The sequence below is a fragment of the Taudactylus pleione genome, unplaced genomic scaffold (assembly GCF_031769625.1).
Source record: "Taudactylus pleione unplaced genomic scaffold, aTauple2 ptg000318l, whole genome shotgun sequence".
Classification (NCBI taxonomy): Eukaryota; Metazoa; Chordata; class Amphibia; order Anura; family Myobatrachidae; genus Taudactylus; species Taudactylus pleione.
The window spans coordinates 3,541,947-3,614,035 of record NW_028284719.1 but is presented as its reverse complement, the minus strand read 5'-3'; the positions used below and the strand labels follow the sequence as shown (position 1 = coordinate 3,614,035).

General features: G+C 44.0%; 2 protein-coding genes across 2 annotated transcripts in view; both read right to left on the bottom strand.

Moving 5' to 3' along the window:
- Positions 1-17,258: 17,258 nt before the first annotated feature.
- LOC148509667 (nicotinamide N-methyltransferase-like) lies at positions 17,259-29,208 on the bottom strand. The gene is made up of 3 exons (XM_088442939.1): positions 29,061-29,208; positions 20,968-21,175; positions 17,259-17,685 (listed from the first exon to the last, which is right to left on the bottom strand). The coding sequence occupies exons 1-3, from the start codon at positions 29,206-29,208 to the stop codon at positions 17,259-17,261; spliced, it is 783 nt and encodes a 260-aa protein (XP_088299065.1).
- A 38,082-nt stretch (positions 29,209-67,290) lies between these two features.
- LOC148509666 (nicotinamide N-methyltransferase-like) overlaps positions 67,291-72,089 on the bottom strand; it is a 5,202-nt gene continuing 403 nt past the window's right edge. The window contains exons 2-3 of the mRNA XM_088442938.1: positions 69,099-69,318; positions 67,291-67,708 (exon numbers count right to left, since the gene is read on the bottom strand). Coding sequence (XP_088299064.1) covers positions 67,291-67,708; positions 69,099-69,318 — 638 coding nt within the window. The remainder of the gene's footprint in view (positions 67,709-69,098; positions 69,319-72,089) is intronic.

Below are 72,089 nucleotides of genomic sequence, written 5' to 3'. Positions count from 1 at the left end.
GGGCACCCCAGGCCCAGGCTGATAGCCCGGGGCTATCCCCGCCACCCCTGGTGGCGGTGGGTGGCGGGTTGATTGTGTGGTGTGGTGTAAATAAAGAATATCAAACATTGTCTTTACAAGTAGAACTGCAAGTCCCAGCAAGCCTGCCCCGCATGCTGGTACTTGGAGAACCACAAGTACCAGCATGCAGGGCATTAAGGGCCCACTAGTACCTGTAGTTCACCTGTAAAAAAATGTTTAAAAAAAACACAGGACACACACACCGTGACAGTATAAGTTTATTAAACATACATACACACACACACACACACACACACATGTACACATACTCACCTATGTAACCCTGTAGCATCGGTCCACTTGTCCGGTAAAGTATCCATAGGGGACCTGTGAAAAAAAACATACTCACCATCTCCTATGCGAGGTTCTGTCCTCTTCGTTCCAAAGTAGGCATCCCCGGACTTGGCAAAAAAAAAAAAACGAAAACGCGATCCACGAACTTAGTACCGTTCTATAGAACGGTACTTCCCGAATGAGAGCTTAGCGGCGGGGTATCACCATGGAAACCCCGCTGCTAAGCGTTCATTGGCTGAGAGAGGCCATCTCCCGTCTCTCAGCCAATGAACGGCTCCCTCCATTGTAGTCAATGCTGGGAGCCGCAAGGTTATTAAAGTTTACCCTGCGGTTCCCACCATTGACTACAATGGAGGGAGCCGTTCATTGGCTGAGAGACGGGAGATGACCTCTCTCAGCCAATGAACGCTTAGCAGCGGGGTTTCCATGGTGATACCCCGCCGCTAAGCTCTCATTCGGGAAGTACCGTTCTATAGAACGGTACTAAGTTCGTGGATCGCGTTTTCGTTTTTTTTTTTTGCCAAGTCCGGGGATGCCTACTTTGGAACGAAGAGGACAGAACCTCGCATAGGAGATGGTGAGTATGTTTTTTTTCACAGGTCCCCTAGGGATACTTTACCGGACAAGTGGACCGATGCTACAGGTTACATAGGTGAGTATGTGTACATGTGTGTGTGTGTATGTATGTTTAATAAACTTATACTGTCACGGTGTGTGTGTCCTGTGTTTTTTTAAACATTTTTTTTACAGGTGAACTACAGGTACTAGTGGGCCCTTAATGCCCTGCATGCTGGTACTTGTGGTTCTCCAAGTACCAGCATGCGGGGCAGGCTAGCTGGGACTTGCAGTTCTACTTGTAAAGACAATGTTTGATATTCTTTATTTACACCACACCACACAATCAACCCGCCACCCACCGCCACCAGGGGTGGCGGGGATAGCCCCGGGCTATCAGCCTGGGCCTGGGGTGCCCTGGAGAGGGTGACCCCTTTATTGGGGGGGTCCCCAGCTCTCCAGGGATCCCCGGCCTGGGCTGACTAGCGGTCAGGGTTGATGCTGCGGCTGGGGGGCCCGGTGAAAGGGCTCCCCTGGCTGTGGCATCAGCCCCCCGCTAGAAAAAGTCCAGTGCTGGTTCTGGAACATACAGGGGAACCCTACTCATTTTTTGTCCCCTATATTTCCAGAACCAGGACCGGATCAGAGCCCAGAGCTGGTTGCGCAGAATACAGGGGACCCCTACGTCGTTTGTCCCCCGTATTTTGACAACCAGCGCTGGTTCTGACTAGCCCGGTGCTGGTTGTGCTTAAGTACAGGGGACCCCTACGTCGTTTGTCCCCTGTATTTAAGCACACCCAGCACTGGGTTACTAATGCCCGGGGCTGGTTGCTCTTTTTTGGGGGGGTGCACGCCATTTTTTTCTTTTTTTACACAGGTTTTTTTTTTTTTTTTTACCACAGCAGCACAGACGGGTCTCACGGACCTGTCATTGCTCTGTGCCAATCACACAGATGCATGTAGCACGGATCTCCCGGGTTCGTGCTACATGCAAATGGGCACCATAACGCTGATTGGCTTCCTGTCTGCCACTGCAGTGCCACTCCTAGATGGGCCACGTGTTTGTGCCGCCCCCTTGTGTCGCTTAGCATAGTCATCCAGCTTCCTCGGTACAACCTTTTGGCCTAAAAACAATATTGTGAGGTGTGAGGTGTTCAGAATAGAGTGGAAATGAGTGGAAATTAATGTTATTGGGGTTATTAATAGCGTAGGAACAAAAAAAGGCCCATTTATGTGATTTTAGCGTTTTTTTTTTATTTTTTAAGAAAAAATCCAGATCCAAAACACAAAACCCAGAACCCAAAACATGGAAGGGTGGTTTTGGCAAAACCAATCCAGATCCAAAACACGAAGAAAGATCCAGATCCAAAACCAAAACACAAAACACGAAAAGTGTCCGGTGCACACCCCTAATATATATACAGTCGGGTCACATTATTATGTCCACCTACTACATTTGATGTTGGCAGCGCATAGTCCATGAAGTACGTCACGTGCCGTGTGTTGGCTTGGTGGATATATAAGGTGTGTGATAGGCCGTCTTCACATATATCACTCATTGCTGTCATGGGTAAAAGAGCAATTTATCCAAGTTGCAAAAAGGGATGATTCTTTGCTTTCAGGCCAAGGGTGGCAGTATTTCTGAAACTGCACAGTTTGTGAACTGTTTGTGCACTGCTGTGGTGAAGGTCTATTGTGACTGGACAAATGGCACCATTGTGAATAAACAATGTGGAAACTGTGGTACACCACATGCCATTGATGTGAGAGATAAATGTTCGCTACAAAGGTGCGTGAGAGCTGACTGACATGCTACAATGGAGCAGCTCACCAACAAAATGAGCTTGGGGGCCACAAGACGTGTGTCTAAAATGACAGATCAGCGAACCATGCTGTGTATGGGGCTTCGAAGCAAATCAATGGTCACTGCACCTATTCTAACAAAGGTGCATTGGTGGAAAAGCCTTCACTTTTCACACCTCTATCAGAATTGTATCTCCGCTGATTGGGGAAGTGTTGCCTTCTCCAAAGAGTCATGTTTTCTGCTACATCAAACTGATGGATGTTGGCGTGTAATACAAGAAACATTGGTGAAAAATCACAAGATCAATAGGCACCAGTTCAAATTCCCTGGACTGGAACCCAATTGAGTATTTGTGGAACCACCTCGATCATTGTGTTCACTCTATGGATACTCCACCATGCACCCTCCAGCAACTGTGGGATTCACTGCAGTCAGCATGGCTCCAGATACCTTTGCCAAACTACCAGCACCTTATTGAGTTACTCCCAGCCCATCTAGCTGCTGTCCGTGCTGCACACAGTGGTTACTCTGGCTATTTTATGGAATGGTTGGGATCCCAGTCAGACATCATTGGCGGAGAGCACCGGGCAGAACTTTGACCCAGAGAGCCTGTTCTTTGCCTTCCGCTGGATGGATTTGGATGACATCACATAATTTGGATGAAAACTTTGGTAAAATTGGATCCCAGAAGACAAACTAGGGGGTTGAGGTCCCAGTCAAACCTCCTATTGGTGTACGCTGGGCAGAATTTTGACCCAGGGATGGTGGACAGAACTTTGACCTGGGGAGCCTTTTCTGGGCCTTCCACTAAATGGATTTGGATAAAAATATAACAGAGGTGTGGCAATTGATCGGAGATGTCTATTGGAGTGGTAAGGGTACTGGTTGGACCTCATGGTGGAATGCATTGGGAAGAACATTGACCCAGGGAGTCTGTTCTGGGCCTTGCACTGGGTGGATTTGGATGACATCACATAATAATATGTAATAACTTAAAGATTTAAACCCAGGCAATGCCGGGTACTTCAGGTAGTGTATAGACAGTATATATTAATATATATATTTTTTATGTGTTTGTGTTTTTATGTATATATGCATACATACATTACTTTAAGTTTTTGTTAATTTTGAGGGGCTTGTTCTTTTCTTCTCTCTTCTCCTTATTCTTCATTTCTTTATTATCCTTATATTTTCCTATGGTTTCTCTCCTGTCCATCTTTCTCATTTTATTCTTTATTTTCATTTCACACTCTTTCTGTCTCTGTTTATCTCTAATAGATCTGAAAATCTACTAGTTAGTATAATAAGCTAAGTCAGACAATAAAAGTATTCTCTGACTGGCTTGGGTTTTGCACATTTAGAAGTAAATATCTCACATTGTGTCAGGAATCACATATGAATATAGAATAAAACCATTTTACGGTGGTGCATTCCCTTTAACGACATCAGATATGTGCAACTTTATCCATCTCAAACGCGAAAGCAGCAGGAGGTTTCTGTTGGAAATAGACATCTACTTACTGCATCTGTGATCCCAGTGCTGCAAATAAGGTTGCTGCCTGGAATCACAATCCCAACCATCGTGACTATTGGTTGTGATGGTTGCCCTTTTGGCTACGCTGCTGTAGCTGAAGCTTATCACAGCCTGACCAGGTCCTGGCAGCTGTGAGGCCAAGAAATCTGCATCCACCTATGCAGACCCTAGCCTCATCCCTCCCGGAAAATTCGGGTGATGTGTCCCGGTTTCTGGGAACATTGCCCAGGAATGCTCCCGCTCTGCCCCGCAAATACCACAGCATGACATTCATGCTGCAGCTTGAGATGGTCTGTGGGTGATACCACAGGACCCCTTCTGCACAAGCGCAGACCGCTCCCCATTGGAGATGTACAATAAACATCGGGTTAGCGTCTGTCTCTAAATGAGGCCCTAAGTACTTGCACTTTTTACAGAAACAGGAAATTCTTCTGCCATAATCCTGGAATTAACTAACAGTTCTGCCTTGAACTTCTATCACCTGACTAGTCCATTCCAACTACAGTATACATCAGAGAGACACTATCCTGGCCACAGGACCTTCAGAAGTGTAGGTGAGTGTTGGCACCTTTTTATCATTGTAGCAGCACCTATTTTTTTTATAGAAAAAGTGCCTATCCTCATTATATGCCCCAACTCTTTGCTATAAATAGAAAAGACAAATCATTATAGCAATTTTTATTATGATTTTGGATTATTAGAAACATAAGTCACATTTACTGAAAATTATTTTTGTCTATGTGACATGATAAGAGCTGTACAGTATGTAAGATTTAGTAAATGACTGAGGGCTATTGAATGTCGAAGCTGGATATTTGGCTGAGACAAGATCAGCTTAAAATTAGACTGTAACTACTCCATCTTGCGACTGGCCGCAAGACGCCATTTTAGAAATGAGATCTGCAAGATGCCATTTTGCAAATGGCCGCCCAAGCGCCATTTTAGATAAACTCACACTTAAGTACATATGGTGATGTTACTATTAGCATCATGCGACCGCATATTTTACCATTTCTCATTCACACATAAATACGCACAATTGCGCTGTTAACAAATGCCGCATATTAGCGAATGCATAAGATCCTGTATGAAAACGCTGTTTATTAGCTTCATGCGCACGCATCTGCCCCAAGTTAACTAGCGTCTTTATATCAAACCCCAAATACTTACACATTACATATTCAAATAAAAGGATGCATAATCTTTAAAGTATAAGATTCAAGTTTGTTCAGTTATTATAATTGCTGAGAAATAAAGGTTATTTGGTAGCTAAAGTTTTATACGTGTTAAGTAAGCCTTGTTTGGTATAATACTGATCTACACTCTTTCAACAGCATTCCGGTATCATCGGTGTGAAGATCGCAACATGCGTTCTCAACTTATGGACCGCAGAGACTTAAAGCAGGGAAATGTACATTATATGACCAACTGTGAGGATTTGCATGAGGCGGGAAAATGGAGGCAACAAGCTGTTAGTGGCTGTTCTGTGTCCATTTGAATCAACCTGTTAAATGCTCTGTAACAGATGTACCCATATTGGGAACCAATGGCTTTAGCAACACTCCTCTCTATTGTGTTGTCTATTGCTGTGAGGGTATAAATGTGTGTTGTGACCCCAGTCAGGAGTCTTCTTGCTGAATGCTGATTGATGGAGGTTTCTTGCTGATGCCGGTATCTGGTCCAGAGCGCTTGTGTATGTATAACTGTACTTGGGTCTGTATAATTTCTTTGCGCTAAATTGTACTTAGATCATAGCGTGTAACTGACTGTACTTTTACTTGAATAATACTTTGTGCTTTGGAAACACATGTTCAAGGTCTAAGGTTTTTATTTACTGTATGACTGCATACACAAATAAGTGTCAATCTTAGAGGTTTATAGGCAGGCTTTAGAAGGTATAGGTAGGAGCGTATAGAGGTTCAAATTCAGTATCGTTAGTTGGGCGCTCGTAGAGTGAGGTCACTTACCTACTCACACGATATACATATGGTTATCGATATCTCACCAAAGGGTGGAGTGGCCACACGCAGGGTTTACCTGCAACCACTCGGTGCTGAGAGATCGCAACCTGTTGTCGTGTGAGCAAGGGACGCTGACTAGAATCCAGGGACAAGAGAGGAAAAAGTTTGTTTTCCTATGTTGACAGAACCTTATGTTTAAAGGGGCACTGCAGTGTTGCGCACGTGGTTGAGTCGCATTTTTGCTCGCATTATAAAGACGCACTTTTGCGTACCCAGCTAAAGGTTAAGTCATATGGTTGTGTGGTAGTCACATTATTTTCTATACGTACTTCCGGTTGTGCTGCCACTTGTTTAAACAAAGCCGTTGAGGTTTACATTCTTTTCAATCATTTCCAATAACTGGGTTAACGTGTATTTTTCTGTGCAGGAAAAAAGTGTGTAACTTTGAGTACTTGTTTAGGGCGTAACACGGGACCTAAATGTTAAGGGTATCATTGGATCCTTAAGTGCTGGGCGCAGGAAGTTGGCCTAGTGACTCGGTAGCAGCTTACCATTTACTTTACACAGAGCAGGTGTATGGTTTGTTATTTTTGTTAGGGTTCGGCTCCCAGTGTGATTATAGTGTTCAGTAATCAATGTGTGTGATTTGTTAGGCTTATTTGAACATTATACTTGAATTGCATAGTCTTGGTTAGATTGTGATTGTGAGCTGGTGAGAGGGTGGATGAAATCAACTGGAATGAAAAGGGTACTTTGCTGCCCCCTAGCGGTTGAAACATAATTAAAAAGGGATTTTCTGTGTGGGAGCAGCTTTTCTCTCATTGGTGAGTGAAGGCATCTAGAAGTCCTTCATAGGGTTCGTGGATACACCCTTTTCAAAGGCATCCGCAGGTAAGTGAAAGTATCTTAATTGTCTTTCACCAGTTTAAATCTTTATTGAAAAACGTAGAAGTTGTCTCAAGATGGGAGCCACGCAAACAATAGAGATGTTAGACAATGATGTGCTGCTAATAGAAGCGCCGCTTGGATTGGCCCATCGTATTATGCATACTAAGTACAGTACTTATGCAATAAGGTATTGTGATGTATGGTTTAAAATTACGATGAAGAACGTTAGACCGTTTCCCAGAATTGGTAGTTTTGATAAAGATGTTTTGGATAATGTCTGGGATCACATCAGTCTGATGCGCTCCCAAGAGAAAAAGGTAAAATATTATGAATGTTTAAAATTGTGGCAGCATGAAGGGGATGCATGGCTTAAAAATTTGCAAGCGACGCAAACTAGCATTGCGAGCACATTGCCAGAAAATACACCCGCGGCGCTAAATTGCAATGCATGTGAGCCGCGAAATGGTGTGCACGTGCAGCAAGGTAGCATTGCGGAAGGTATTGCCAGCAGTTCACGCACACCACCTCCACCTTATGTGAATGGGGGTGCAAGTACAGTTATCGAAAAAAAACATAAAAAGGTAACAAGCAATTTGTACCCTCTCTTAAGCAACCATAAAGAATATGTTCATGATGTGGATGATGAGCCTATTGTAATGTCTGCCATTTCCCATGCAGTACAGATGATAGATGCTGCACCACGACAATTACGATTGGTGCCGCCATCTCCATCGGTAACAGCAAGGGAAGTGCTAACACCCTCTGCACCTGTAGAGGAAGTTGTTAATACCATACGTAGCAGCAACAGATTAAACTCCCAGCCAGGTAACAAGGTCAAATGTAGCAGTGCTACCGGTCTGCATCCCATTCGGACAATAACTGTTCCGAATGGAAATGCAGATGCGAACGTTGTAGTGCCCACGAGGGAAGTGGTAATGCATTGTCCTTGGACAAGAGCAGTACTAAATTCCATCATAAATGATTTCCCCGATCCCAAAAAGGAACTAGCCAAATGTCAAAGATTTTTGAGGAATTTGGGTAGTTCTCATGAGCCAACTAATAAAGATTGGAGTGTAGTGTTAAGGGCCTGTCTACCATGCAATACTGATGTGACAAAATTTATCATGGATTGTGTATTGGATGGTGACGTTCCCTTAACAGACCAAGTAAACCAAGGTAACATTTCCCGCATTGTAACTCAATTGGGTACATATTTTCCAGTAGTAGTTAACTGGAACAAAATTTTCACCATAACGCAAAAGGAGAGTGAATCTGCAGAAGATTATTGTGACCGGGCTCTGCAGGCTATCACCCAGTACACTGGGTTAGAAGATATTAAAGATAGCACTCACCACAGGGGCATGTTTGTCACTGTACTTATGGATGGTCTTAAAGAGAACTTAAAGACCCGGGTTCAGACCTCACAGCCTGTCTGGTGGGGAGTCACAATACATACCCTCATAGAATCTGCCATAGAACATGCTAGAAACATCTCAAAGAAGAGAGAGACCCAGAGTGAAAAACTAATGGCTGTCAGTATCCAAGCTCTGGAAGGAATGACGGTAACATCACTGCCAGCAGACACACTTGCACCCACACACACACTTACACCTGAACCATTATACGCCCTCACTAATCCCACGCAACAGCAAACACAGTTCTATCCCACTTACCCTACACAAACACAGGTCCCATACTACCCACAAACTTCATACACCCCACAATACCCTTATCCTCCATATCCCTATACATATCCACCACCGTTCCCCCCTGCTCAAATCTCACAACAACCCATGTCATCATCCGATCCACGAGCATGTTTTAATTGTAAACAAACAGGACATTTAAGTAGAAACTGTATGGAAAAAAGGGTAGGACCCCTAAATCAGGGAAAACCTGCATATACCCATAAGGGATATGCACAGAGACCAGCAAATCTCCAACAGGCACCAGCTCCAATTGTAGCCATTAATGCTTTATTGGAGAATGGAAGCCAACACTAGGGGTCAGGTCATACCTGTAGTCTACTGATAGTCAGGTTAACAGGAAGTACTAGGGAAGAACCGGTCATGATGGTTGATGTAGCTGGTACTAAATATCCTTTTCTTGTAGACACAGGGGTGACCAGGTCAGTGATAAAATCTCCCGTTAATTTACAGGTGACCAATGAGATGGTACCAACAATGGGTGTAACAGGTAAAGTGGAACATTATCCTTTAACAAAATCCACAGAGGTTACTATCGGTCCGCTGCATACCAGGCATTCTTTCCTTCTGGCTGCTGCGGCTCCTACTAACCTGCTGGGTAGAGATTTGTTATGTAAGATGGGATGTGTCATATATTGCACCCCTGATGGTGTATTTCTAGATATCCCAGAGAGAGTTGCGCATGAGGTGAGGGATATGTTGGACACTCCCCAAAGGATAATGTATCACTCTACCAGTTTAAATGAAAATCCATCTCAGGTAGATCAAATGTTGTCACAAATTCCAGATTCCCTTAGGATTAAGGATGGACAGGACACTGGATTAATGGCAAATGTAAGCCCCGTAATGGTAAAAAAAGGCAGTAGGCAAGCTCCAAAAATTCTCCAGTACCCACTAAAACAGGAGGTAGAATTAGGGGTTTTCCAATAATTGAGCGATTATTGCAACAGGGAATTTTAGTTGGTACAGCTAGTGTAGCCAACAGTCCCATCTTTCCGGTGAAGAAGAGTGTTGGGAGGGGTTATAGGCTGGTACAAGACCTTAGAGGTGTTAATAAGGTGGTAGAGAGCCAATTCCCCATAGTGCCAAATCAAGCTGTCATTCTTATGCAGATCCCTCCAAACGCATCCCATTTCACTGTCATTGACCTCTGTTCTGCTTTCTTCTCTGTGCCTCTCCACCCTGACTGTCAGTATTTATTTTCATTCACATACAGAGGTGTACAATACACATGGACATGGTTGCCCCAAGGTTTCATAGACAGCCCCAGTATATTCTCCCAGGCTTTGCATGACTGTTTACAATCTTTCCAACCTGCCAATGGGTCTGTTCTAATTCAATATGTGGGTGATTTATTGCTATGTTCTGATTTGTTTATGTCATGTTTGAATGATACCAAACTTTTGTTGCTTCACCTCTCGCACACAGGACACAAAGTTGTTAAGACAAACTAAGGCCATGCCAATCCAGAGTAAAATATTTGGGACACTGCCTAACTCAGGGGTTACGACATCTCACAAATGACAGAATACAGGTCATACAGAACATGACACTGCCGCAGAACCAGCAGCACATTCGTACCTTCTTGGGAATGTGTGGATACTGTAGAATGTAGATCCCAGGTTTTTCTATTTTGGCCTTGCCTTTACAGGACTTAGGGCCTGATTCAGAGCCGGACGCTCTGACCAGAGCGCTCGCTCTGAATCAGGGCCCTCCTACCTAAACTTGGAGCGGCCTCCTGGCCGCTTGCATAGCTGTGGGTGACCACCCACAGCATAAGCAAGTGGCCAAAAAGATGGTCGCGATGGTCAAGAACATCGCGACCATCAGACTTGCGACGAGACCCTGCGGTAGGGTCTCGGTGACCGCAAGCCCTGGAGTGATTTTGGCTCTATCAGAGCCAAAATCACTCCCACTGGCATCACTAGTGATGTCAGTGGGGCTGGAGCCAGACAGTAGGCGTTCCAATGGAAACACCTCCATCTGGCAGCCACGCCCACGGCACGCCCACCAAAGGGGGCATGCTGTCAATCAACATCGACAGCACGCCCCCTTTGGTGAGAGACCCATAACGACGGCTACCCCATCATTATTTGGGTCTCGCGCATGTGCATGACGGAGCTCCCTCCATCGTGCGCATGCGCACTAGGGCACCATCAACCCGCTTGCGAGCGTTCAGCGCTCGTGAGCGGGTCTGAATCAGGCCCTTAGTCTCTTCCTCAAAGCCCGATCGTGTCATAGACACAGAGGGAACAGAGCAGGCTTTCCTTTATCTTAAGGATAGTCTGACAAAAGCACCTGCATGGGGAATACCTGATTATGAAAAACCTTTTGATTTGTATTGTACGAAAGCCGATGGTTGTGCTGCATGTGTCCTCACACAAAAACGTGGTGATACCAGTAGGTCCGTAGCATACTACAGTGCCCAATTGGACACTGTGGCAAGATCCCTCTCCACCTGTTTAAGAAGTGTAGCAGCAACAGCTCTATTGGTGAGTAAAAGTGAGGACGTAGTATTGGGTCATGATATGATTGTCTACACTCCCCACGCTGTATCTGCTCGTCTGAACTCTGCCCAAACCAGACATGTTTCTTCAGCTAGGTTTACCAAATGGGAACTAGCTCTAATTGCACCTGCAAACATCACTGTTAAACGTTGCAGCTCGCTGAATCCAGCAACGTATTTATCATATGTACAACATGATGTACAAAGGGTGAAAGGAGATGAGTTGCTGGAGGGAGGTGAGTTCAGCGGACATAATGATGCACACGATTGTATGGAATATCTGAATCAGACCTTTACTGCTAGAGCTGACATACGTGACACACCTTTAGAGTTTGTGGATGTGACATTTTATACGGATGGGAGTTGTCATAGATAAAAAAAACAGACACATGAATTATGTACAGGTTATGCTGTTGTAAATGACACAGACATCATAGAAGCTGAACCTCTTGGTCCTACTCACTCAGCCCAGGTGGCAGAGTTAGTAGCATTAACAAGAGCGTGTGAACTGGTAGCAGGCAAGTCTGCTAACATTTACACTGACTCTAGGTATGTTTTCGGGGTGTTGCACGATTTCGGGGCTCTATGGCGTCTGAGAAATTTTATGACAGCAGCAGGCACACCAGTTGCACATTCCCGACACATAAAACAGTTATTAAAAGCAATTCAACTGCCCAAAACGGTGGCAGTAATTAAATGTAAAGCCCATACATGTGAGGACAATCTGGTGTCACTGGGCAACAACAGAGCCGATGAAGCTGCAAAATGGGCAGCAGGTTCAAAAATGTTTTCTCCAACTGAACAAATTATGTATTTTCAAACAATTGATATGCTGAAATTAATTGAGATGCAAAATTTGTGTTCAATCCATGAAAAGTCCATCTGGAAGTCCAAGGAATGTGGGCAAGAGTCCTCCGGGCTCTGGAGGGATGGAAAAGGTAAGCCAGTAGCCCCCAAGGCATATTACCCCAGCCTGTCTGAGGCAGCACACGGTCTGACTCATCTGGGAAAGCAAAGTATGTGCAAATTGGTGAGAGCAAACTGGTGTGCACCAGGTTTTTCTTCACAAGCAGAAAAGAGAGCAATGTCCTGTCTGACCTGCTTGAGGAAGAACATAGGGAAAGTGATCCCTACCGAACTGTGCCACATTCCACTGACTGATGGTCCTTACCAGGTGATACAAATTCATTTCATCCAATTACCACCCTGCAGGAATCTTAAGTATGTATTAGTGTGCACTGACGTCTTTTCTAATTGGGTTGAGGAGTGCCCAGTGGAAACTAATACTGCTGCGTTTACTGCCAAGAAAATAGTAGATGTTTTCCAAAATATGTGTAAGCTGATGGGTATTAATAGCCGACTTCACACCCCCTACCGACCGCAAGCCAGTGCCAAGGTAGAGAGGATGAACTGGACAATTAAAAATAAGCTAAGTAAAATCATGGCAGAGACTGGTCTAGGATGGCTAGGAGCATTACCGTTGGTCCTGCATAGTATAAGGATCACTCCTAGACCCCCTCTAAATCTGTCTCCCTTTGAAATACTGGGCCTGATTCAGAGCCACTCGTAAGCGGCCGCTCGTTCGCTCCGAGCGATGTTCGCACATCTGCGCATGCATATGGGTTGTAATGCGCATGCGCCAACCAGTCAGTGCGGTCAGAAATTGTGTGCTCGCAAAATAGCGAATGCCTGCTAATTTGAGTGACAGAATGAGGTGTTTGTGGGTGGTAACAGGGGAAGGTGCTTGAAAACGGGGAGTGGAGATCCGAACACAGGCGTGCCAAACGATCAAAACAGGCGTTTAATGGGAGTGCATAATTAACAAAGCAGCGTCATCGACCACGTCACTTGGTTGTCTTTTAGCCAGAACTGCTCGCATGATTGTGGTAGGAAAATGCTACCACAAGAATAGCGAGCAGTTCATACGCCTTTCGATGTACTCGATTAATCTAATAAATAGCGGGGATGAAGTATGATGCGAGCGGCCAGGGGGCGTCTTTACAAAATAGCGAGCGCATGTTTCATTCGCTTGTTCAGACATAGAGGCATCAACAGACCGCAAAGAGCGAGCGCTTCATTTAAATATCCGGCCCCTTTTTCAGAATGACCGTCAGCAAATAGCGTCTGGCTCTGAATCAGGCTCACTGTTCGGTAGACAACCTCATTTGATTATAAGTCCACAGGAAGACTTGAAAGGTAACAACAAGGTAACTGTAAGGTATCTTATATCAATGAGTAAGCAGTTAAAACAGCAAAAGCAGAAACTGAAATTGTTGTTCTATGATATGCCTGAAACTAACTGTCATGATGTTGAACCATGAGAATAAGTTATGATCAGAAATTTCTTGCGTTCAGGTTGTTTGACTGATCGGCGGGAAGGTCCATACCAGGTGCTGCTGACAAGTACTGCATCCTGAAGGTGGCTGAGAGAGATACCTGGGTCCATTCCACTCACTGCAAAAAGGTCAATCAACCGGTGGAGAAACAAGTCAGAGACAAGGCTGATAGCATGGACCTGTCGATTGCGAGCTTGTTCCAGGAGGATTGAGAAGGTCGTAGTGAGATACATGAACTGAAAGAAATTTGCAGGTCTAGTTGTGGCAATGGACGGGCCTGCTGTGTTCATTTTCATATTCTCTTTTAGAGTGTTCACCATCCTGGTTGGTTTGGGAATGTCCGGTTTCTGTGACAGAAGACCAATAGAGGAGATAGGAGTTGATGGCAGCGCTGATGGAGTGGAGTCAGGAGGAGTGCTATGCCAATCAGGGGAGTGTCTGACCAATCTTCATACTGTTATTGTTAAGAGAGCTTTTATTCCGGATACTCGGGGACAGTGTGGAAGTTTATCATCTGAAGATTCCTGTATTTGGGAGCTTTGTGGGTCCCTAGTTGATGAGAACTGTATTCAACGGTGCCAGCCTAAACATAACCCGTACTGGGGTGGGTATCCTTTAGAGGATTATCATAGCATGGTATGCAAAGTATTAAATCAAACTGATTGCTGGGTGTGTTCACATGTGCCACAGGGACAGCATAACATAGGGTTGGTGCCATTTCCGCTGAATATCACGAAAATTTTAGAATTGCAAAAAGGGAAAACATTGGATGGAAAATTCCTCTCATCCAAACCTCATTTTAAACTCTATCAATTCCAAGTAGATAGATCACTTTTATGTTTGAACATAACCAACCCCAATAAACCCGAGAGTTGGGAAGTGACGGGGTAAAATCAGACGATGACCTTTTCACAGAGAGCTGATAATGAGTCCGTAAATCATGATCTGTTACGCTCAATTAAATCTAGTGGGAGACATTTCAGGTACTGGTATACATTGAGTACCACCAAAGAAATTATTGGTAAGGTACCAGATGGTTATTGTGCTAAAATAATACAACCAGAAACTTGCATATACCAGATGGAAGAGCCTGAGATAGGATTTTTTGCATGGGAAATGTGTTTAATGATAATGATGCATACCATTCCTTATGTTCTCCCCGATAATGTGTCTTTTATATGTGGAAGAAAGGTGTATAAGTGGCTCTCCCCGAGTTCTGAAGGTTTGTGTTACCTGGGAAGAGTAGTCGCAGAAGTTATGACCCTCGCACATGTTGAAATGCTTGGTATCCATAAAAACACACCATCACCATACCTTCACACGCAATATGAACACAGAGGCAAACAAAATGATACCTGGTGACGTGCATAAAGCCACTCAGTTAATTAGTGAGACAACCGGCTTCCAAGTTTTAGTCACACAGGATCCCACCAGGATCGCTCAGGGTACATTAAATTTTAGATATATTCAGGAACTTGCTAAATTGATAGATAATATCACCGAGATGTATGATGACACATTCAGGTATACAGGGAGAGAATTGCAAGCGTACAAGAAAGAACTGGTGCAACACAGGCTAGTGTTAAATTATTTAACTGCTGTTACTGGAGGGTATTGCGTAACTTTGGCCACCCAATTTGGAGTAAAATATTGCACCTATGTCACCAATGATACCAGCAACCCCAAGGAGGTGATAGACCGGAAGATGGATGAAATTCTGCAGCTAAAATGAGAGTTTCTTAAGAACCATAATGCTTCAGTGGCTGAAGTAGGGGAGAAGATAGAAGGATGGGTCTCATGGCCGAACCCACTGAAATGGTTCTCAGGTCTAGGGGAATGGGTCCAGGAAGTGATCACCAGCATAGGCAAATTCTTGATCCTTATACTGATTGTCATCATAATAATTGGCATATGTGTCCGGTATGTTCCTATTGTGTTGAAGTGTGGAATATGTAAAAATAGAGTAAAACGAAAGAACAAAATTATGATGGTGGTCAGTAATGACAATATGAATACTGAAGTAAATATAGAACTGCATTACAACCCTGAACTAGGAAATACCATCATTTAATGTATTATATTTAGACGTGCATAGAATGTATTATTGAAATGTTACTTTTAAAACACCTCAGATAATGTAAAGTCTCAATTCCCCTTCAAGACTGCCTTTATAGGTTTGATGCATCCCCACATCACCCCCATGATCTTCCAAGATCCGCAGTGTGCGTATAATAGTAGTTTTATGTCCCCACTCAGAGACACATTATTGATGGATTAAGAACCACCTTGTGTCATCCCATAATAACACTAAACAATATATAAATGTAAGCCTAAATTAAATTTTAAAATCAGATTGTGAAACATTTTGTTCGCTATCAAAGGGTGGACTATCAAAGCTGGATAATTGGCTGAGACAAGATCATCTTAAAATTAGATCGTAACAACGCCATCTTGCGACTGGCCGCAAGACGCCATTTTAGAAATGAGATCTCCAAGAAGCCATTTTGAAAATGGCCGCCCAAGCGCCATTTTAGATAAACTCACACTTAAGTACATATGGTGATGTTACTATTAGCATCATGCGACTGCATATTTTACCATTTCTCATTCACACATAAATACGCACAATTGTGCTGTTAACATGTCGCATATTAGCGAATGCATAAGATCCTGTATGAAAACGCTGTTTATTAGCTTCATGCGCACACATCTGCCCCAAGTTAACTAGCGTCTTTATATCAAACCCCAAATACTTACACATTACATATTCACAGAAAAGGTTCCTTAATCTTTAAAGTATAAGATTCAAGTTTGTTCAGTTATGATAATTGCTGTGAAATAAAGGTTATTTGGTAGCTAAGGTTTTATATGTGACAAGTAACCCATGTTTGGTATTATACTGATCTGCACTCTTTCAAAAGCATTCCGGTATCATCGGTGTGAAGATCGCAACATGCGTTCTCAACTTATGGACCGCAGAGACTTAAAGCAGGGAAATGTACATTATATGACCAACTGTTAGGATTTGCATGAGGTGGGAAAACGGAGGCAACAAGCTGTTAGAGGCTGTTCTGTGTCCATTTGAATCAACCTGTTAAATGCTCTGTAACAGATGTACCCATATTGGGAACCAATGGCATTAGCAACACTCCTCTCTATTGTGTTGTCTATTTCTGTGAGGGTATAAATGTGTGTTGTGACCCCAGTTGGGAGTTTTCTTGCTGAATGCTGATTGATGGAGGTTTCTTGCTGATGCCAGTATCTGGTCCAGAGCACTTGCGTATGTATAACTGTACTTGGGTCTGTATAATTTCTTTGCGCTAAATTGTACTTAGATCATAGCGTGTAACTGACTGTACTTTTACTTGAATAATACTTTGTGCTTTGAAAACTCATGTTCAAGGTCTAAGGTTTTTATTTACTGTATGACTGCGTACACAAATAAGCGTAAATCTTAGAGGTTTATAGGCAGGCTTTAGAATGTATAGGTAGGAGCATATAGAAGTTCAAATTCAGTATCATTAAGAAGGTAATAATAACTAAGGTAGATCAGTAGTTAATAATTAGCTTTTGAAGCAATCATCCATCCAGCCAATGGCCACTACTCAGACTTCCTAAGTATTCCCTTTGACAGCAGTAATGACCATCAATTGCTTATAATCTGTAAGCTCACTCGCTACTTTTCTATCAAGTAACTCAAAGGAAAAAATTACATATCCTTCATCGGTGAGGGTCTTTCTTACAAAGCTTTCATCATAGTCAAAATAATGCACCATTTCATTACCAGCTGTGTAATATGTGGTATTTAAACACCCAATTACAATAAGGTAACCCCCAGGTTTAAGCATCTTTGACATCTTCCTCAGGTTTCTGATGTATTCTTCTTGGTCCTGACTAACCACATCCAGCAGCCCCCCTGTGAGTAGACAGTCGGCTTGTGGTAAGACCACCGGATCCGTGAGGTTTTCTTTGCTGAAGTCAAATTTTACAATGCGTTTAATGGTTTCCTTCAACTTTTCTTCCTTGTTTTGTTCTTCCATACTAAAATAAAAACCCATTACATTATATAATACAGCAGGTTCAAGCAGGGGTGTAACTTAGTATTTGAAGGCCCCTTAGCAAAAGTTTGTAAGGGCTCCTTTGAACCACACAATGGTGAAAAATGTATAAAACAAATTATTATTATCAGTTATTTATATAGTGCACACATATTCCACAGCGCTTTACAGAGAATAGTTGGCCATTCACATCCGTCCCTGCCCCAGTGTTCCCTATCACATGCTCATATACACACACACGAGAGTTAATTTTTGTTGGGAGCCAATTAACGTATCAGTATATTTTTGGAGTGTGGGAGGAAACCGGAGCACCCAGAGGAAACCCACGCAAACACAGGGAGAATATACAAACTCCACACAGTTAGGGCCATGGTGGGAATCAAACCCACAACCTCAGTACTGTGAGTCAGTAATGCTAACCATTACACTGTCTGTGCTGCTCCTTTTGACAAGCAAGATGGGCCTCCCTCAGCTCTGGGCCCCGTAGCAGCTGCACCCCTTAAAAGTATGGTAGTTACGCCCATGTGTTCAATGAACAGTGCAGAACTGTTTGCTTTACTTCAGTTCTTTTATACTGAACCTTAGGCACAAAAAAAGTAAAAACAAAAAATCATCTCAAAAAACATTAACACTATGGGCCAAAAGTCCCCAAATAATAGACCTGCTTCAGGCTAGCGAGTACATCCTGAGCAGGTCAGATTAACACAGAAACATGCACATATCCATGAGATATGTACATGTTTCTGTGTGTACTTATGTAAAATGTTTTTAAATAAAAAAAATTGATGTGCACCCCCTCCCCAAAAGCATAACCAACCCCGGGCTTTATAAAGCCTGTTCTGGTTCAAAAAATACAGGGGCCAAAATGCATAGGGGGCCCCTGTATATTAAGAACCAGCACTGGGCTTTGTTGAGCTGGTCCAGGTTCTGGAAAATCAGGGGACAAAATGAGTAGGGGTCCCCTGAAAATTCCACAACCAGCACCGAACTCTGTCTAGCGGGGGGATAATGCCACTGCCAGGGAAAACTTTCACCGGTTTCCCCGGCCAAAGCATTATCCCTGACCGCTAGTCAGTCCAGGATGGGGATCCCTGGGGAGTTGAGGACCCCACCAATAAAGGGGTCCCCCTCTCCAGGGCACCCCAGGCCTAGATTGATAGCCTGGGGCTATCCCCAGCACCCTATGCCCGTGGGTGCCGGGTTGATAGTGACATTGTATCATTGATGTAACTGCAAGATTAACCTCAATTAGTCTTGCAGCTACGATGTAGCGGTTCCCACCATAGACTTCTATGGGGATTTCTCACCATAGAAGTCTATGGGACACAAAAGCTGGCCGCATTCAGCTAATCAGGGAGCTGCTCCGATGGAGATGCTCCCTGATTGGCTGACAGCCCCTTCACTGACGGGGCACACGTGTACCCCTGTCATTTACGCGGAGCAAAGGTATGTGTACACACATACCTTTGCTGTGTCCGGCATGGATCGGTTTTTTGGCGTTTTTTTATTTTAACCCCTGGATTGCCTACTTGGACAAGTGGACGTGATCTACGCATAGGAGAGGGGAGTATGGATTTTTTTTTTCAGGTACACCCATATGGATTACTTCGGATACTAGGTGAGTATGTGTGAGTGTGCATGTATGTTTTATAAAAATGTTACTTTCACGATGTATGTTTGTTTATTTACCTATTTCTTTAGTTGTGGAACTACAAGTGCCAGCGGGCCCGTAATGCCTTGCATGCTGGTATTTGTGGTTCTCCAAATACCAGCATGCAGGGGAGGCTTGCTGGTACTTGTGGTTCTACAAATAAAGACAATATGGAAACTTAATTTTAAAACTTTACACTAACACTATCAACCCAGCACCCATGGGCATAGGGTGCTGGGGATAGCCCCGTGCTATCAGTCTAGGCCTGGGGTGCCCTGTAGAGGGGTACCCCTTTATTGCGGGGTACCCAACTCCCCAGGGATCCCCGGCCTGGACTGACTAGTGGTCAGGGATAATGCTTTGGCCGGGGAAACCAGTGAAAGGTTTTCCCTGGCAGTGGCATTATCCCCCCGCTAGAAAGAGTTCGGTGCTGTTTCTTGAATTTTCAGGGGACCCCTACTCGTTTTGTCGCCTGATTTTTCAGAACCAGGACCAGCTCAACAAAGCCCTGTGCTGGTTCTTAATATACAGGGGCCCCCTACGCATTTTGGCCCCTGTATTTTTAGAACCAGAACAGGCTTTATAAAGCCCAGGGCTGGTTAAGCTTTTGGGGAGGGGGTGCACGTTTTTTTTTTTTAAAACACAAACAGAAGCCATCACTGATCTCACTGATCTGTGATGGCTTCTCTAAAACTCGCACCTTTTAATGCTACTCGCATTAAAAGGTGTCAGTTTACATAGTCCTAAACTCACCTAAACTCGCAAATGCAGTAGCCTCGAGCTGAAAAGTTCACAGGCTATTGAATTTGCGAGTTTCAGTACAAACTCACACTTTTTAAAAGTGCGAGAAAGTGCGAATTTGTACTGTTACTAAAACTGACACCCTATTACATTTGGCCTTATGTGCTCTTTATGTGTAAGGTATCCTAATAATTTTTTTCAATACTAGATGACTATTTGCACAAATAGAACTGCTGAATCGGGAGGAATGCAGCCTCCAAATAGGAAATATTTACTATTATCACATAACACTCTGATCTCCATTCAAAACTGAAACCGTTATTCTTTAAGTCATGTTTTTGATATGGAATCGGTATGAAGATCCCAACAGGGGTCCGGTAAGTATACTTACCTTCTCCACTTCTTTCCCTAACCCTAACTCTCCCTTCTTGTACCCTAACCTTTCCTGCAAGTGCCTAAACCTAACCCTCCACCCTTGATGCCTAAACCTCTCTGTGCCCCCTTAGTGCCTAACTATAACCCCTCTAGTGGTGCCTAAGCCTAACTGCCCCCTAGTGGTGCCTAACCCTAACTTCCAGCCTCCCCAAAACCTAACCCTAACCCCACTATACTTCCTAAACCTACCCCCGCGGCTAACAGCTAAGGAACCCCTCTTAACTTTGTTCCGGATGTTGGCTCATCGCGATTTCGGCATGGGGCTAGTTAAAACCGTCAGCATTTCAACGCCTATCTTTAGTCCCAAATTGTGCTTCCGATGCCAGTATTTCAACGGACAGCATCCTGGGTGTCGGCAAGCTAACTTCATCCCTTTTTGATATGATTTTTTTTTTAAATGTATGTTTATGTTCTTATATGTTTAGAATCATATTTTACCTTATGCCTCCCAGCTCAGTAACAATCTTAGATGCATGGGTCCAATCAAAAGCCCCAGTGCGGGTGTTCACCCATTTGTTGAGTTCCATAATACAGGACTCTCTTAATTTTAGTACAATGATCTCCTTAAAAAATTCACTGATAACAAAAAGATGATGAACCATGGATCCAACACTGATGTCAATCAAAGTTTGTCCTTTAATACGACCTGCAGGGAAGATACAGATCAGAAGAAATGTAACATTCTATGTAGTCACAGTGAGTTAGCAGCAAAGATAGATAATGTGAGTTCCAGCATTGGTCACATACTGATACAGATTTCATGGTGTATGTTTCCTGGAATAATCCTGGGTGCCTTCATCTATATTGATGAAATAAATTACTGGCAATCCAAGAGTTAATGAATTTACCACAACTGTGTAAATAAAGTAATAGACACATGCTATACATGAGAGATTGTGTTGGCAAAACAGCAAATATAACAAAATAGCATCTGTGTGACCATATGTTATATATCTATATACCCGATACATTATATATTATTCCTTCATTTTCTGTGATTAAATAAAAGGAAGATATTTCTATGATTCCTCAGTCTGCTGCCATATCTGTGCTGTGTATAATGTTTGGTGGGTGAGCGCTCTCCCAGCTGAGAGACAAAGCACCTTGGATGGGAGAGACGTCTGTAGCTGACATCTCTCTGTGAGCAGGAAAGTTTCACCTGTTCCCATTACACACAGCAACTCAGTTATCCCTGTAGACAGAGCCAGTGTGGAGCTGCAGTGCCTGGAGAAGGCACATGCTATGGTGCCACCCATCCTGCAGTACAGAAGTGTGTCTCTAGCCAGCACATGGGGCTGAGATGCAGCATGTGTACAGGAAGGACATTATGGAGTCATTTATTTAATTACATTCTCAAACAAGCAAACAAAATGTATTGTGTTTTTAAAATAAAATAGAACATAATATATACACCACCTGCAAATAAAATACAAAGCGATGCCATGATTGTGTTTGGGTGAAGGGGGGGGGTAGGGCAGTAGTGTTTGACCCTGGTATGGGAGAGGTAGAACGGATAGTTTATGTCCCTGTGGCTAAGGGTAGGGCAGGTTGTGTATGTACCCGGGGCCGCTAGGGTAGGTGGTGTATGTTTCAGAGCCTGGAGGTTGGGAGAGTAGTGTATTACAGAGGCCTGGGGGTGGGGGTACTTTATGTCTAAGGGGCCAGGGGATAGGGTAGGTAGTGTACACTCCTGGGCCAGGGGGTTACTGTATGTCTTGCACCCATTATATGTCTTGCACCCTGCACCCATTATAAATACGCTCCTGACTTAGGGCCATATGCAATTAGGCCGCGAAAAGCCGTTCTCTGTAAAACTATTTCGCTGATGACGTAATTTTCACAGCTTCCAGTTATCCCTGTATTCAATTTGTTCGACTTTTCGCCAGTGTGAAAAGTTAATGCATCAGACCCGGCAAAAAACTATCACCTAGGAATAGGTGGTAAGAAAAAGTGCAGATGTTTTGGTGTACAAACTTCTAAATACCACCCTGCACCCCTTGGACAGTCCCCCAAAGGTAATCTGTCAAAAAAAATTAAAAAGTACCTTAGGACACCCCTAAAAAGTACTTTCATTTTGGAGGCGAAAAAAAACAAAGTTAGGGGACAAACTTCTAAACTAGCAAAATGAAGTCCGGGGGGGGGGGTTCCCAAGTATGCCCCAGGTGCTTTTCTGATTGCAGGTAGTTGCAGCAGGTGGATTTTTAAAATTTCATATTTGCCCAGATGTAATCCCCGCACAATATTGGTGGCATTGTCAGATATCACAAATCCCCTGGAGAGTCTAAGTGGGGTAAGCCATTGGGTGATGATTTCCCTCAGTTTCTCTAAGAGGTTGTCGGCAGTGTGCCTCTTACTGAAACTGAAGATACACAGCGTAGCCTGCCTTGGAACGAGCTGTCATTTCTGAGATGCTGCTACTATTGACGCTGCTGTTGTTGCTGCGTAAAGTAATACATTTACCCAGTGGACTGTCACAGTCATATAGTCCTTAGTCTGCCCTGTTCCACTTGTCCACATGTCCGTGGTTAAGTGGACATTGGGTACAACCACATTTTTTAGGACACTGAGGACACTTTTTCTGATGTCTCTGTACAGTCTCGGTATCGCTTGCCTAGTGAAGTGGAATCTAGACAGGATTTGGTACCGGGGACACACTTCCTCCATCAATTGTCTAAATCCCACTGCACTAATGGCAGATACCGGATGCACGTCTACCACCAACATAGCAGACAAGGCCTCAGTTATCCGCTTTGCTTCAGGATGACTGCTGTCATACTTCATCCTCCTTGCTAAGGACTGTTGGAGGGTCAATTGCTTAGTAAAAGAAGTATTGGTGTTCCTACTTCCTCTCTGGGATGATGAATGACTCCCAGCAGTAACAGTAGCAGCAGCAGCAGTTGGCGTAGCAATGCAGGATCCTCCCGAGGAATCCCGGATAGGAGAGTCAGTCATGCCAGTGAGATGGCCTGCAGCACTACTTCCAATCCTGATGGAGGAGGAAATTGACAAGGAGGGAGTTGACGGTGTGGTTGGCAGGTGTTTGGATACAACAAGAAAAAGGGATTTAGGTGTCCCTGGACTGACTACGGTCTTAGCCACAGTATCTGAACTTGACAGTAACTTTTTACGTACACGCTGCAGGTGATGTATAAGAGAGGATGTTCCTAGGTGGTTAACATCCATACCCCTACTTATTACACCTTTACATACGGTACATATGGCAAGACAGTTGTTGTCCGGATTTGGATAGAGATATTTCCAGACCAAAGAGGTGGAGTGTTTGGTCTTCTGCCCAGGCATGACCGTGATGGGCTTTTTCATCCCATGAACAACAACTGTCTCCTCCAGTGCCTGGATTAAACAAACCACCTCACCATCTGAATCCTCCTCGTCAATTTCATCCTCAGCGCCAGTTACACCAATATCCTCATCCTGTTGAACGTCAACAGTGACATCTTCAATTTGAATATCAGCAAGTGGACTGTGGGTGCTCCTTCCAGCACTTGCAGAGGGCGTGCAAATGGTGGAAGGAGCCACCAATTCCCGTCCACTGTTGGAAAGGTCAAGCATCGCAACCGTCGCCACACTTGGACTCTCTCTTTGGGGATTTGTGATGTCTTCTTATTATTAGAAAGCACAGTTCTTTGCTGTGCTTTTGCCAGCTTAACTTGTTTGATTTTTGTAGTGGGAGGAGGGCTTCCATTGTCTTGTGAAGCTGAACAACTAGTCATGAACATAGGGGAGGACCTTAGCCGTACCTTGCCACTCCGGGTTGTAAATGGCATATTGGCAAGTTTACATTTCCTTTCAGATGATTTAAATTTATTTTTTAATGTAATTTTCCTGAACTTTGCCATTTGGGATTGTATGTGCCCTCTACTATGACATTGGGCATCGTCCTTGGCAGACAACATTGATGGCATTTCATCATCTATGTAATGACTAGTGGCAGCAGCTTTAGCACTAGGAGGAAGTGGTTCTTGATCTTTCCCTATTTTATTTTTATCGGACAAATTTTTGTCCTCCATTTATGTGATATTGATGCACGTGCAGCTAAGGCGCACACAAACACAGAAAAATATATATATTTTTTTAGGCACTTTGGGGGTTACATTACCCTTCAACAGACAAGACAGGAGGCCCATTACTTATGACAGGTGCACGTGTGGTGATACTTTGTTGATGCACGTGCGGCTACAGCGCACACAAGTCACAACACAGAAAAATATTTTTTTTGTCAGGCACTTTGGGGGTTACACCACCCTTCAACAGACGAGCCAGCCGGCCCTTTACTTATGACACAGATGCACACTTGGCACAACTTTGTTGATGAACGTGCGACTACAGCACACACAAACAGAAAAATATTTTTTTTTTTGCACTTGAGGGGAGCACCCCTGATGGACAGAGCACCTCCTGGACAATATTACAGCACCATTTCAGGACTACAGCCTTTATGGGACACTGCAGACAAGTCACAAACACAGAAAAAATTTTTTTTTCCATTTTTCCGGCACTTTGGGGGTTACACCACCCTGCAACAGAAGAGCCAGCTGGCCCTTGATTTATGACACAGACGCACATTTGACGCTGCTACTTTGTTGATGCACAAGCGGCTACAGCGCACACAAACAGAAAAAAAAGAATTGTATTTTTGCACTTGGGGGGAGCACCCCTGATATGGACAGAGCACCCCCTGGACAACACTAAAGCATCTCTTTAGGACTACAGCCTTTATGGGACACTGCACACAAGTCACAAACACAGAAACATTTTTTGTTTTACGGCACTTTGTGGGTTACACCACCCTTCAACAGACGAGCCAGCCGGTTCTTGATTTTTGACACAGGCGCACAATTGGCGCTGCTACTTTGTTGATGCACGTGCTGCTACAGTGCACACAAACAGAATAAAATGAATTGTTTTTTTTGCACTTGGGGGAGCACCCCTGATATGGACAGAGCACCCCCTGGACAACACTACAGCACCACTGTAGGACTACAGCCTTTATGGGACACTCGGCCTGATTCAGAGCCACTCGTAAGCAGCCGCTCGTTCGTTCTGAGCGATGTTTGCACATCTGCGCATGCGTATGGGTTGTGATGCGCATGCGCCAACCAGTCAGTGTGGTCGGAAATCGTGTGCTCGCAAAATAGCGAATGCCTGCTAATTTGAGTGACAGGATGAGGCGTTTGTGGGTGGTAACAGGGGAAGGTGCTTGAAAACGGGGAGTGGAGATCCGAACGCAGGCGTGCCAAACAGTCAAAATGGGTGTTTTAAGGGTGTGCATAATTAACAAAGCAGCGTCATCGACCATGTCACTTGGTTGTCTTTTAGCCTGAACTGCTCACATGATTGTGGTAGGAAAATGCTACCACAAGAATAGCGAGCAGTACATACGCCGTTCCATGTACTTGATTAATCAAATAAATAGCGGAGATGACGTATGATGCGAGCGGCCAGGGGGCGTTTCTTCAAAATAGCGAGAGCATGTTTCGTTTGCTCATTCAGACATAGAGGCATCAACAGACCGCAAAGAGCGAGCGCTTAATTTAAATATCCGGCCCCTTTTTCAGAGCGACCGTCCGCAAATAGCGTCCGGCTCTGAATCAGGCCCTCTGCACAACACAGCCCAGCCAGCCCCTATGGACTTTGGAGTGGAAACAGCCCCTTTGGACAACAGTACACAATTCCCACCCTCCCTCTTCACTGTCCACAGCCGGAGTGAAAAATGGTGCCGATGTGGGAACCTTTTATAGAATCCAAAACCCGCGAGATCCGACAGCGTGATGATGGCATTTTGGGTTGATTTCACATCCGAGTCAGGCGGGAAAACTCGAACCTGACTCGGATCCGGCTCGGATCGAGGGGGTTTGGATTTCAGAAATCTGAATCCGCTCATCCCTAATCACGACCATTGGTTGTGATGGTTGTCCCTTTGGTTACCTGCTGTAGCTGAAGCTTACCGCAGCCTGACCAGGTCCTGGCAACTTCGAGGCCAAGAAATCTGCATCCACCAATACAGACCCTGGCCTTGTCCCTCCCAGAAAATGAGGGCAATGTGCCCCTCTTTCTGGGAACACTGCCCAGGAATGCCCATGCTCCCCCCTCCAAATACTGCATCATGTTATCATTCTGCAGCTTGGGATGGTCTGCGGTTGAGATCACAGGACCGCACACTATTGGAGATGTGCGCTAACCATCAGGTTAGCATCCATCTCTGAATGAGCCCTAAGTACTGGCACTTTTTTCCAGAAACTGGAAATTCTTCTGCCATAATCCTGGAATTGACTGACAGTCCTGCCTTGAACTTGTATCATCCGACTAGTCCATTCCAACTACTGTATAGACCAGAGAGACACTAACCCGGCCACAGGACCTTCAGCAGTTTAAGTGAGTGTCAGCACCTTTTTATCATTGTAGCAGCACCTTTTTTATAGATAAAGCACCTCTCCCCATTATATGCCCTAACTCCTTACTTTAAATAAAAAACACAAATCATTATAGCAATTTTTTTATGATTTTGGATCATAAGAAACATAAATAACATTTACTGAAAATTACTTTTTTATATAAACTGTATCTATGTTACATGTTAAGATCTGTACAGTATATAAGATTTAGTAAATGGCTGAGGGCTATAGAAGGTAAGAATAACTAAGGTCGATCAGTAGTTAATAAGAAGCTTTTGAAGCAATCAACCATCCAGCCAATGGCCACTACTCAAACATCCTAAGTATTCCCTTTGACAGCAGTAAGGATAATTATATGCTTATAATCTATGAGATCACTCTCTACTTTTCTATCAAGTTTCTCACAGGAACCAATTACAAATCCTTCATCAGTGAGGGTCTTTCAAACAAAGCTTTCATCATAGTTACCTTATTGTAATTCATTTATAGGAAAGCCCCAAATATAAAGAATTATCGGGTAAGGAGCTCACTACAGCTACATTAGTTATGGTGGGAATGGAGAGGAACCTTGCATCCGATACTCTTGAACTCTGGGGAACCACAATCAAGACAGGAAGTGATGCATATTTCCACTTCCTGGTCCCCAGCACAGACTTTATATGAACATATATATATATATATATATATATATATATATATATGTTTTTTACCTATTTCTTCACACTCATGTATCATTTATGTTATTTATTTAACAAAAGCTACTAGTGCAAACACCATTTTATATTGAAGATGCCATGATTAGCCATATACAGGAGATAAACTACCATTGAGTCCACTTCCAGTTTTTACAGGAAGTACCTCCAACTTAGGGGATAAAAAGGGAGCTTATGACACACATCCAGCATGCTCTGAGGAAGACCCAAGGGTCAAAATGCGTAAGCAGCTATAGATGTGGATATCAGGAGGTGACCAGCCCAGATATTCAAGGACTTTGTAAGCATTGGGACCCTAGTGTGTTTTCTGACCCCTTAGGAATACCTGGTACCAGTAACCTAAGGGTCCCAGCGCTCACGAATAGGTTAGGTGTCTATCACCTCATACTATTTCATTTCCCTTACTAAAGGATAAATATGATTGTTTGATTTATTGCTATTTGCACATATACATGTGGTGAACTCTTGCTGAAGGGTAGTATTTTATCTTGTCTATTGTTTATGCTTGTTGCAATAAATGTGAGATATCATTTTAAATGTGACATCAGTGTATGAACATTCTTTAGAGATTTTTTCCAGCGCCAGGGATGTGGGTTTGTTTGCACACCATTTTCCCTTAGCCTGCACATGTATATGGTTAGGTATCAGGGACATGTGAGATGGTGATACCTTGTGATGCACTATTGGAAACTGACATAAGGGAGATAGGCCATGAGATAACAGGATGGTTCTGTCAGACAGAGGCTACTACAGGCTCTATTTGATAAAAAAAATCTGTTAAAGCTGAGGAATTGGGGTGTGAGGCTACAGACAGAGTGAGACCAAGTCTCACTTCAATAATATAGATGTGAGCACTGCTCCATGGATCTATACACCCGTGGAAGGATCATTGATGCACTGTTAGCAAAGTTGTCACTACCACCCTTCGAACACACACACGCATACATACACACACACACACACACACAAACACACATTGCTCTACTCCTTCTGTCTTTTCTACAGCTCTTACCAGCTCTGCTCCTTGACTTCTTTTTTTCATTGTTGCCTGTGTGGTTGGTTATTTATCTTCTCCAGTGGTGCAGTGTTGGTCCATCACCTCAGTGAGTGCTTCCATGACTCCGAGCACAGTGCTTGTGCTATTCCTGCGCAGCTGCAGTTCCATTTGGGACCAGTGGACTGAGCAATCATGGCGGTCTATATTTGAAAACATTTCTTAAAAATAACACTGCCTATCAGCCACGCTTAGTGCCTCCAACCAGAGTCAGCGCTCAGAGCAAGAGCAGAGTTGGCTCAGCCTAAATTGTGCCCCTGTCTGTACACTATAAGTCTCCCATTTATATTTTCTGCTATTCAGAATAACCATGTTATATATCTGAGGCAACAATTCATCCTGAATACACACCTGTTACTAATGCGCTGTGCAGCTTCTCCATAACAAACACCACAAACTCATCTCTGAATGCACTTTCTGAATGACAGTAACATTTAAGGAAGTCCCTGGAATCCATCCCATGCACATGGTAAAGCTTCAACTTGGGTCTGGCTTCCATTCTCTTGTCTTCTATCACACAGGACGGGATGAGTCTCTGACCTGTATCTGTAGTCTTATAGCAATATGTATGGCTGTTCTCTTTATATGCAGCAGAATCCTATAGTTATTTACTCTAATTAGAATGTTTTCATACACAGCTGACTATAAATGTATCATATGACTATTATTAATGATTAAATATTTGGCCTTACCAGGTGATAATGTCACAATGCTATAATGTGATATGTATCATCAGTATTTTTTATCTCTTTTTCTGATTAACCCTCTACACTCCATCTTAGTAAGTTTGTGAAGACCAATTAGATATTTGTCTTTAAATTGAAAAATAAACATAATCTGTTTTGTTACTATGGGCTACAGCACATTTTTACTATTATTATTATTATTATTATTATTATTATTATTATTATTATTATTATTATTATTTAACATCTCATAGTTATTTATATAACATCACATCCAGTTCCAGTGATCCAGTTTAACAAAGTGCACTTACTGTATTTTTATTAAGTTGATGATGGACCAGAAATAGAAGAATCAGCAATTACAGTATTCAGAGATCGTTTCATTGTTCCAGATACTGCAATGTGTTCTGATCAGACCGGGATGTTTCCTGCCATAGAGGTAAAGGGAGAACAAGTGTAATTATTTTTGTCTCTTTTCTTTCACAGCATCTCATAGTTTCTCCAGAAGGGTGCAATAGTAAGCGCTGGTGATGGTCTGACCCTTCGAAAGGTAATTGATTAGGATTACACTATGATAGTCCCAAAAAATGGACAGTTTGACCTTCCCTGTATATTTCTGCACCTTAGCCTTTGATTGACAGGCTGCAGTGATTTAGAGGTGGAGCAGGGGCGTTCCCTGGCAGTTTCACACCCCCAATTCCGGGAGGGATGAGGTTAGGGTTTGTGTGGGTGCACACAGACTTTCTAGCCTCGCAAGCTGCCAGGACCCAGCCAGGCTGTGGTAAGCTTTAGCTACCTTTGGCAGCCTGGCCAAAGGGACAACAATTGCGACAGATGGTGACCCCAGGCTGCAACCTCAGTTACCACGCTGGGATCACACAGATGCAACAAGGGGGTATGTGACACCTCCTTTTGCATTTGCATTTTAAACGGATGGAATTGCACGACCACTTGAGCCACAAGTGGCAGTCCCTGTCGCTAAAGTGATTGATTTGTTAAACTGTGCATGTCCTGATTAATATATACAACAGAAGAGTCAGTGGGAGGACCCAAGGACATTTCCATCTTGCACCTCTTCTCTTTGCATTATGCGCTTATTGGGGCATTGCTTACTAACATTTTTAGAGTTTATTAAACTGCCATCCTGTCTGCCACTGCTGTGTGGCAATGTTTCATACATTTCCTATATCTTTTTCAACTGCCCTACATTTGTGCCGCTGCTCTCCTGCTTACTTTTTTGTTTTTTGTTTCAACTGTATTTATTTTGAATAAAATTACAAATAGATATACCTGTAGAATACTCGTATGCCTTTTTCAACCTTGATTTACAGATACTAACCTGGTTGCCTTTTTTCTTAAACTTTCATTCCAGTGTGTAACAACAGGTGGGCTTGGCTTTCCATGATTGGCTTGGCTTGGCTTTCCATGATTAGGCTTGGCTTTCCTTGGTCATAACAGCCATGTTTGGTCAGAAGCAACTCAAGCACCAACTGAAGAGGATATTTTGTGATGGTATCTGGAGATGTTCTCCCCCCGGGTCCCAGCCATGGGCGTAACTACCGTAGGTGCAAGGGGTGCAGCTGCTATGCGGCCCAGGGCTGAGGGAGGCCCATCTTCATTGTAAAAGTTACATTTGTTATATACATTTTCCACTATTGGATGGAACATAGGGGCACTTCCAAACTTTTGCTATGGGGCCTTCAAATACTTAGTTATGCCCCGGCTCCCAAAAACTCATACATAATCCCAGAACCATGATGATGAGAGATGTTTAGTACCAGACTTTAATAATCCATTTGCCCCCTTCCTGTTAAGAGCTTCCATTATGTATGCTGCCAGAATTCCTTCGGTGGGAGGAAGGGCCCAAGGACAATTCCATCTTGCACCTCTTTTCTTTGCATTATGTGCTGTTTGGGCATTGCTGACTGTCTTTTTGTGTATATGATAAACATTACTGTTATAGTTTATTAAACTGCCATCCTGTCTGTCACTGCAGTGCCATTCTCTTTCATAGATGTGCCATATTGGTAATTGAACTGTGTGATGACTTGGGGTAATTAGCTTGGTAGAGGGGTGAATTTGTGCATGGTCTTTAGTGCTCAAACAGGATCAAACATGACTTCCATAAAAATAAACAGAATGATGCCTTACTTATCAACATAAATCAGGTACAACACAAAAGAACATAAAATAATAAATGCCTAGCCCAATTTAGGGCAACTAACTCCACTAACTATGACTGTTCAGCTAATCTGCAAACACAGTCTCAGAGTCAAAATCCCAGTCCTGTCTCTGACAGGCATTCTCATAGGATCTAGCCTGGCTTTGGCTTCCACAGCTGCTTACAGATACAGCATCACAATCTGGCCTGCTTGCAGTCTCACACTCTGCTCCCTGCAGAGTAGCATACACAGTATTTGGAGTTTTAGAGTTCTCCCTACCTCCTGTAGGTCTGAACCTGGCTTCCTAGCCACCAGTGGGTTCAAGGCCCACACTGGTCTCCAACTGCAGTCCCACCTGGACTGGACACACACAGGCCCCAGTCTGCCCTGACTGCAGAGTGTTGCAGACAGATTCTCTCTCTCACTACAGCAATTAAACATGGAAACACTTGGCTTTTCTCCCCTGTGTTAGCAGATCCCTACTGTTCCACACAGAACAACTTCATATTGCCACAAGTCCCCCTCCCCAGCTCAAATCCCTACATGGGATGAGTCATTCACAAATGGCGAACTACCTTTTAATTTTTCTTATCAGAGCCTTTCACCACATGCCAACACATCATTGAGACTTGTACATTATCTGGCGGTCTCACTTTCCCAGCTTTTCTTCTAGCTTTTTTTCTAAATGTATGGTACCACTTGAACTCTTTGCTTTCCACATGCAGCATCCGAGACTCATCCCTTGGTACCCCTTCAGGCATTAAGAACTTGAAGTAACATTTTCAAAGCAACATACTTCATCTTTACTCTTGCCACCTACATCAAAATCAAGCAAGTTATTTTCCACAGAATCTGCTGGTTCAGACAAAGAACAACTTTTCCTTTGCTTTTTTTTAACAGTAAGGTTTCTCTTAGTTAAACCTCATAAAGGCACACCTTTTGGCAACTTCTGCTTGAAACATCTTTTCCCTTCAGCCTTTACACACAGTATTTGCTATTGACATACTTCACTGGTAAGTTATCTTGAATTAAAGAGTCACCATCCAGAGTCAAACCAGCATCACAGCTTCCGGACCTTGGCTTTATGTTTTAGAACATACTGGTACTACCACTAATAGATTCTGGATTCTTTTGTCCACATAACACACTTGAATGTTTATTCCACTGCTCTTTAAACTTCACTTCAGGACTTTGATCTACCACTTCAATAAGGTACATGTCACTTGGATTTTTTTGAACATCCATTTTTTGGACCTTGAAAAAATGATGAACAATTTCAAAATGTTCCACTAGAACAGGTTGAAGTTCCTTATCCACAGTGGTCTTTAATTTCAGATTCAGTTTAGCAAGTTTACTTGCTCTAAGCTTTGCACTGTGAGACAACATCACTTCCTCACAGGCAAATTCGGCAGCATTGCAAGTTCCATCTTGGTTGCATGAAGGCTCTGTTTCATATACAGGAGTATTACTCTTCACAAGACTGTCAGTATTAACTTTATTTAAGGTTGTGCTTTGCACTGCAAAACTGTGTGATTGAGTCACATTCATATTACTCCAAACATATGGAAACAACAAAGTCTCATCCTTTGAAGTCATCACTATCTCTGTAGACTTCTGTGGATCCTGTACCTTTGCCTCACAGGTCATACACTCAACATCTCTATTATTCAGATTTTTGGCGTCAACTTTAGCCACAGCTTTATTATCTGGAACTGTAGCCATTTGTGTGGACTTCACATCCTCAACTACAACTGTAAGCTGAAAGTCACTGTTACATGACAGACTGTAAGGGAATGTTGCAACTTTGATAAGTCAGTCTCTTCTTGTACACTGGTACATTTTATGAGAAGTTCTTCATCTGCTTTACCCACTTCCAAGAGGAACTTCTCCTTAGTTGCAGATAGCTGCTCTTCCAGCTGGGCAATTTTTGCCATGGCGATTTCAAATTTGTTCTCCACCTGCAGAAGATTACTCTCCACAACATCAAATTCAACAAGCCTCAATTTTTGTACAGCTATTTCAAACTCTGCCACGTTTAATTCACATTGCAACTCCAGCTCTTTGGTATACTTTGCCAATTGGAAGCTTTGCAACAAGTTATGTGTACTTAGCAGACCTTTCTCAAGGATTTTACTCTCTCCAATTTCCAAGCCCTGCCATGGGCAAGGTTGAGCTCTATCACCAAAGCTTCACTGTGCTCTACTGTGTAATTCAGCCTTTCCTCCAGAAATACATTTCTTTCCGTCAGACCCCCAAAATCTCCATGTCATTTTCTTCACGGTCTGTCTCCCACTGAGTGTGAGACTGCAGCATGTGGAGATATTTATCTTTTACTTCACAAAACTTTTAAGCCAGATACATTTTCTCCAATTCTCAATCTTTAAGCTTTACTTGTATGGACACAATTAAAAAATTATTTTTATTTTACCCCCAGAGTTAATGCTATCATTTTTCTTTGTACGCATGCTGCGTCACTCTGTTGTCCTTTGACACATTCTTTTAATTCTTCCACTTTCTGCTGAAGTACCACACACTTTTGATGCAATTCAACCATGTCTTGCTGTAATACTTAATTCTTTGCTAGCAGCACATCATTCTCATACTTTATTATAGACTTTACTACTTCAGCCTCCTCAAAGAGTTCAGACATAATTACTAATTTGAGGTCTGTCTCTTTAAGAGCTTTACTTTTTTTTATTTCTTTGTGTTCAAATGCCATTTTCAAAGAGGACAAGTTACTCCTTCCTCACTTTCTTTTCAGCATGCTCATGCAAATTTCTCTCATCATCCAACTGTTCCTTTAAATCATCAATCTGCCAAGCATAATATGCATTACTTTTATTGAAAACTTTATGCATCCTGTCAAATTTCTTCCAGGCTTACATAATCTTTATGTGGTACACCATGCACCTTGCACTGGCCACAACCTCTGTCAATTAAATTTTGCTTTGCCAAAGTAAATGTCTATATCTCTTTATTTTCACTTTGAAAAGAGTTTTACCAGAGGTATAGCTCCATATCATCTTTAGTCATTTTTCCTGACTGTTCACTATAGTGTGGGCATTGCAGTTTTCTCGCTTGAAATGGGACCCTTGTAGCAGCTAATCTGCAAACACAGTCTCTCAGATTCATAGTCCCAGGCCTGTCTCTGACAGGTATTCTCACAGGCTCTTGCCTGGCTTTGGCTGCCACAGCTACTTACAGATACAGCATCACAATCTGGCCTGCTTGCAGTCTCACACTCCTGCTCCCTGCAAAGTAGCATACACAGTCTTTTGAAGTTTTAGAATTATCCCTATCTCCTGGAGGTCTGAACCGAGCTTCCTTTCCACCAGTGGCTTCCTGGCCCACACTGGCCCTCAATTGCAGTCCTACCTGGACAGGACATACACAGGCCCAAGTCTGTCCTGACTGTAGAGTTTTGCAGACTGACTCTCTCACTCCTCCAATTACGCATGCCACACCTGGCTTTTCTCCCCTGTGTGGGCAGATCCCTCTTGCTGCACACAGAACACCTGTGTCAGTAATGCAATTTGCCTTCATATTGCCACAACTGCTACAGCCACTGAAATCTTTTAGATGCAGTTGATGAATGCCAAAAATTTCCAAAAATTTTTTTGCACACAGACAGCATCTCCTGCATGCTCTTTTGATTTTTTTAAAACATTTGCAACCACCAAAGAGCTCAACTGGGGCAAGGACTGATGTGAATAATGAATAAAAACATTATTTCCTGATGTGCCATGTTGAAAGTTGAACAGCCACAGACACTGAATTCTTCAACATGATGTTGCTGAATGCCGAAAATGTCCAGAAATGTTTTTGGTCACAGACATCATCTCCTGCATGTCCCTTTAATTTTATTTTATTATATAATATTCTGAACCACCAAGTTGATTTTGTGGGCAAGACATGGGACATGTTGTTCACCCATGCTCCCCACACCACCCTCATACATTTTCTTCGGAATCAAACAATGAAATTAAATTTACTACAAATCAACCTTTTCTTTCCCTGCCTTCAACTACATATATTCTCCATCTCCCTCAGGCCTCTTGATTAATGAAAACATTTGTTTCCTGATTGGCCATGTTGGAAATTGAACTGCCACATGTTTTTGCCACTGATTGCTGTCACTTAGCTTAGTTAGCCAGCTAGCTCGGTGCAGCCATTTCACCAAAACTGGATGAAAACAATATTGTAATCAGTGAGGTGGTCAAAATTGACTGGAAATGAGTTGATATTAATGTTATTGAGGTTTATAATACTCTAGGTACAACAAATACTAAAAATATTATAGCTTTTTTTTGTCAATTTGTGGAAAAAAAACAAAACCAGTCACAGTGTTTAGGCAAAACTGAAACCAAATCTAAATAATGAATTAGAACCAAAATCCGCAAAAATGGTCTGGTGCACATCTCTTCTTTGTAGTGGAATTTACATATAGCCACAGATGTTTTGCCAGCAATAGACATGGACTCAGGGCCTAATTCAGCAGCTGATCACAGATACCCGATGTTTGAGAATCTGCACATTCGTGCAGGACCTGCACTGCGCATGTGCACTATGGGTCTGCGATCATGCACACAATCCAACCTCAGACTGTCAGTAATTGAGTCTGCTGCCATTTATGAGTGAGGAGGGAGCAACGACAGCCTCTTTTTCCCAAAATGGAGTTGCATCACCGATGTTGGGGGGAGTAGAGAGACCAGGATCTCTGATATCTGACCGAGATTTCCTGCCCTCTTTTGAGCATCTGCGGTAGCTAGCTTCAGTGAGCCCATTGGTCACTTAGTTAGCCGATGGGATTGCAGATGATCTGCTGCTGCATTTAAGGATGCAGCTTGGATCAGTAATGCATGCAGGAGGCATGACAGATCCTGGTGCATTAGCATACTACAGATATTGCAGCTGCTACCATGTTAGCAGCTGCGATAGCAACTCTGTCATCTGCTCAATCAGGCCCTCATGCACAATGTGTCATCACCAAACCAACTTCCTTACTAGTAGAAAAAAAGGATTTAAAATAGTGTTCTGAATCCATTCCAAGCACATGTAACTACATACATGAGAGGTCTGGGATCCATTCTCTTCTACCTCACAGACTGAGCTTTTGATCTAAAGTAACATGTTTAGCTATTTTTCATATTCACTATGATCTTATTTTCATGAATTCTCATTAGAATATTCCCAATTGCAGCGTTCTACAAATCTATCACAATGTGCATGCATTTATTGCACACTGACTAATGATGTGTACAGTAGTTATGTTTACTGTCAAGTCATGTACTCATGTTGTTTCACTATTACCTGAGAATTACATTAGTTATCATTATTTTCTTTTTGTAATGTTCTCTTCATTTTCATCCCTTTGCAGTCAAGCCTGCAAGGAGATGTGCGCCAACGCTCGTGTTTCGGTTTTCATTTTGTTTTGGATCTGGATCCCCCCTGGTTTTGGATCTGCATTGGTTTTGCCAAAGCCTCACCTCCGTGTTCTGTTTTCGTGTTTTGGTTTTGGATCTAGATTTTTTCTTAAAAAATCATAAAAACAGCTAAAATCACATAAAATGGGCTTGTTTTTGTTCCTACTGTATAATTAACCTCAATAACATTTATTTCCAGTAATTTCCAATTAATTTTGACCACCTCACAATATTGTTTACTTCATCTAGTTAAGGCCAATAGGATGCATCCAGCTAGCTGGCTGACTAAACTAAGAGACACAGTGGGCGGCACTAACATGTGGCAGTTCAGCATCTAATTTCCAACACGGCTACAGTGTGTTATACAGTGTGGATTGGATACATCAATAGTGCACTTACTGTTACAGCAGTGTCGGCAGAGTGGGGTTGCTGACTGTGTCCTCAGTACATGGAATGGCAGTGCTGCGGTTCTGGCAGTGTCCTCAGTGAAGGGTACCGTTGCTGTCAGCAGTGAGGGGGTGCCATCCATGTCTTTAGTGCAGGTTTGCTGGCTGTGTTGGCAGTGCGGGGGTTGCTGGCGGTGTCCTTAGTACATGGAAGGGCAGTGCTGCGGTGCTGGCAGTGTTCTCAGTGAAGGGTACCAGCAGTGTTGGCAGAGTGGGCATGCCAGCGGTGTCCTCAGTGCAGGTTTTCTGGCTGTGTCATCAGTGCAGGGGTGTTGTCATTGAAGGGGAACCCGCTGTGTCGGCAGAGCAGGGGTGCCAGCAGTGTCCTCAGTGCATGTTTCTTGACTGTGTTGGCAGTGCAGGGGTGTTCTCAATGCAGGGTGCTGGTGGTGTTGGCAGAGCGGGGGTGCCAGCAGTATCCTCAGTGCATGTGTGCTGACAGTGTCGGCAGTGCAGGGGTGCTGGTGGTGTTCTCAGTGCAGGGGTGCCAGTAGTATTGGCAGTGGTGGTGTCGGCAGTGGGGGATGCTGCCAGTGGGGGTGCCAGCGGTGTCAGCAGCAGGGGGTGCCACCGGTGTCAGGCAGCAGGGGATGGCGGACGCCATCTTTTACTTCTGTGTGCTGTTTTCAATGGTCTTAATGCTGATTGGCAGAGAGCCGTGACAGACGGCTCTCTCAGCCAATCAGCATTAAGCCCACTCAATAGAAAACCTTGCAACTCGACAGTGGGGCCAAAAGGTTTTGCCTCGGGTGAGGGATCCGGGGCAGGTAGGTAGATCTGAGGTTTGCTCAGATCAGCCTGGATTCCCGAAATTCGGGTGGGTTCGGATCTCTGAGATCTGAACCCGCTCATCTCTAGCCTGTAGATATTTGTCTTGTAATTAGAAAAGATAATCTGGTGGCTGTTATGAAGTACAGCAACAGTTTTTCTGCAAATACCTGTAAACAAGTTTCCTAAACATCCTTTATTGTAATTTTACTCTGGGACTGGAGCAATCCCAAGAACTTCCTTAAATAGGTCAGAGTTCAAATAGCATCAATCAGCACCTCCTACTTCCTGCACCTGTCTCTTTAAATCTAAAGCAGAGCAGCGTGTGCATCCCAGTGGGAGCAACATCTGCCTGCACACAGAGCTGCCGGTGGAGAGACACAGCTGACAGCAGGCGCTGGTGACACACCGCCCGCTGCTCAAACTCCGGCACCGCCGGACCCATTAAGTGTGTCTGGTGTGCTGTGACATTACCCCTTCCTAGGGGTGGGCACCTAACACCTCACAAATGGTTTGTTGGGAAAATGGTGGAACTTCTGAAGAAGACAGGGTGCATGGATATCTGAGGCCTTGACCCAGCAGTGCTCCTCAGGTCCATAACCCTACACTCCTCTAGAAACCCTGGAATCCAGGATCTGTTTCACTTCATACTCCTCACAAACGTCCACTGCAATAGCAGGAGAAGGACTGCCAGGTGCTGAAAAACAATTAAGAACCAGGGGTTTAAGGAGGGACACATAAAGTACATTGGGTATCCTAAGTGTATTAGGAAGTTTCAGATGGAATGCCACTGGATAAATTACCTGAGTAATCTTTAAGGGACTGATGTATCTGAAAGAAAATTTAATTGTAGGAACTCTCAATCTCAGATGTTTGGTTGACAGCCAGACTTTATCACCAGGCCTCAACACCAGACCCTTCCCCCTTTTCCTATCTGCAAACATTTTATAGCTTGAAGAGGCTTTGCACAGATTCTTCTTTACCTCCTTCCAGACTTTAAGGAAGAGGCTTACTGTACCATGCACAGCTGGACACAATATTGATCGAAGACCTGGTAGCTCTGGTAACATAGGATGCAAACCGTATATAATAAAAAATGGAGAGTGACCCAATGCTTCATGATACAAATTATTGTGGGAAAATTCAGCCCATGGTAACAAAGAGACCCAGTCATCTTGACTGGCTGAAACATACATCCAAATGAACTTCTCCAAATCCTGGTTTATTCACTCAGTCTGGCCATTACCCTGGGGATGGTAAGCTGAGGAGAAGCTCAACTTAATGTAAAAGCAGCTGCATAACGCTTTCCAAAATCTAGAAGTAAACTGTACCCTCGTTCAGAAACAATGTCTTTTGGAAATCTGTGCAACCTAAACATTTATCTAATAAACACCTCTGCCAACTTCGGTGCTGAAGGTAGACCCTTTAGGAGAATAAAGTGCACGGTCTTTGAGAACCTATCCAACACCACCAGGATAGTGTTGAAACCTTGGCACAAAGGGAGATCTGTCACAAAGTCCATAGAGATGTGAGTATAAGGACAATCAGACACTGATAGTGGCATCAGAGGACCAGTTGAGGGTGTGATGGAACTTTGTGCTGCACACACATATGACAAGCTGACACGAAGTCCCTAATTTCTTTCCGAACCACTGGCCACCAGTATCTCCTGATGATTAGCTCCAAGGTTTTTTTGACTCCTGCATGCCCACTGATACGTGATGAATGTGCCCACTGAAGTAATTTGGAGCGAAGTTCAGAAGCTATAAATGTTTTCCCCTGCAAAATTTTGACCTTGCTGGTGACAGTTACAAAGCAAACAGGGTTCAGAATGGGCTTATCTTCCTTTACTTCTTCCATTCAAGCAGTATTAAATGCTTGGGACAGAGCGTCAGCTTTGATCTTTTTATTACCTGGTCGATAGATCAGTAAAGGGAAGAGAACCAGCCTTTAATGGGGATGAATCATGTTCCTAAAGGGGAGCTGCTCCAGAAAAGCAAAGATGTCCCATCTCTGAATAGTAAATTGTCAAAAAAATTATAAAAGCTACACCATGTGATGCTGCTAAATTATGATACTTAGATATGTATATGTTGGACAATTACTGATGTTACAAACAATGTGGTATAAAATGTTTTAATTATTTCAAAACAATCAAATTCCATATACATATACAGTGAAAAAGGAAAAACAAAAACAAAATTGTTACTCCAGATAGAATAATAATGTATTCTCTGTAATTTTTTAATAGACTAAGTCAGTGAAACTGCATGCATACTACTTATATATTGATAACTGGTAAAGTATAGATGAACACTTGTAAGTGAAGAGCGTTGTGGTGACAAATCACTGTAAGCAGGACGAAATAGGATGTTTTCAATCTGTTTATGATTGCTGTTGAATTGGGTTATAAATGATATTGGTCTTTCATCCTCTAACAAAACACTGGAACATACTGCAGTTAGACGAAGAAGTAAAGAAAATACTGCCAGCAAAACCATGCATCATATACAGAAAGGCAAAGAACCTTAATCAAGAATTAACCAATAGCTTCTACGGAATCGAGGACACAAGAGAAAGAACAAACAAAGCATCAAAACGTTTCCACTTTTGCAAAAACTGCATTGGATGTAAAAATTAAATTAAGAGTACAAATAAAACAACAGAATTCACCTGAAACCAAACAGGATGCAAGTATCAAATTAAAAATTTAATTTCATGCGAGACGGAAGGATCAATATATCTATTAGAGTGCACATGTGGCATCCAGTATATTGGCCAAACTAAGTACAAAATCAAAGTGAGAATATCCAAACATATATATAACATCAGGAAAACCTCACCACTCACAGCATGTCAGCCCACTTTCTACATAGTCACAACAAGGACCCAAAGGGTCTGAAATTCATGGGCATTGAGAAAATAGTACAAAATTGGTGAGGAGAAGACCTAATCAAAACACTGAAGAGAAAAGAAATGGAGTAGATTTACAACCTTAAGACACTGGAACCATACGGACTAAACATTAATATAAAACTAAAAGCCTTTTTATGAATATCTTATTATTGGTTTAATATGGAATTTTTAATTTTTTTAAAGAATGCAGTTCTATTAATGGCATTCTTTATATAGTCCCACTAGTCTTTAACGGTTTTCTCTTTCATTTGATGACCTCATTTGTTTTTGTTTTTATTATTCATGCACAAATCATTCATTCAGATTATAAACATCCATCAATATTATCTATTTCATTTTATTTATTTTTTCTTTATATTTATATGTATTTCATTTTAATCCATACGTATTCCTTTTCCCTTCTCCAATCTACTGTCCCCCTACACATACTACATCTTATTTCCATCTTTTCACCCTTAACTCACTATTCCTATACCTCTATTTTTCTTTTCGTTTTGGCATAAAACAAATATGGAGTCTGAAACATGTGTTTACCTCCTTTTTCCAGCAACTGTCTTGACAGGATATCTGGTTTTTACCCATTTTTCAAATAAAGATTTCCCTATAAATAGCCCATAGAGACAACATCCCCCATCCTTAATAAAGGACCCGTGGAGGTCCAAAACACGTTGGAGAGTCTGAGGGAGTGTCCAGAGAACAACATTACAACCACCACTACTAGTCCACCAAACATCCCCCAGCGTCCTATGTCATCAAGTGGTGCCAAACCCAGCGTGTCACGTGGTCGCAGCTTGGACTGGAGTCCACAGCTGAAGTCTACAGCAACACCAAGGTAGTTAGGGTGAGTTAGGTGACACTAAGATTACACCACAGCGGACCCAATTGGGTCACTTACAGTATTGGCACACCTCCAATTAGTCTATTAAGACAATAAACATTATCTTCATCACTTTTTATGCCAATTTCTTTCTTCAACCCCTCTCTTCTGCTCCCTTTCCCCCCTTCACTATCCATACTCATATTGTTTTATTCTTTTATATTGAATTATCCATATTATTAATAATCTTTATTTAATTTATTTCATTATTATTTTCTTATTATTTACCTCCATCATTATTTCCATCTCAAGGTTATCACCAATTGTATCATCATTCATCTGTATATTTAGATTCACATATACCTGGTAGTATTTATACACATTTTTACACCAGCACATATACCTATCTACTTCAATTTTTACTATTATTGAGCTGCGGAAAACCAAGCGCAAGCAAGAACCACTATATCCAAATTCTAATAACTACAGACAGAAGAATAGGACTGCAATGGGGACTATATTTGCCCTGAGTTATGCCAAACTCTTCATGAGGAGATGGGAAGACTCACACATCTGGTTGGGACATAACTGGGGAGCAAACCTAGTCCTATGGACAAAGTACATAGACAACATTTTCAGCATCTGGCAAGGACCCTTAGACACCCTCAAAGACTTTTTAACATAAATCAACAACAATGACAGAAAACTCAAATTCACTTTCCAATACAGCCAATCAGAAGTCAACTTCCTCGACCTACATATCTTCATCGAACAACAAACAGATCCAAACAAAAACATACCACAAGCAAGTTGACGTCAACAGCTTCATCTTGTCTGAAAGTGGTCTCCACCAAAATTGGATCCACAACATACCACTAGGTCAATTCAAACGCATTAGACAGAACTGCACAAAACTTACAGAATACTATGAACAAGGAGAAAGACTGAAACAACAATTCACAGAGAAAAAATATGACACAGACTCATTGCAGAACACACTACAAAAGATAGTGAATGAGGACAGAAAACCTCTACTCACATACAAAATAAACAAAGATGACAACATGACAGATACAATCCCCTTCATCACACAGTACAACACTAGTGCAACACAAATCAAATAAATCATACACAAACATTGGAACCTACTCCTAAAAGATTACATACTTGCAGAAACACTACCATCATGACCCAAAATAATCTACAGAACTGCACCAGACATCAAAAACAAACTAGTCTCAAACCACATCCCTCTTCCCACCCTCAAACAAATGACGTTAAGTAACCAACCCGTGAACAAGGGATTCTACCACTGCGGCACCTGCAGCAATTGCTGCACTCTAGGGTTCAGAAGCACCAAACCAACCACCACCTTCACTTCAACTAGCACAGGCAAATAATATACTATCCAAGAACACATCTCCTGTAACACCAGCCACTTCATCTACTTACTACAATGCACATGCAACCGACAATATGTAGGCAGGACAATTAGGCCACTGAAAAACAGAGTGGCAGAACACCTCAGGAACATTTCAAACAAATCCGACAACCACAACCTCCCAATACACTTCCAGGATAAACACCAGAGCAACCCCAAATATTTAAAATTCACATGCATCAAAACCATCAAAAAAAACTGGAGAGGAGGCGACATTATCAAACTACTCAACAAAGAAGAACTTAAGTGGATGTTCACATAGTGCACTTTCACACCACATAGCCTCAACATTGATCCAAAAAATCAGTCAGTCATCTCCAAATAAACACACCACAAACCCTCCACTAATTATCATCAACAACACATCGAGCCAGAGGAACACAACACCTTCCACCCATCATCACCCACCACACCACCAGACACATCACCACCAAACACACCACTCACAATCAGCACATCCCGTGACTAACCACCACCACTAACACCACTACGCCCAAGGCACCACATAACCTCCCACACCCCCAGCAACACCACTCCACACAACAAGACACCACAATCAAACCCAGACACTACACCACTGATCCCAAGTACCCCAGATCAGCCACCATACAGACTATTTAACCTACACAACTCAGCACACCATGCAAACACACGATCAGTCACAACCACAGACACCACCTGAACCCCAATTGTACACCACCACTACAGACACAACACAACTTGACCCACATAACAGATGAAACAGGCATGCCATAGTCCATCACAGACGATGGACACCACCCGGCAGCACACTCCACATAGACACCGATAGGGCACACATACAATCCCCCAACAGCATGGACAAACCTGCCACCATGTCTCCTTAAACACATCACACACATAAAGCAACCCCCACAATAAAACCCCATGCCCACTTACATATCAACTCATACCATGCCAGTTGCCCTAGTGACACCGCCGGCCACTCCGCCCACCTGGCACATAACCACCACCAAAGCCACCTGATTCATGGCACTATCATAATCCCCACATACCCATCATTACCCACAGCCCCGCAACCAAGCACACTGACATGTCCCCTTACACTGACACACACCACGACATGCTAACCTACGTCACTGCTCAGACACGCCCCCTCAAACATCACACCACCCATGGCCCCCATCGGCTTCCCTTTACCCCGACACACACCACTACATGCCAAACCACGTTATCGTTTAGACACGCCCCCACACACGTTACACAATCCATGGCCCCCATCAGTTCCACACACACATACCCACACTTCCTGATCCAAGATCAGTCACCCACAACCTACACTTATGATTGAATCCACAGTCCTCAAGCAGCCCCACACACGCCCACACATCCACACCACCTGATTGGACATCTGCCACCCACACCTACACCAATCAACACAGCCGAACTCAACACTCTCACGCCTCTGATTGACCCAAAGATGACAGCTGACTAATCAACAGCCCAGTACTCTGCTGTTATATAGCCAGCCCTCGTAACAGCTCAGTAACTCCTTGAGAAAGGACAATGGGCCACAACACATTGGAGAATTCCACAACTGCACCAAAGAATACTTACCTCTGAACTCTTGAACTTTGGGCCTGATTCAGATGCATTCACTCTCTGCGTACGCTCGCTCCCTACGTATGCAAATTTGTCAAAGTGATGCCACGGGAAGCGATCGCTCGCCAAGGCATAAGCATGTCTGCCATGTCTTAGCGAGCGGCCACTCTGTGTGAGCGTATTCCCAATCGCACAGGCAGAGCCGCCCACCAGCAACACGTCATCTACAGGAAGTGTATTAAAACATTGGTATATCAAGCACCATCGGATGCAAACACAGTGCTTGCGGTTTCTTTACCCTACCACAAGTATTGCAAGGAAATCAGTGTAAAAAAAGGCAAGTGACATGTACTATAACACTGACAGTTAATTATGTACACCTCCAAAACGGCATGAAACACTCAGGCACGCCTGTGTTTGCATCTCCAACCCCCCGTTATTAGTGTCCTGCCCCAGTTACCACCCACAAACGGCCTTTCCTGTCGCTCATAACCCTGTGCTGCCTTTGCTGGGCTAGCAAAAGAAATGTGATCACAGTGTATAGTTTGTGCACGCGCAGAACAAAGCGTGCACATGCATGTACACAGAACATCGGGCCATTTGCGAACACACAGCGTGAGCAAGTGGCTCTGAATTAGGGCCTTTGTTCTACTCATTACCCACTTGCTCGTACTTCACCAGCGGCACCCAGAATTACGTCCAGGTCCCTAACACCCACGTGCAGCAGCAGTGGCAAATCCCCACAGACACCGGCACCTCTCACACATGGCTGCACCCCCGCCAGCGTGCACCCCAGGCAGCCGTGCCAGCATCAGTGCATGCAACTCCCCAACCAGTGCTGGGTCAAGTTTGCCATACACAGCCGCCACCCATCACGCCACAGCTACCATCGTGGCATGCGCCACTGTCTCGCACCTACACAGGGCAAATGCATACAGCCAGTGGGTCAACCCTGCCCTGCACCCACGGGCATGTGGACGGCCCATGTCAGCCCAACAGAACATCCGGCCTCAACTGGACTTTGAGGAAGCCACTCCCTGCCACAGAAGTTGAGCACTTACCGGTAGGTACCAACCACCCCTCCTCAACAGTGTGGGACGCCACCACTGGGGACATCCCCTAACCACCAAAAATAGAGCATCCCAGTTCAAAAGACTGTAGACCATAGGTCCAGCATGGGTACATGCAGTAGTAAGGACCACATGGTAAGGAGCTCCCTCAAAGGGTCCACCAACCCCCCTTACTGTGGATTGCACCAGATCACCACCATCAGGCTGCACACACCCCCAAGATCTATCCAGAGACAACCAATTCCCGAGGAGCACTGTGCCTCCAGACAAAGGAAGGAACTTGTGTCCACACAATCAAACATGAATTGAATAAACATATCACCTATACCCAATCACCCAGCATTCTGTTGTCATTCGCACCCCACCACAAAACATCCACCGCAATACAAACTGACTGCCCAACCCTCCCCCCCACCATTTCCCTCTCCCCATCCCCTCCTCCCCCCACACATTACTCAGGAGCGCACATCAACCTTTCCATATATAATCTTAGAACATTATTATTTACATTTTGTATAAATAAGCCAATGTACAGGTTTACATTTTTCTATGAAGAAATTTCCTTATTCAAGAGTGTTAGAGTATTATCTATCTGTACTATCTCTGTCAGAGTGTTAACAATCTGTACTATTTATCTCATAGTGTTATCTATCTACATTATATATATCAGTTTGTTATCTATCTGTACTATCTGTCTCAGAGTGTTATCTTTCTGTAATATCTATCTCAGAGTGTTATCTATCTGTACTATCTATCTCAGAGTGTTATCTATCTATACTATCTCAGAGTGTTATTTATGTGTACTATCTATCTCAGAGAATTATCTATGTGTACTATCTATCTCAGGGGCCTATTCATCAACACTAAAATAACGTTTTTAAGGACATTTTCCTTAAATAACGTTATTTTGGTATTCATGAAGCCACTTAGCACAGGAGATATCACAGATATCTCCTTGCTAAGTTCCCCTGCGTTAATTTCCACACTCCCCATACATTAGAATGGGGATGTGGAAATTGTGGTATTCATCAAATTACGAAAATTATCAATTTTTGGAATTTGATGCAGTTACCATTCGCCACTGTGAGGTGGCAAATAGCAGGTGAAACTTACCTGTATCCGGGTGTGCAGGTCCCCAGACGAGTCCCTCCGGCACTCTGCTCCGTCCTTAGGCTCCGGAGGCTGGTCGGACATGTGTGCTCCCCAGCAGAGCACAAGAATCCCGGCTCTGCTCTCCCCGTTAGAGCAGGTCAGGAGTCCGGTAACCAGGGGAGACCCTGGATAACGCCACCTCCAGGTGGCGTTATTATCACATGGCTTTCCCTAATATTTTTTTCACATTTATTTTTAGTAACTCTGATCGGATCTCATTTCCCATTACAGTTATGGGAAATGCGATCTGCTTTACTAAAAATAAGTGATACTTAGGGGTTGGAGTAGAATTTTATGAATTCTACTCCAATTGCCCTATAGTAACTATAGGTGATACTAAAATAATGTGAAACGGGTGTGAAAACACCCTTTTTCACTTTATTATAGTAAAAATAATGTTAATAAATAGAGCCCTGAGGTAGTTAGTACAGATAGATAACACTCTGAGATAGATAGTACAAATAGATAGCACTCTCAGAAAGATAGTACAGATAAATAACATTCTGATATAGTTAGTATAGATAGATAATACTCTGAGATAGACAGTACACAATTATAACACTCTGAGATGGATAGTAGAGATAAATAACACTCTGAGATGGATAGTACAGATAGATAATACTCTGAGATAGATAGTACACATAGATAATACTCTGAGATGGATAGTACACATTGATAACACTCTGAGATGGATAGTAGAGATAAATAGCACTCTGAGATAGATAGTACACATAGATAATACTCTGAGATAGATAGTACACATAGATAATACTCTGAGATAGATAGTACAGATAGAAATCACTCTGAGATAGATAGCATAGATAGATAACACTCTGAGATAGATAGTACACATAGATAACACTCTGAGATAGATAGTACACATAGATAACACTGTGATAGACACTACATATAGATAACACTCTGATATAGATAGTACAGGTATATAACACTCTGCAATAGATAGTACAAATATATAACACTCTAAGAGGGGTATTCAATATGAAACGTTAACCTCGCTGTCGAAGTTTTCGCCGGACATCGGAGCTTTTGCCGTCGAAAACTTCGCTGTTTTTTGGGGAAATCACCCTAACACCCCCAAAAAGATGCTCTGACATGGGGGATCACTCTGGATAGCCCCGATTTGCCCTGCAGAAGGTTTTTGGGGTCTTTAAACAGGCTCAATAGCTGCTATTTTGGGGATTTGGGAAGTTGGTGAAGAATAGTATTTAGAAGTTTTTTAGGCTGAAAATAAGTAGTCCCAGTAAATTTGGGGTACTTGAAAATGGGGGTCAGCATATTTAAAAGTTGCTAAAGTGAAGTTTTAAAAAACATGAAAAATCCACTTGCCGCAAACACCTGCAATGAAAAAAACACCTGGGCTATACTTGGGGACCCCACTAGATTGTAGTTCGCTTGTTTTTAACTTTTTTTTCGCCCTCAAAATGAAAGCGCTTTTTTTGGGGTCCTCTGAGGTTTTTTTTATAATTTTTTGACACAGTTTACCTTTGGGGGACTGTCTGAAGGTTGCAGGGTGGTTTCCGAAATGTTGAACCCCCAAAACCCCAATTCAGCATTTTTTTTCGCCACCCATTCCTTGGTGATACTTTTTCGCAGGGTCGAATGCAATATTCTTTTCGCACCGGCGAAAAGTCTTCAAATTCAATACGGTGTAAAAATAAAACCGGCAAAAATGACGTCATCCGAGTGAAAACCTCACAGAAACTGAGTTTTCGCTCCATATTGAATACCCCTGTAAGATGGATAGTATAGATAACACTCTGAGATAGATAGTACAGAAAGATAACACTCTGGGATGGATAGTATAGATAGATAACACTCTGAGGGGCCTATTCATTAAACGTAAAACTTCTCTGGAGATAATTACCTTTAGAACTCTCATGGTGTTCTAGCTAATTATAGATGGAATTCATCATTCCACCTCTACATAAGTATCTATTCCGAAAAGCTGTCATTTTTGCGATGACAGCTTTTCGTGAAATAGATACTTTTCCCTGCCTACACTACCTTATCGCATCTGGAAACAGTGCTGCGCATGCGCTGTTACATCTGTAAAACCAGCGCATGCGCAGCACTGCCTACAGATGCGTTAAGTTTGTGTACCCCCCCGACCCCCCCTCCCACCCCCCTCCCCCCTCCGCTCACCTCCCCCCCCGACTTACCTGTCCACGCAGCAGCCTCCGGCTCTGTCCTGCTGGTCTGTCATGTGGTTTCCCAGCAGACCACATGACAGATTAGAAAAAAAACAACTTTTTTTTTTTGTCTAAACTTTCATGTGCTCTGCTGGGGAGCACACATGTCCGACCAGCCTCCGGAGCCTGAGGACGGGGCAGAGTGCCGGAGGGACTCGTCGGGGGACCTGCTCACACAGATACAGGTAAGTTTCACCTGCTATTCGCCACCACACAGTGGCGAATAGTAACTGCATCAAATTCAGAAAATTGTTAATTTTGGGAATTTGATGAATAGCATAATTTCCACATCCCCATACTAATGTACTAATGTATGGGGAGTGTGGAAATTAACGCAGGGGAACTTAGCAAGGAGATATCTGTGATATCTCCTGTGCTAAGTGGCTACATGAATACCAAAATAACGTTATTTAAGGAAAATGTCCTTAAAACGTTATTTTAGTGTGATTGAATAGGCCCCTAAGAGTGTTATTTATCTGTACTATCCATATCAGAGTGTTATCTATATGTACTATCCATATCAGAGTGTTATATGTCTCCCCCATTGTGTGGCTGTGCAGACACATTTAAAAATGTAGATATTAAAATAAAAATTCTTAAATTAAACCATTATTTTTGTTACATTATTTTATAAATAAGTGTATAAGTTCTTATAGTATTATAGTATTCTTTCTTTTTAGGAGTTGAAATTATCTTTTATTTCCTTTATTGTGAATAGTTGATGTCAGTGTTATTTCTCATAGACATCTTGACGGCTGGTGTACCTGATCTTCAAACTATTTATGGTATCTGCTAACTGCATTGTAATTTACAAAATATTGTAATATTTAATATACTAACAAAGCTTTTTTTTATATGCAAAACTTCTGCATTATCACTTTTAACTAGGGGTGAGCGGGTTCGGATTTCTGAAATCCGAACCCCCCCGAGCCCCTCCCAATCCGAGTCAGGCTCGACTTTTCCTGCCTGACTCAGATCTGAAATTGAGGCAAAACATCATCCCGCCTTCCGGATCTCGCGGGTTTTGGATTCTATAAAAGGTCCCCGCGTCGGCGCCATTTCTCACTCCAGCTGTGGACAGTGATGAGGGAGGGTGGGAGCTAGGGCTGTCCCATAAGTCTGTTAAAGGGTGGTGTAACACCAAAGTGCTCCAAAAAATGTTAAAACTTTTTTTTTTCTGTGTTTGTGACTTGTGTGCGATGTAGCCGCACATGCATCAACACAGCAGCAACGCCAAGCGTGTGCCTGTGTCATGAGTCAAGGCTGGTTTGGACATCTGGTCCGAACTGAAGGACGTGCCAACAATTTCTGACAAGTCACTGCATATGATACTGTCCTCAAAGCAGCAGCGACAGGCGTGCATCTGTCTGTTAAAGGTGGTGTAACCCCCAAAGTGCGCTCCACAAAAAATTAAAAATTCTTTTTGTTTCTCTCTTTGTGAATTGTGTGGGCTGTAGCCGCACCTGCATCCTCAAAGTAGCAGCGGCAAGCGTGCGTCTGTCTGTTAAAGGGTGGTATAACCCCCAAAGTGTGCTCCAACAAAAATAAAAAATAAACATTTTTTGTGTTTGTGAATTGTGTGCACATGCACAGTAGCCGCACGTGCATCAACAAAGTAGCGTCAAACATGCACCTGTGTCATAAGTAAAGGGCCGGCTGGCTTGACCGTTAAAGCGTGCTGTAACCCCCAAAGTGGACTCCAAACAAAATAAAAAATAATTTTCTGTGTTTGTGAATTGTGTGCACTGTTGCTGCACGTGCATCAAGAAAGGAGCAGTGCCAAGCGTGCGCCTGTGTCCCATAAGTAAATGGCCGGCAGGCTCATCTCTTAAAGGGTGGTATAAGCCCCCAAAGTGCACTCCAACAAAAAAATACATATTCTTCTGTGTTTGTGAATTGTGTGCACTGTACGTGCATCCTCAAAGCAGTAGCGCCAAGCGTGCATCTGTCTGTTAATGGGTGGTGTAACACCCAAAGTGCGCTCCAACAAAAATATAATAATCTTCTTTTTTTCTGTGTTTGGGTGTGAAATGTATGCGCAGTAGCCGCACCTGCATGCTCAAAGCAGCAGCGGCAAGCGTGTGTCTGTCTGTTAAAGGGTGGTATAACCCCCAAAGTGCGCTCCACAAAAAATAAAATAATCTCTTTTTTCTGTGTTTTTGTGCAAAATGTATGCGCAGTAGCCGCACCTGCATCCTCAAAGCAGCAGCGCCAAGTGTGCATCTGTCTGTTAAAAAGTGGTGTAACCCACAAAGTGCGCTCCACAAAAAATGAAAAATTCTTCTTTTTTTTCTGTCTTTGTGAATTGTGTGGGCTGTAGCCGCACCTGCATCCTCAAAGCAGCAGCACCAAGCGTGCGTCTGTCTGTTAAAGGGTGGTGTAACCCCCAAAGTGCGCTCCACAAAAAATAAAAAAACATTTTTTTTCTGTCTTTGTGAATTGTGTGGGCTGTAGCCGCACCTGCATCCACAAAGCAGCAGCACCAAGCATGCGTCTGTCTGTTAAAAGGTGGTGTAACCCAAGAGCCGGATTTAGACCTCATGGGGCCCGAGGCAAGGTACCGGTTTGGGGCCCCCTCCCTCAAACAATCCTGTGCATACATTACAGTAGGTGTCTCTGGACCCCACTTGGAATGTCACAGGTGAAAACGGGAAAGGAAATGGGAGGAAAGGGTGAAAAATAGGGTGAGACAGGAAGAAAGCTCATCAGGGTCCCTACCTGCCTGGCCTTGTTGGGTGTAGCACTGCTGCTGCTGCTGATTGCTACTGGTGGGCGGTGGCGGGGCTAGCCAGATGGATGATGGATCACCAGCAGGGAGGGACAGGGGCGGATCTAGACTCTTACTTTTGGGTGGGCGGTGTGTGCATATGCAGTGGTGGCAAGGATGTGCTTGCCACCGCATCAGCGATCCATCCATCATCATAGATCCCAATGGGGCCCAGGCAGTGAGGTACATGACGCCTGGGTCCTCAGACTCCTCATTAATCCAGTTTTAGTCACCTGTAGGAGGGGGACCTTGTGTGTCATATCAGGGCCGGGCTAGACCAGTTAGAACCCAGGACAAAAAAATCAATACAGGTTGAATCTCCCATATCCAAATATTCTGAAATACAGAATATTCCAAAATACGGATTTTTTTTGGCATGACTGAGAAAATGAAACCTTTGATTTTTGATGGTTCAATGTACACAAACTTTGTCTAAGGCAGAAATTATTACAAATATTGTACAAAATTACCTTCAAGCTGTGTGTATAGGGTGTATATGAAACATAACTGAATTTTATGTATGTACACAAACTTTGTTTGAGCCACAAAATAATTGAAAATATAGTTTAAAATGACCAGCAGGCTGTGTGTATAAGGTGTATATAACACATAAATGCATTATGTGTGTATATTGGAGTCCCATTCCCAAGATATTCCATTATGATATGCAAATATTCCAAAATACGGAATATTCCATTATCCAAAATACCCCTGGTCCCAAGCATTTTGGATATCGGAGACTCAACCTGTACTGTATTTGTGTGTACTAAATAAAAACTCACCTTACCTATATGGTGGTTTCTCGGCAATGGGGAACCTCTAAAGAAATTGATCCTCCGTGGGCAGACAGTGTCCTCAATCAGTAGTCACTATTCACGTTGAAGATCACATGGTCCGGAAGATGCCTGTTTGTGTAGGAATATAACCAATGTCATCATCGTACAACAGAAGTTCAACCTGAAATGTGCCCCCTGTGTCCCCTCCAGCCTCCTGCCCCATGTTCCCCCCAGCTTCCACCTATCTATGTCCCCTCAAGTCCCCTGGCATTCCAGCCTCCAGTCCTCTGTGTACCCTCCAGCCCCCCATCATTCCAGCCTCCAACCACCTGTCATTCCAGCCTTCAGCCCTGTTTCCCCTCCAGCCACCTGTCATTCCAGCCACCTGTCCTCTGCAGCCCCTCATCATTCCAGCCTTCAGCCCTCTGTGTCCCTTCCAGCCACCTGTCAATCCAGCCTCCTGTCCCCTCATCATTCCAGCCTTCAGTCCTCTGTGTCCCCTCCAGCCCCCTGTCCCCTCATCAATCCAGCCTTCAGTCCTCTGTGTCCCCTCCAGCCCCCCTGTCATTCAGCTTTCAGCCCTCTGTGTCCCCTCCAGCCCCTCATCCTTCCAGCCTTCAGCCCTCTGTGTCCCCTCCAGCCACCTGTCATTCCAGCCTCCTGTTCCCTCATCATTCCAGCCTTCAGTCCTCAGTGTCCCCTCAAGCCCCCTGTCATTCAGCTTTCAGCCCTCGGTTGATGCTAGATCCAGTAGCGGTTTTAGGTCCGGGCAAGCCGGGCCATCGCCCGGAGCGCCATGGAGTTCGGCGGGCTCTGGAAAAGCTGACCCTCCCTCCCGGCGCTAATGTGTTTATGAAGCTTCAGGGGGAGGGAGCGGAGGAGGGAAGGGGCGGCCACACAGGACGGCGCTGGGAGCAGCAAAGCCTAGAGCTGGCCCTGGCTAGATGTGGCTAAAGGACCTCTCTGACATATCAACCACGTGACCGCTGCAGGAGGCTGGACTGCTCCTGCGTTACCATCCAGGAGGGCACTTTTGGTCCCCCGTTAGCATCCCTGCCCCTCCCCCTTTCATGCTGGGTCACGTGGGTGTGACATCACAGGTCCCCTGCAGCCCTCTATTCTAGTCATAACCTTCAGCCCTTTGTGTCCCCTCCAGCCACCTGTCATTCCAGTCTCTAGCCCCACAACATTCCGGCCTCCTGTCTCCCCTCCAGGCCCGTCATCCTGTCTCCCCTCGAAGACCCCTGTCATTCCAGCCTCCAGCCCCGACTAACCTCAACAACCAACCAACTCCCCGGCCAACCCTCCAACTTACCTTCATTTCGGCAGCTGGACTGCTCCTTTTTCTTTGAGTTTGGGGTCCTGCTGCTCCAACCACGGCAGCCAGTGAAGTAGTGTGTGCTGCTTGCTCCCAAGGCTCTGACTCTTCCTGACTGAGCACTGAGTTGTCTCTGCAGAGAGCCGTCTGGATCGAGGGGGCATGGCCTAATCGCGGGTCCGTGGCCATGCCCCCTTATGGGGAAAAAACTTTGTTTTCCCCATTTGTGTTACGGGGACCTGGATCCACCACAGGAGGGACACAGCGGCGGGCCGTGGATCCGGTGAGTAACTGTGTGCCTTGTGCACACACGCAGACCCTTCCCTCTTGCGCAGGCAGGCTGCCTCATGCACACAGTCTCTCTTTCCCAGAGAGCACCATGCAGACAGCCGTGCGGGAGTATCTGGGTGAGGAGGCGGGACCGCGTGACGTCAAGGCGTCGTGACGTCATCGCGAAGTGCTCCTCTGGGAGTCCTGTGACCGGTGATTTCTAAGGGCAAAGGGGCCCGTCCACTGGCTCCTTGTGTCCCGCCGGGCCCTAGGCGAGCGCCTAGGATGCCTAGCAGGAAATCTGGCCCTGTGTAACCCCCAAAGTGTGCTCCACAATAAATAAAATAAAAAAAAATATATTTTTTTTTTTTCTGTCTTTGTGAATTGTGTGCACTGTAGCTGCTTGTGCATCAACAAAGGAGCAGCGCCAAACGTGCACCTGTGTCACATAAGTAAAGTGCCGGCTGGCTCATTTCTTAAATGGTGCTGTAACCCACAAAGTGCACTAGTCTCCACCAATAATAAAAAAATATTTTCTGTGTTTGTGTGCGACTTAGCCGCACGTATATATCAATATTACATAAATGGAGGACCAAACTTTCTCTGATAAAAATAAAATAGGGAAAGATCAAGAACCACTTCCTCCTAGTGCTGAAGCTGCTGCCACTAGTCATGACATAGACGATAACATGCCATCAATGTTGTCTGCCAAGGCCGATGCCCAATGTCATATTAGAGGGCACATACAATCCCAAATGACAAAGTTCAGGAAAATGACCTTGAAAAAAACATTTAAATCATCTGAAGAGAAACGTAAACTTGTCAATATGCCATTTACGACACGGAGTGGCAAGGAACGGCTAAGGTCTTTCCCTATGTTCATGACTAGTGGTTCAGCTTCACATGAAAATGGAAGCCCTCCTCCCACTAAAAAAATCAAACGAGTTAAGCTGGCAAAAGCACAGCGAAGAACTGTGCGTTCTAAGAAGATATCACAAATCCCCAAGGAGAGTCCAAGTGTGGTGGCGGTTGCGATGCCTGACCTTCCCTGCACTGGATGGGAAGAGGTGGCTCTTTCCACCATTTGTACACCCTCTGCAAGTGCTGAAAGGAGCACCCACAGTCTACTTGCTGATATGCAAATTGAAGATGTCACTGTTGAAGTACAACAGGATGAGGATACTGGTGTAGCTGGTGCTGAGGAGGAAGTTGGCGAGGAGGATTCAGATGGTGATGTGGTTTGTTTAAATCAGGCTCCAGGGGAGACAGTTGTTGTCCGTGGGATGAAAAAGCCCATCACGGTCATGCCTGGGCAGAAGACCAAACATTCCACCTTTTTGGTCTGGCAATATTTCTATCCAAATCCGGACAACAACTGTCTTGCCATATGTACCATATGTAAAGGTGAAATAAGTAGGGCTAGCGATGTTATCCACCTAGGAACATTCTCCCTTATACGTCACCTGCAGCGCATTCATAAAAAGTTACTATCAAGTTCAGAAACTTTGGCTAAGACCGTAAGCAGTCCTGTTGTATCCAAGTGCCTGCAAACCACACTGTCAACTCCCTCCTAGTCAATTTCCTCCTTAGTCAGGATCAGAAGTAGTCCTGCAGGCCATGTCACTGGCATGACTGACTCTCCTATCCGGGATTCCTCCGGAGGATCCTGCATTGCTACGCCTACTGCTGCCGCTGCTGCTGTTGCTGCTGGGAGTCGTTCATCATCCCAGAGAGGAAGTAGGAACACCACTACTTTTACTAAACAATTGACCCTCCAACAGTCCTTAGCGAGGAGGATGAATTATAACAGCAGTCATCCTGAAGCAAGGTCTTGACTTCTATGTTGGTGTTAGATGTGCATCTGGTATCCGCCATTAGTGCAGTGGGATTTAGACAATTGATGGAGGTAGTGTGTCCCCAGTTCCAAATCTCATCTAGATTCCACTTCATTAGGCAGGTGATACCGAGACTGTACAGAAATGTCAGAAAAATGTGTCCTCAGTGTCCTGAAAAATGCGGTTGTACCCAATGTCCACTTAATCACGGACATGTGGACAAGTGGAACAGGGCATACTAAGGACTATATGACTGTGACAGCCCACTGGGTAGATGTATCACCTTATGCAGCAACAACAGCAGCGTGACCAGTAGCTGCATCTCAGAAACGCCAGCTCGTTCCAAGGCAGGCTACGCTGTGTATCACCGGTTTCAGTAAGAGGCACACTGCCGACAACCTCTTAGAGAAACTGAGGGAAATCATCGCCCAGTGGCTTACCCCACTTACACTCTCCTGGGGATTTGTGATATCTGACAACGCCACCAATATTGTGTGGGCATTACATCTGGGCAAATTCCAGCATGTCCCATGTTTTGCTCACACAATAAATTTGGTGTTGCAGAATTTTCTGAAAAGCGACAGGGGCATGCAGGAGACACTTTGGGTGGCCGAAAAAATTTCTGGCCACTTTCACCATTCAGCGACTGCGTGCCGAAGACTGGAGCGCCAGCAAACACTCTTGAACCTGCCCCACCTTCACCTGAAGCAAGAGGTTGTGACGCGGTGGAACTCAGAGGATGGAGGAGCAGCAAAAGGCCATTCAAGCCTATACATCCACCTATGACATAGGCAAAGGAGGGGGTATGCACCTGACTCAAGCACAGTGGAGAATGATATCCATGTTGTGCAAGGTTCCCCAGCCCTTCGAACTTGTGACACTTGAAGTCAGTTTAGACACTGCCAGCTTGAGTCAGGTCATTCCCCTCATCAGGCTTTTGCAGAAGCAGCTGGAGAAAGTGAAGGAGGAGCTAAGATGGAGCGATTCCGCTTGGCATGTTGGACTTGTGGATGAAGCCCTTCATTCGCTTTGCCAGGATTCCAGGGTGGTCAATCTGTTGAAATCAGACAACTATATTTTGGCCACAGTGCTCGATCCTAGGTTTAAAGCCTATGTGGTGTCTCTCTTTCTGGCTGATACAAGCCTGCAGAGGTGCAAAGACCTGCTGGTGAAAACACTGTTAGCTGAAGCGGAAAATGACACGTCAACAGCTCCTTCTTCATTTTCTCCAGCAACTGGAGATGCCAGGAAAAAACTTAGGTATCCTAAGCAACCCGCTGGTGGTGATGCAGGGCAGGCAGGACCAAGTTTGGACATCTGGTCCAGACTGAAGGACTTGGCAACAATTTCTGACATGTCTACTGTCACTGCATATGATATTGTCACCATTGACAGAATGGTGGAGGATTACATCGGTGACAGCATCCAAGTAGGTATGTCAGCCAGTCCGTACCTATACTGGCAGGAAAAAGAGGCAATTTGGAGACCCCTGTACAAACTGGCTCTATTTTACCTGTGTGGCCCCCCCTCCAGTGTGTACTCCGAAAGAGTGTTTAGTGCAGCCGGGAACCTTGTCAGCAAAAGGCATAGGAGGTTGCTTCCACAAAATGTGGTCAAATGTTCTATGGCTATACAGCATACTTACTGACTTTCTGGCTGCCCCCTCTGGGGGGGAACAGTGGCACCTGAATTGCTGTAGAGATTCTCATCTGGCTTAGATACGCAGCTTACAGAACATTCTAAATAGAGTTTCTTGGGTTTTGTTTCCTGGAAAGCGAATACACCTGAAATTGGGGAAAATGAGTAGATCCGAGTCCTGGCTCAGGTTTTCTCACCAAATTTGGATCCCAAAACAAGGCAGATATTGTGTGATTTTGGATTAGATATAAAAGTCCCTCCCTTGTGATTGGGCACCATTTCACACAGAAGAGGGTGAGGGAGTATGTGCTGGACTAGTGAGACACTGTTTTACAAAAAAAATGCTTTAGTAACCCATCAGGACATCAATGTGCCATTAGGAGCATTAGGTTAGGAGGAGTTAGGTAATCAATCTGGAGAGTGGAGACAGGAGAAGGTGTCTGTGAAGCGTGACTGCAGGCATCATTGTCAATTTCACTTTTGTCAGTGTATGTGCACTAGAGATGAGCGTGTTCTCAGAGATCCAAACTCACCGGAATTCAGAGATCTGGGGTGAGAACCAAACGTGCATTCAGTTTCCCCCTCCATCCCCGAATTTCAAACCGAGGAAAAACATCAGAGATGAAATCTTGCCGCTTGCGAGCTTTCGTCTCTGCTTTATAAGGAGGAGCCCATGTCGGCACCATTTCACTCCGGCTGTGGAGAGTGAACAGGGAGGTTGGGCAGTGTAGGGCTGGTGCTGTCTGCTGTGTCCATCTGGGCTGGTGCTGTCTGCTGTGTCCATCTGGGCTGGTGCTGTCTGGTGTGTCCATCTGGGCTGGTGCTGTCTGCTGTGTCCATCTGGGCTGGGGCTGTCTGCTGCGTCATCAATCACTGTTGCCTCGGTTAGGGGTGCTCTGGGCCCCAAGTTGTGGGAAAAAAAAAATCTATATAATAAAAAGTGTATTTTTTCTGGTGTGCGCATTAGCCACACTTTTCAGGCAGCGACCTGGTGCTACCTGTGTCATCAATCACTGCTGCCTCAGTCAGGGGTGCTCCGGGCCCTAAGTTGTGGGCAAAAAACTGTAAAAATCTATATAATAAAGTGTATTTTTTTGTGCGTGTGCATTAGCTGCAACTTGACAACACTATTGCTGCTTGCTTGGTATCTCTGCTGCAAGATCGCAGCGAATATGGAGGGCAGTCACATGACAGGAGAGCAAGAACCACATGTTGTAGCTGCCAGCAGCAGTTATGATGATGCAAGGCCATCAACGTCATCGTCCTCTATGAAGGCCAATGCCCTAGGGCTTAAGTCAGGCCATGGACATGGAAAAACAACTTCTTTTACTTTACTAAAGAAAAAAAAATCTACAGCCAAGTTGACTTTAGATAACCCAAAAATTGGCAATATGCCATTCACTAAACAAAGTTGCAAGGAAAGAATAGGGCCTTGGCCTTTATTTATGGCTGTTGGTTCTAGTGAAGATAGCCCTTCTGCTTGTTGTAGTAGTGGTGGTACTATAAAAAAAAAGAAAGTTGTTAAGAAGAAGACGGGTAAGACAGCTCCGGAAGAACCAAATGTGTACTCCGAGAAATCAAAATCAAAAATCCCCGAGGAGAGTGCAAGTGTGTCCGCGGTTGCCATGTGTGAGCCAGACCTTTCAAATAGTGTACTTGAGGATCCTCCATCCAACATTTGTGTGCCCTCTGTAAATGTGGGGAAGGACAGTCAACATATTGCTGACGTAGTCATCGAGGATGCTTCTGTGGAATTGCACATAGAATGAGGAGGATATTAGTTGCCGCTAAGGATGATGAGGATGTTGATGCCGAGGATGTCATTTGTGTAAGTCAGGCAACAGTTGTTGTCCATGGTATGAAAAAGCCCATTAATGTTGTCATGCCGGGGCAAAAGACAAAAAAATCCACTTCTCACAAGTGGAATTATTTCCACCCAAATCCGGGCAACAGTTGTCAAGCCAACTGTAACCGATGCCAAGCAAGAGCAAGTAGAGGTAAGGACCTTAACCATCTAGGAACCTCCTCCTTGTTACATCACTTGAAGCACATTAATCAAATTCCAAAGTGTATGCCACCAAGTTCCAAAACTAAAAAAGTAACAATCAGTCCAGTGTCTCCTACCTCCTCCCTCTCTGTGGGATCCAAATGCCTTCGATCTCCACCACCAACACCTGCATCATCAACATTCTCATTCGTCATCGGAAGTAGTCCTGCTGCATCCAATGTTATAAGCATGATTGACTCCTCTCCTATCAGTGATTCCTCAGAAGGATCCTTGATGACTGCACCTGTTGCAGTAGCTGCTGTTGCTGTGAGTGGATCTTCATCCCAGAAGGGGGCAAGGAGGAAGACTACTTGTAGTACTGTAACCAAACAATTACCTGTCAAACAATTCTTTGCAAGGGCAAATAAGTATGACAGCAGTTACCCAGTTGCACAGCGGATTACTGATGCTATAACAGCTATGCTGGTATTAGATGTACGTCCAGTATCCACCATTAATGCAGTGGGTTTTAGAGAGTTAATTGAGGTTCTGTGTCCCTGCTACCAGATCCCTTCTAGATTCCACTTCACTAGAACAGCAATTCCCAGTCTGTACAAGGACATTAAAAAAACCTTATTAATGTCCTCAGAAATGCCGTTGTACCCACTGTCCACTTGACCACTGATATGTGGACAAGTGGGACAGGGCAAACTAAAGGGTCGTCAATCTCTTGAAATCAGATCAATATATTTTGGCGAACATACCTGATCTTAGGTTTAAATCATACCTTGTATCTTTTATTCCAATGGACATTTATTTGAAAAGATGCAAAAAGCTGTTGGTAAAAAAATTGTCAGCTGATGCGGCATGTGACATGCCATCATCTCCTCCTTCAGTTATAAATTTTCCCTACAGAATCCCTGCTGGTCATGTAGATCAGTCACCAAAAAATTACATCTGGTCGGGCCTGGCAGAACTTCCTACTAATAGTGACATGTCTACCGTGACTATATCTGATACAGTCACCATTCACACAATGGTGGATGACTATTTTAGGGATAACATCCAAATAGGTATGTCAGATAGTCCCTTGCAGTACTGGAAGGAAAAAGAGGCAATTTGGAGGCCCATACACAAACTGGCTTTGCATTACTTAAATTGCCCGCCCTCCAGCGTGTACTCCGAAAGAATTTTCAGTGCAGCTGGCAACCTTGTCAGTGATCGGTGTAGGAGGTTACTTCCTCAAATGTGGAACAGACAATGGGCCTGATTCAGACCCACTCGCGAGCGGCTGTCCGCTCACAAGTGGGTCGATGTTATGCACTGAGCATGCGCACGACGGAGGGAGCTCCGTCGTGCGCATGTGCCAGACGCGATGAGCGAAGGAAAGTCCTTCGCTCGTTGTGTCCAATCAAAGGGGGCGTGCTGTCAATGTTGATTGACAGCACGCCCCCTTTGGTGGGCGTGCCGGGGGCGTGCCTCCCTGACGGGGGCGTTCCCACGGGAACGCCTCCCGTCAGAAGCCGGCCCACTGACATCACTAGTGATGTCAGTGGGAGTGATTTTGGCTCTGATAGAGCCAAAATCACTCCGGAGCTTGCGGTTGAAAACCTCAACCGCAGGCTCCGGCTCACAATTTCGATGGTCGCGATGGTCTCGACCATCGCGGCCATCACAAAGCACGCTCGTATAGCCTGTGGGTGGTGACCCACAGCTATACGAGCGTCCAGGAGGACACTCCATGAAAATGGAGCCCGGCCCTCATTCAGAGCGTGCGCTCTGCTCAGAGCGTACGGCTCTGAATGAGGGCCAATGTTCATTATAATGAATTACAAATTCCATGAGGAAGACCTCTAGCAACAATTACATAAAAAAAATACAGAGGCAGCTATGGTGGATTCCAGCGGGGATGAATTAATATTGTGTGAAGAAGAGGATGTACACACTGATGGGGATGACGATGACGACAACGATGACATCTGATGTTGTAATGTAAAGCCAGTTTGTGTATGGGATCATTTCCATGTCCATTGCCCATTGATAGCTTGTTTTATGGTGGTCCAAACAAAACAATTATTTCAGCCACAATTGGCAGTTCCTGTCGCTGAAATGATTGGTTTGTTAAACTGTGAATGTCCTGTTTTATATACAACATAAGGGTGGGTGGAAGGGCCCAAGGACTATTCAATCTTGCACCTCTTTTCTCTGCATTGTGTGCTGTTTGGGGCATTATTGCCTGACATTTTGAATTTGATTGCTTATGAATATCCAGAAATTGTAATGGCCATACTCAGCATCTCCTATATGCTCCTTTCATTTTTTAAAAAATTGCCACATGTTAGTGCCGCCCACTGCTGTCACTTATTTTAGTCAGCCAGCTAGCTGGATGCAACATTTTGGCCCAAGGCCTAACCTAGATGAAAAAATCAATATTGTGAGCTGTGAGGTGGTCAAAATTGACTGCAAATGACTGAGAATAAATGTTATTAAGGTTAATAATACTGTAGGAATAAAAACAGGCCCAAGTTATGTGGTTTTATCATTTTTTGAAAAAAGATCCAGATCCAAAACCAAAACACGCAAGGGTGGTTTTGCAAAACCAGATCCAGATCCAAAACACAAAGGAGATGCAGATCCAAAACTGAAAAGTAGAGTTGAGCGGGTACGGATCTGCCCCGGATCACCTGAATTTCGGTGATCCGGGGCAATCCGAGTACAGCTTGGATCTCCCTGCCTGACCCATGGCAAAACCTCATGACTCCTCTGTTGAGTTACAAGGTTTGGTTTTGAGTGGGCTTAACGCTGATTGGCTGAGAGAGCCATCTGTCACGGCTCTCAGCTAATCGGCGTTGAGTCCATTGAAAACAGCACAAAAGAGGAAAAGAAGATGGCGCCCACCATCCACTGCCACCTGACACCGCCGGCACCGCCGGTACTCCCACTGACAGCATCCCCCACTGCCAACACCACTGCTGCCGATACTCCTGTACTGCTGCCTAACGTACTGAGGACACCGTTAGTGACCCCCACACTTCCAAAACTGCCGACACTTCCACACTGAGGACACCACCAACACCCCTGCACTGCCAACAGTCAGCAAACCTGCACTGAGGACACCGCTGGCACTACCTCTCTGCCGACACTGCCGGCACCCTGCATTGAGAACACCCCTGCACTGCCAACACAGTCAGCAAACCTGCAATGAGGACACCGCTGGCACCCCCCGCACTGCCGACACAGCCAGAAAACCTGCACTAAAGACACCACTGGCACCCCTGCACTGCCGACATCACCGGTACCCTTCACTGAGGACACTGCCAGCACCACAGCACTGCCATTCTATGTACTGAGGACACCATCAGCAACCCCGCTCTGCTGATACTGCTGTCACAGTAAGTGCACTATTGGTGTATCCAACCCACACTGTATAACACACTGTATCCATGTTGGAAATTAGAAACTGAACTGCCACATGTTAGTGCCGCCCACTGTGTCACTTAGCTTAGTCAGCCAGCTAGCTGGATGCAACCTTTTGGCCTTAACTATATGAAGCAAATAATATTGTGAGGTGGTCAAAATTGATTGGAAATTACTGGAAATAAATGTTTTTGAGGTTAATTAGACTGTAGGAACAAAAACAGGGACATTTTATGTGATTTTTGCTGTTTTTATGATGTTTTAAGAAAAAATCCAGATCCAAAACCAAAACACGAAAACAAAACACAGAGGTGAGGTTTTGGCAAAACCAATCCAGATCCAAAACCAGGGGAGATCCAGATCCAAAACCATAACCAAAACAAAAACACGGGGGTCGGTGCACATCTCTACTGAAAACAAAACCAAAACATGGGGGTCGGCGCACATCCCTAATGTGTACACACTGCACACACACACTGCAGTGCAAATGAACAGGCTAGCTATTGTTGAGATTTTTTTTTGTTCCTTTAAGTAAACCTGCAGTTACTTTCTCTGCAAATACTTGTTCACCCTCCATTATATATAAAAAATTGCTTTATATACACAGTTGAGTCACTTTATTATGACCACCTACTACATTTGACGTTGGCAGCACATAGTCCACAAAGTACGTCACGTGCCGTGTGTTGGCTTGGTGGATATATAAGATGTGTGATAGGCCGTCTGCACATATATCACTTATTGCTGTCATGGGTAAAAGAGCGATTTATCCAAGTTGCAAAAAGGGATGATTCTTGGCTTTCAGGCCAAGGGTGGCAATATTTCTGAAACCACACAGTATGTGAACTGTTTGTGCACTGCTGTGGTGAAGGTGTATTGTGACTGGATAAATGGCACCATAGTGAATACCAATGAGGTAACTGCGATACCCCACATGCCATTGATGTGAGAGATAAATGTCGGCTACAAAGGTGCATGAGAGCCGACCAACATGCTACAATTGAGCAGCTCACCATCAAAATGAGCTTGTGGGCCTCAAGACGTGCATCTAAAATGACAGATCAGTGAACCCTGCTGCGTATGGGGCTCCAAAGCAAATCAATGGTCACTGCACCTATGCTAACAAAGGTGCATTGGTGGAAAATCCATCAATTTTCACACCTCTATCAGAATTGCACCTTCGCTGATTGGGGAAGTGTTGCCTTCTCCAAAGAGTCATGTTTTCTGCTACATCAAACTGATGGACGTTGGCGTGTAATACAAAAAACATTGAAGAAAAAACACAAGATCAATAGCCGCCAGTTCAAATCCCAACAGCGGCATCCCGATACTTCAAGAACCTTACAGGGGTGGTAAGTATGCTAACCTTATCCCTCTCCACCCCTATCCCTCCCTTAGTGTTGCCTAACACTAACCTCCCCCCTAGAGCCTATCCATGACCTCCTCTTTCCACACCCTAAACCTAGCCCTCCCGGGGTGGTGCCTAACCCTAACCCCCCTCCCTTTAGCCTTACCCTCCCTGGATGGTGCCCAGCCATTAGTCCCCTCGAAGGTGCCTAAACCTAACCCTCCCCCAGCACATCAAAAACCTACAAACCCCCGCTTACCTTCATTCAGGATGCTGGCGGTTGGGAGTTCAGCATGGTGTTAAAGATAGGCATTGGGATTTTGATGCCTATCTTTAGTCCCGGTCAGGCTTCCACTGTTGGAATTCCGACGGCCGGTATCCCAGCTTCCGGTAATCGTACTGCATCCCGCTGGAAGAACACAAGCTGGTGGTGGAAGCGTTATGGTCTGGAAAATGTTGGCATTCTCTGGGCCCACTCATCCATGTGGAAGGCACCCTCAACCAATTTTGTTATGAATCCATCCTTGCAGAGCACATGCACCCATACATGCTAATTGTCTTCCCAGAGACGGATAGGATTTCCAGGAAGATAATGTGACATGTCACATGTCTACTAATGTCCATCAGTGGTTGGACGAGCATGACCAAGATTTCCAAGAATTTCATTGGCCCCCTAATTCCCTGGACTTGAACCCAATTGAGTATTTGTGGGACCACCTCGATCATTGTGTTCACTCTATGGATACTCTACCATGCACCCTCCAGCAACTGTGGGATGCACTGCAGTCAGCATGGCTCCAGATACCTTTGCCAAACTACCAGCACCTTACTGAGTCACTCCCAGCCCATCTAGCTGCTGTCCGTGCTGCACACAGTGGTTACTCTGGATATTTGATTGATTTGTTGGGATCCCAGTCAGACATCATGGCGGAGAGCACCAGGCAGAACTTTGACCCAGAGAGCCTGTTCTGGACCTTCCACTGGATGGATTTGGATGACATCATATAATTTGGATGAAAACTGCAGAGTGGTAAAATTGGATCCCAGAAGACAAAATAGGGGGTTGAGGTCCCAGTCAAACCTCCTGTTGGTGTACACTGGGCAGAACTTTGACACAGGGATGGTGGACAGAACTTTGACCTGGGGAGCCTATTCTGGGCCTTCCACTAAATGGATTTGAATAAAAACATAACAGAGGGGTGGCAATTGATCGGAGATGTCTATTGGAGTGGTTAGGGTAGTGGTTGGACTTCATGGTGGATGGCATTGGGAAGAACATTGACCCAGGGAGCCTGTTCTGGACCTTGCACTGGGTGTATTTGGATGACATCACATAATATGTAATAACTTATAGATTTAAACCCAGGCAATGCTGGGTACGTCACCTAGTGTATAGACAGTATATATAAATATATATATTTTTTATGTGTTTGTGTTTTTATGTATATATGCACACATACATTACTTTAAGTTTTTGTTAATTTTGAGGGCCTCATTCTCTTCTCTCTTCACCTTATTCTTCATTTCTTTATTATCCTTATCTTTTCCTATGTTTTCTCTCCTGTCCATCTTTCTCATTTTATTCTTTATTTTCATTTCACACTCTTTCTGTCTGTTTATCTCTAATAGATCTGAAAATCTAGTGATTAGTATAAGCTAAGTCAGACAATTAAAGTAACCTCTGACTGGCTTGGGTTTTGCACATTTAGAAGTAAATATATCGCATTGTCAGGAATCACATATAAATATAGACTAAAACCATTTTACGGTGGTGCATTCCCTTTAACGACATCAGATATGTGCAATTTTATCCATCTCAAATGCGAATGCAGCAGGAGGTTTCTGTAGGAAATAGACAATTCCTTGCTGCATCTGTGATCCCAGTGCTGCAAATAAGGTTGCTGCCTGGAATCACATCTGTCATTCATGCTGCGGCTTGGGATGGTCTATGGGTGAGACCACAGGACCCCTTCTGCACATGCGCAGACCGCTCCCCATTGGCGATGTACGTTAACCATCGGGTTAGTGTCTATCTCTGAATGAGGCCCTAAGTACTGGCACTTTTATTCAAGAAACAGGAAATTCTTCTGCCATAATCCTGGAATTGACTAACAGTCCTGCCTTGAACTTCTATCACCCATAGTCCATTCCAACTACAGTATACATCAGAGAGACACTAATCTTGCCACAGGACCTTCAGAAGTTTAGGTGAGTGTAGGCACCTTTTTATCATAGTAGCAGCACCTATTTTTTTTCATAGAAAAAGCACCTCTCCCCATTATATGCCCCAACTCTTTGCTATAAAAATAAAACCCAAACTATTATAGCAATTTGTATTATGATTTTGGATTATTAGAAACATAAGTAACGTTCACTGAAAAACATTTTTTATGTAAACTTAATCTATGTGACATGATAAGAGCTGTACAGTATGTAAGATTTAGTAAATGGCTGAGGGCTATAGAAGGTAATAATAACTAAGGTAGATCAGTAGTTAATAAGAAGTTTTTGAAGCAATCATCCATCCAGCCAATGGTCCACTACTCAGACATCCTAAGTATTCCCTTTGACAGCAGTAAGGACCATCAGTTGCTTATAATCTATGAGATCACTCTCTACTTTTATATCAAGTAACTCACAGGAATCAATTACAAATCCTTCATCGGTGAGGGTCTTTCTTACATAACTTTCATCATAGTCAAAATAATGCAGCCTATCATTACCAGCTGTGTAATATGTGGTATTTAAACACCCAAGTACAATAAGGTATCCCCCAGGTTTAAGCATCTTTGACATCTTCCTCAGGTTTCTGATGTAATCTTGTTGGTCCTGACTAACCACATCCATTGTGAGTATACAGTCGGCTTGTGGTAAGACCACCGGATCCGTGAGGTTTTCTTTGCTGAAGTCAAATTGCACAATGTGTTTAATGGTTTCCTTCAACTTTTCTTCCTTATCTTGTTCTTCCACACTAAAATAAAACCCACTACATTACATAATACAGCAGGTTCAAGCAGGGGTGTAACTTAGTATTTGAAGGCACCTTAGCAAAAGTTTGTAAGGGCCCCTTTGAATCACACAATGGTGATAAATGTGTAAAACAAATAATTTTTTTTTTTTATTATTACCAGTTATTTATATAGTGCACACATATTCCTCAGCGCTTTACAGAGAATAGTTGGCCATTCACATCAGTACCTGCCCCAATGTTCCAAATCACATGAGCACACACACAATTGGGATAGGTTAATTGGGAGCCAATTAACCTATCAGTATATTTTTGGAGTGTGGGAGGAAACCGGAGCACCCAGAGGAAACCCACGCAAACACAGGGAGAATATACAAACTCCACTTAGTTAGGGTCATGGTGGGAATCAAACCCACAACCGCAGTACTGTGAGGCAGTAATGCTATCCATTACACTGTCTGTGCTGCCCCTTTTGACAAGCAAGATGGGCCTCCCTCAGCTCTGGGCCCCATAGCAGCTGCACCCCTTAAAAGTATGGTAGTTACGTCCATGTGTTCAATGAACAGTGCAGAACTGTTTGCTTTACTTCAGTTTTTTTATACTGTACCTTAGCCACAAAAAAAGTAAAAATAAAAAATCATCTCAAAGAGCATAAACACTTTACTTGTAACACTATGTGCTCTTTATGTGTAAGGTATCCTAATTATTTTTTTCATTACTAGACGACTATTTACACAATTAGAACTGCTGAATCTGGAGGAATGCAGCCTCCAACTAGGAAATATTCACTATTATAACCTAATTCTCTGATCTCCATTCAAAACTGAAACAGTTATTCTTTAAGTCATGTTTTTGAATCGGTATGAAGATTCCAACAGGGGTCCGGTAAGTATACTTACCTTCTCCACTTCTTTTGCCTAACCCTAACTCTACCTTCTTGTACCCTAACCTTTCCTGCAAGTGCCTAAACCTAACCCTACCCCCTTTATGTCTAAACCTCTCTGTGCCCCCTTAGTGTCTAACCCTAACCCCCCTAGTGATGCCTAAGCCTAACTGCCCCCTAGTGGTGCGTAACCTTAACCTCCAGCCCCCAAAGCCTAACCCTAACCCCGCTATGCTTCCTAAACCTACCCCTCCCACCCCGCGGCTAACAGCTAAGGAACCCCTCTTATCTTTGTTCCGGATGTTGGCTCATCGCGATTTCAGCATGGGGCTAATTAAAGCCATCAGCATTTCAATGCCTATCTTTAGTCCCAAAATGGGCTTCCGATGCCAGGATTTCAACGGCCAGCATCCTGGGTGTCGGCAAGCTAACTTCATCCCTTTTTGATGTAATTTTATTTTTAAAGTGACTCATCCTTTATGTTCTTTTATTTTTAGAATCACATTTTACCTGATGCCTCCCAGCTCAGTAACAATCTTAGATGCATGAGTCCAATCAAAAGCCCCAGTGCGGGTATTCACCCATTTGTTGAGTTCCATAATACAGGACTCTCTTAATTTTAGTATAGTGATCTCCTTAAAAAATTCACTGATAACAAAAAGATGATGAACCATGGATCCAACACTGATGTCAATCAAAGTTTCTCCTTTAATACGACCTGCAGGGAAGATTCAGATAAGAAGAAATGTAACATTCTATATAGTTACAGTGAGTTAGCAGCAAAGATAGATAATGTGAGTCCCAGCATTGGTCACATACTAATACAGATTTCATGGTGTATGTTTCCCGGCATAATCCTGGGTGCCTTCATCTATGATGATGAACTAAATTACTGGCAATCCAAGAGTTAATGAATTTTCCACAACTGTGTGAATAAAGTAATAGACACATGCTATGCATGAGACATTGTGATGGCAAAACAGCAAATATAACAAAATAGCATCTGTGTGACCATATGTTATATATTTATGTACCCAATACATTAGATATTATTCCTTCATTTTCTGTGATTCAATAAAAGGAAGAGATTTCTATGATTCCTGAGTCTGCTGCCATTTCTGTGCTGTGTATAATGTTTGGTGGGTGAGCGCTCTCCCAGCTGAGAGACAAAGCAACACGTGTGGGAGAGACGTCTGTAGCTGACATCTCTCTGTGAGCAGGAAAGTTTCACCTGTTCCCATTACACACAGCAACTCAGTTATCCCTGTACACAGAGCCAGTGTGGAGCTGCAGTGCCTGGAGAAGGCACATGCTATGGTGCCACCCATCCTGCAGTACAGAAGTGTGTCTCTAGCCAGCACATGGGGCTGAGATGCAGCATGTGTACAGGAAGGACATTATGGAGTCATTTATTTAATTACATTCTCAAACAAGCAAACAAAATGTATTGTGTTTATAAAATAAAATATAATATATACAAGACCACCTGCAAATAAAATAAAGAGAGAATCCATGATGGTGTTTGGGAGAAAGGGGGGTGATAGGGCAGTAGTGTTTGACCCTGGTATGGGAGAGGTAGAACGGATAGTTTATGTCCCTGTGGCCAATGGTAGGGCAGGTTGTGTATGTGCCCGGGGCTGCTAGAGTCAGTAGTATATGTTTCAGAGCCTGGAGGTTGGGAGAGTAGTGTATTACAGAGGGCCGGGGTGTGTGTACTGTATGTCTAAGGGGCCAGTGGATAGGGTAGGTAGTGTACATTCCTGGGCCAGGGGGTTACTGTATGTCTTGGAAACTAAGGGGTCAGGTGTGTAGTGCATGTCCCTAGAACTGTGGTTTAGGGCATGTAGTGTATATCACTGGTACCATAGGGTATGTAGTGTATGTCACTGGTATAATAGGGTAGGGTGGGTAATGTATGTCACTGTTACCATAGGGTAGGGTAGGTAGTGTATGTCACTGGTAACATAGGGTAGGGTGGGTAGTGTATGTTGCTAGGGTGTGATTAGGACAGATAGTGTATGTCTCAGGGGGACCTATGACCAGGGAGTGTTGGGTTGTTTGCACACCCTTTCCCCAGAGCCTGTGCATGCATATAGTGAGGTATCAGAACCAGGTGAGATGGTGGTATCGATACCTGATGATGCACTTTTGGAAACTGACATAAGGGAGAGAGGCCATGAGATAACAGGATTGTTCTGTCAGACAGAGGCTACTACAGGCTCTATTTAAAAAAAATGTTTTAAAGCTCAGGAATTGGGGTGTGAGGATACAGACAGACTGAGACCAGGTCTCACTCATTAATATGGACCTGAGCACTGACTCTGTGGATCTATACACCCATGGAAAGAAGATCATTAATGCACTGGTAGCAATGCTGAGCACCCCTCCTTCAAATACACAAACACACACACACACACACACACACACCCCTACCTACCTTTCTGGATGCTCTACACACTCTGGCCCTCATTCAGAGGCGGTCGCAAGAAAGGATTGCTCTCTCTGAATGAGGGCGGGCACTTTTTTTTTTGTGCAGCCTCCTGGTCACAAGCTAAGCTGTGGGTTACCACCCACAGCTTAGCGACCGACCAGGGTGATGGTCGCAAACGTCAAGACCAATGGGGCTTGCGACGAGTCCCTAAGGTTGTGTCCTGGCAACCGCAAGCCCCAGGGAGCTTCCTACTCTGATTGAGCAGTACACTCCCCACTGACATCACTGATGATGTCAGTGCGGCCGTTCCATCAGGAACGCCTCCATTTGTGTAACTACCCCCCCTCCCTGCCTACAAAATGGGGTGAGCTGTCGATCAACATCGACAGCCGCCCCTTTTGTAGTGAGCTCTGGAGTCAGAGAGTTTCTCTCTCGCTCCGGGGCTTGCACACGTGCAGTGCGGCAGCTGCACGTGCACAGGACCAAAACATTGAGTTGTTTGCGAGCGCTCAGCACTTGCGACCGACTCTGAATGAGGTCCTCTGTCTTTTCTGCAGCTCTTATCAGCTCTGCTCCACTCCTTGACTTATTTTCTTCACAGTTTCCAGTGTGTGGCTGGTTACTGGACTCCTCAAGTGGTGCAGTGTTGAACCATCACTTCAGTGTTTGCTTCCGTTACCCCATGCACAGTGCCTGTGCTATTCCTGCCCAGCTGCAGTTCCATTTTGGGACCAGTGGACTGAGCAATCATGGCTGTCTATATTTAAAACATTTAAAGAAAATAAAAACTGCCTACCCGCCACACTTAGGGCTTCATTAATATGTTTGGTTACTATGGGCTACAGCACCTTTTTTAAATTATTATTATTATATTTTATTTATATAACATCAAAGTTATTTATATAATATCACATCCGCAGTTCCTGTGACCCAGTTTTACAAAGTTCCACTTACTGTATTTTTATTAAATTGATGATGGACCAGAAATAGAAGAATCAGCAATTACAGTATTCAGAGATCGTTTCATTGTGCCAGATACTGCAATGTGTTCTGATCTGACCAGGATGTTT

Coding starts and splice junctions, on each gene's coding strand:
- LOC148509667 (XM_088442939.1), bottom strand. CDS start 29,208: ATGGAAGCCAGACCCAAGTTGAAGCTTTACCATGTGCATGGGATGGAT. Junction 21,176..29,060: donor GCACAGCGCATTAGTAACAG/GTGTGTATTCAG, acceptor TCTTCCCTGCAG/GTCGTATTAAAGGACAAACT. Junction 17,686..20,967: donor ACTGAGCTGGGAGGCATAAG/GTAAAATATGAT, acceptor TTTTTATTTTAG/TATGGAAGAACAAAACAAGG.